This window comes from Xenopus laevis, chromosome 1L, assembly GCF_017654675.1.
Source record: "Xenopus laevis strain J_2021 chromosome 1L, Xenopus_laevis_v10.1, whole genome shotgun sequence".
NCBI classification, from domain to species: Eukaryota; Metazoa; Chordata; class Amphibia; order Anura; family Pipidae; genus Xenopus; species Xenopus laevis.
This window is the reverse complement of record NC_054371.1, coordinates 41,903,095-41,975,183: the sequence shown is the minus strand read 5'-3', so window position 1 is coordinate 41,975,183 and position 72,089 is coordinate 41,903,095. Positions and strand designations below refer to the sequence as shown.

At 39.1% G+C, this 72,089-nt stretch overlaps 1 protein-coding gene across 2 annotated transcripts; it reads right to left on the bottom strand.

Annotated features, from left to right (window-relative positions):
* Positions 1–16,198: 16,198 nt before the first annotated feature.
* kit.L (KIT proto-oncogene receptor tyrosine kinase L homeolog) lies at positions 16,199–48,950 on the bottom strand. 2 transcript variants are annotated; one of them, XM_018253679.2, is made up of 21 exons: positions 48,796–48,950; positions 34,584–34,862; positions 33,820–34,095; positions 31,818–31,951; positions 28,643–28,802; positions 27,876–28,065; positions 27,285–27,400; positions 27,083–27,197; positions 26,739–26,923; positions 25,894–26,000; positions 25,672–25,798; positions 24,670–24,774; positions 24,469–24,579; positions 22,926–23,076; positions 22,357–22,436; positions 21,827–21,954; positions 20,624–20,746; positions 19,645–19,756; positions 19,274–19,373; positions 19,043–19,148; positions 16,199–18,507 (listed from the first exon to the last, which is right to left on the bottom strand). In XM_018253679.2, the coding sequence occupies exons 1-21, from the start codon at positions 48,872–48,874 to the stop codon at positions 18,394–18,396; spliced, it is 2,898 nt and encodes a 965-aa protein (XP_018109168.1). In that variant the 5' UTR covers positions 48,875–48,950; the 3' UTR covers positions 16,199–18,393.
* Positions 48,951–72,089: the final 23,139 nt, after the last annotated feature.

Here is a 72,089-nt window from a genome sequence, read left to right as displayed (position 1 = left end):
AGATTTCTTTTTCATTAAAGAAAGTAAAAATGGGATTTTATATTTTTGCCTTTACATCCCCTTTAAGTATCCCTTATACTTTATGAAATACTCTACATACTTTACAAAAAAAAACAATATATAAACATATGGTATACTTTAGAAATTGAATGTTCAGTTTAATGAAGAACAAAATGTAACACGCACCACTCAGCAATAGTAAAAGATTATTGGGCAGAATAAGAATTACCCCAATGTTTTAGCACAAGCCTTTGGAATTCATCATAAACTCTTATACACAAGTATAAACAGGTGTGAGATGCTTTATCTAGAAAACCGTTATCCAGAAAGCTCTGAAATTAAGGAAAGGCCGTCTCCCATAGACTCCATTTTATCCAAACAATACAAATTTTTAAAAATAATTTACTTTTTCTCTGTAATAATAAAACAGTACCTTGTACTTGATCCAAAGTAAGATATAATTAATCCTTATGGAAGCAAAACAATCCTGTTGGCTTTTTTGAACGTTTATATGATTTTCTTGTAGACTTCAGGTATGAAGATCCAAATTATGGAAAGCTCTCTTATCCGGAAATCCCCAGTTCCAGAGCATTCTGGATAACAGGTCCGATACCTCTAATTATATATTTATATAATTTAATCAAAATTCCTTTTTTATGCTTCTATAAGATGTTTATAATTCCAGTTCCAATTTATGTCTTATGGACATAAGACGTAATTTAGTACAATTATGGTCAAGCAAAGTATTTTGCAGTCATTGCTTAAAACATACCATTCCTTACAAGTCCTTTCACCTCCATATAGTTGTGCTGAGTACTTATTCGTTATAAAAAATGCACTTAAGTGTGCCTATTGGCGTAGAGGTACTCTGGAATGGTAGCTCTAGGGTTCCCCCAATGACTTTTGTCAACTGACAAAGCAAACTTGAGCCTAAAGAATTGGGTGCAGATTTCACTTGGACACAGAGAAATTGCCTTTGATTTGCAATAAAGAGCAATCAGGCAAACAGTAGCTTAACACTTCCATTTTATGTATGTCAATAGTTTATCCTGGGGCCATGCATGCAATTAAACTGCTCTTACTCATTCTGGCTTAATATTTTAGGTTACTCGCCATCAGATCCAAACCTGGTTTTATTATAAAGTGCAAAAACATAAAAAAAAAATCTATCCCAACACTTATTTTTGCCACGTTACACAGGAGTATATGGTCAATGCTTGCCAGAGTAAAATGTCAACCAATGAATCTTTTCTTAACTGGAAAATAGATTCATTATTGATGATTAGATCATGCATATGATGTGATAATTGCTTTTGAAACTGTGCAGCCAAACCATTGTTCATACAAATGGATATGTGCTGGTAGAGGGAAGGCTGGGGGGAACGTTGTTGGCAGATAAAACAATCCTTAATTATTGATAGCTGTCAGCAACTGGTATGAACCCACTTAGGAGCAATAACAATCAGAGACAGCACATCACCAGGGCCTAGGTACACTCTAGAGGCATTTGCCGAAAGGCAAAATAACTTTTTTCCTAAATTATTTTATACAGTAAATGTAAATGTGAGCCTGTGTATAGACCTACCTGTGATGTCCTACAGCAGTGGTTGTAAGGCTTTTTCAGTTGAAGCCCCCCTTTGAAGGTCCAAACTTTGATCAGGGCCCTTCTTATTTTGTAACAAATTTACAGATATAGATGGTGTAACTGATACAGTTCCAGGAATATTTAGGAAATCAAATCAGGTTCTACACCAAACCTCGGGTTAGTTTCAAGTTGGACTTTTAGGCATACAAAAGACAACACATAGGCATTCTCACAAGATCTTACCCTAAAAGGCCTTCAGACTGAGTCTTCCTGCAACTTATCCAAGCTCCCACCTCCTGGGGTCAACCCCTGTATTTTGGAACCACTGTTCTTGAGGATTGCTCACTAGCATGCCCTGGCTGCCTGGATACAGCAATGGATCTCTTTAATGACTAAATTACAATGACTCAGTTGCCTGTCTAGCTCCCACCCTTAGAGTTATATCACACGAGCCATTTTGATTACAGTTATCCTCACAATGGAAATAGTATCTATTATTGAACCACATCATCATCTAAATAGGGAAGGGTTGGATGCAATATTGGACCAAAAAAAAGAGGCTTGTATCCACAATATGTGAAGGAAGATATCTTCTCTGCTGGAAGTATGTGGCTTATTGCAAAGAGCAGCACTCTAAAGTATGGGCATCTCCATTACAGGCATGGACTGAGATTTAAAATAGGCCCTGACATTTCAGGTACACAGAGGCCCAAACAGGCCCCCCACCAGCCCAATATATAGTGACATTTGCCAGAATCCACAGATTGCCAGTCCGGGCCTGTCCATTACTGTAATGCTCATTCCCATAGACTATGGGAAGTAGCTATTTTTTATGTTCATTGCTTACTGGTATGTGTTTGTAATATATAAGTTATTTGCAGGAAGCATATTTCTGGCACAGGAAGAAGGAGGGCCTGGCTATTCTGGCCATGTCTAAGTCAGCATTCCCCAACCTTTTTTTACGTGTGAGATACAAGCAAATGTAAAAAGAGTTGAGGAGCAAAGCAAGCATGAAAAAAGTCCCTGGGGATGCCAAGTAAGGGCTGTGATTGACTATTATCCCTTATGTGGACTGGCAGCATATAGGAAGGTCTGTTTGGCAGTAAATTAGATTTTTGTGCAACCAAAACTTGCCTCCAAGTCTGGAATTCAAAAATTAAGCACCCACTTTGAAGCTACTGAGTGCAACATCCAAGGGGTTGCTTGTAAGCCACTGTTGGGGATCACTGGTCTGAGTGAAGGGTAGCAGTCTCTTGCTTGGGAAAGGTAGACCTGAAAAGAGTCCTATCTCCATTGGATATATAGACATGCTTCTGAGTAAGACCCCAAAGTAAAGTCAGACTGGTTGTAAAACCATTGTTCAATAAAGTAAATTATTTCCTTGGAAGCAATCCTTCCATTCATAGGAGTATAGGAGTCCTAATATTTCATAACTTTAACAAGTAAATGCCACCTAGCCCAATAGTGCAAAGGTAAAAACAGGCCCAGTAAAGTTAAGGTTCCCATAAACCCAGCTGTAACCTCCCCCCATTTGACAAATGATTTATTAAGCATATGTTTTCTGTGCATGTAGAAAGAAATGCCTGACAAGCCTTTATTACCTTTTGCAAATGTTTGGGCCATATATTATTCCTGGCCAGTGTCTCTGCTTGTGAGAAATCTTGTAGCATGAGGATAATGTTCCAGAATCCCAGGGCTAGAGCAAAAGCTAAAATTGGATAATTTGGTATCGATTTACAAGGGTTAACTCAATAATAAGGCAAATATTGCATTCAATTGCAGTGCTAAAAGTAAGGTGTAGGGAAGGTTATTTAAGAGATAATGGAAGTCAATTTCAGCAACAAGATACCTTCTTTATAGTTTCATGTGAAAAACGTAAAAAACAACAGAAATTGAATCTATATACTGTAAATTACCTAATGGACTGTGGATTTCCATAGGTATATGCATTATCCACTCAGACGCCAAACGTATTTGCACACAGGATATTTCATTTTTCTTGGATTTCAGGTGAATTTTTATTCTTTTGCATGTTTGAATTCCTTTGACCCTTTTCTTTTATGCATGTACAGTATAATGATTACTGAACCATTTCTATTTTGTTAGATTTAGCAGCTTTAAATTGTACTTTGAAAATCCTTTCTCATTATTTAAATGTAGTCACTTTTAGTTCCATGTAACACGATTTAACGGTATGGTCAGAAATCCCATAATTTTCTGGATTGAAATTCTTATGATAGGTATGGGATCCTTTATCAAGAAAACCCATTATGCAGAAAGCTCTGAATTACGGGAAGGCCATCTCATGTATAGTCTATATTAAGCGTATATTATTACTTAACAAAAACAGAGGGATGAATGTTTCACCATTCATCACTTTAGTGCTGCTAAGTAGCTGTACATTGGTATAATATAGGAGAAGCCTATTTTGATGGAAAGTTTTTATCCCAAAATTATAATGTGTCTAGTAAAAGAAAACATAATTCTAAGCAACTTTCCAATATACATGTATCAACAATTTTCAGTGCTTTTAATATATTTGTAAAACAATTGCTATTGAAAGCAGCATTTTCTTAACTCTTGATTGTCCTTATAGGAGAACTATAAAGAAAATGAAAATGTAATATAAGCTTCAGCATACCAAAATAAGAAACTTTCTACGGTAAATACAATCAATGAAATATTCAGTATAGTTTCTGAAATAATCAAGTTTACCGTATCTTCACTATCCCTCTCTCAGCATCTGTCTCTCATCATTCTCTCTTCATGCAGGAGTTGGGTGTCTGATTTTGAATGACAGTTAGATCCAATATATCTTATAGGGGTGCTTTCTTTTGCCTAGAAGATGTATTAGAGCTCACTCTATTAAAATCACCAGACATCATGTCTCTCTACATGCAGAATTTGTGCAAAAGGCAAACATTTTGTTAGATTTTCTTTGTACTGGAATCAGTTATATGAATGAACTGTGATACATCTGCTAAGAAAGGAAGCCTCCCTATAAGATATATTGGATCTCTAGAATATGCCGTACAGTTTTGGTCTCCATCACTCAAACAGGACATTATTGTATTAGAGAGGGTACAGAGAAGGGCAACTAAGCTGGTAAAAGGTATTGAATATCTTAGCTATGAGGAAAGATTGGCCAAATTGGAGATGTTCACGCTGGAGAAGAGGCGCTTAAGGGGTGATATGATGACTATGTATAAATATATAAGGGGATCATATAATAATCTCTCTAATGCTTTATTTACCAGTAGGTCTTTCCAGCTGACACGAGGTCACCCATTCCGATTAGAAGAAAAGAGGTTCCGCCTAAATATTCGGAAGGGGTTTTTTACAGTGAGAGCTGTGAAGATGTGGAATTCTCTACCTGGATCAGTTGTACAGGCTGATACATTAGATAGCTTTAAGAAGGGGTTGGATGGCTTTTTAGCAAGTGAGGGAATACAGGGTTATGGAAGATAGCTCATAGTACAAGTTGATCCAGGGACTAGTCCGATTGCCATTTTGGAGTCAGGAAGGAATTTTTCCCCCTCTAAGGCAAATTGGAGAGGCTTCAGATGGTTTTTTTTGCCTTCCTCTGGATCAACTGGCAGATAGGTAGTTATAAAAAAAAAAAAAAAAAAAAGTTTGAACTCGATGGACGTGTCTTTTTTCAACCTTACTTACTATGTTACTATGATCTAACTGTCAATGACAAAATGTGACACCCAACTGCTGCATGAAGGCAGAATGAAAAGAAACAGATTCTGAGAGAGGGATAGTGAAGATAAACTTGATTATTTCAGAAACTATGCAGAATATTTAATTGATTGTATCTCTAAAGTTTCTTATTTCTGTATGATGAAGTTTATATAAAATTTTTATTTTCGTGATAGTTCCCCTTTAATCATAGTTTTTTTTAACAGGAGTGCCCCCTGGTTTGTGACTGAGAGGAGCTACGTGCCTGCCCCACCCCCTTTTGTGATGTCAGAGATGGATAGTACATGCACGGGTCTATAAATAGAGCTCCCGCATAGGGTCAGATAGGGTTTGGGTTGGGAGGGATCAGGTGTGGGTCCTATTTTGGACAACTTGCACATCACAGCAAGACAGGTCTGTTAATCAGCTGACTTGTCTCACATTGTATCAACAGTCTGAGCCATCAGGACAGAGAATAGAAAGGGACAAAAACTGCTTTCAATAGCAATACATATACAGATAACTTAAAAAACATAGAAACATTGACATTGCCTTTAAAAAGCAGAATTCCTATTCTCTATTTTTGCACCAAATTTATTATACAAAGTGCGAGTGGTTTTGCCTCTCAAGCTCTGCTCTTGATGAGTTAATTTGTTGGAAACAAAGAGTATTTGTGAAGCCAATTACAACCGCATCCATACACAAAATTAAGACATTTCCTGAATCATGCTGTCAGCAAGTGGCCCATTTTTCAATGCATAAATTATTCTTCATAGTTCAAAAAGGAATTTGTGGGAATGATAATTTTACGCGACCTTTATAAATAAATTTGACCGTTTACAAAGGGGCCTGATGTAGCCACAACACATGATCATCACATGCAGTCGCGGGAAGACTTGCCATATTTCAAGTAATGATTCAAAGAAGATCTGTTTTCATTTGGAAAAAGAAGCAAACTACCGGAGGCTATTCTGAAGTTCTTTTACTGGAATAACAGTGCAATTTCGTAGTTCTGGCAGCCACGTAAGTAGTAAATGAAGGAAATGGTGACTGACAGTTTAAGTATTCCAAGTCGGAATGCATTATGTAATAGTGTCGTTTAACATCCTCTAGCAATTGTTGGTCATGTTCCAACTCATTGGTCTGTTCCTGTTGTTCTGCAAACATGAGGCTTTATATACCTGCACGTGTTTTGCCACAGATGAGCACAATATGTCCTCCAGGATAAAAGTACTAAACTTTGCCAAACATGGCCCTGGTCTGGTGAGCGAGCATTGGCCCTTGTATTTTCTACATGTCCTATAGCAAGCAGCAAACAGGCTTCCCAGCTTAGGTAGCAGCTGATGCAGAACCAGCCTTGTGCCATCAAAATATGAAGCAGGGCCTATGCCAGCCCTGTTGCCCCCTGGAGTGCCAATCAGTATGAACACCCCACGCTAGTTCATTCTTTTTCCTACATGGCAAGAGAACAGCTTTTTAGGAATTCCCTGTGTTACGGTAACTTCTCAGCCTCTCTCACAAGAGCTTTTATAATGATGCTCATTTACTCACGAATTAAGTCGCTTAGATTCTCCGACCAATTACAACTTCATGGGCCATGAAGGGGAGAAAGGCATGATATCCCAGGATATAGGAGATGCCCTTTTATCACTATAGTGTATATGGTATTTTGTCAACCAACCCCAGAGTAAAAGAGCATAGGAAAAAATTAGGTGAAGTTTTAACCAATTGAGATGCAGAAAAATGATGCATGGATTTGGCACTCTAATCAATTTTGTCACTTTACTGCGAGGCAGAGACTGTTACTTTATTAAAATTGATTTGAAAAATATGCTAAACAATAATAATATCTCCTAATTTATTTAACTGCATAGGTATTGCATCCATTACTTACGTGTCTACCTATAGAAGTGATCCCCAACCGGTGGCTTGTGAGGAACATGCTGCTCTCCAAACCCTTGGATGTTGCTCCCAGTGACCTTAAAGCAGGTGCTTATTTTTCAATTCCTGGCGTGATTGCAAGCTTTAATTGCATAAAAAACAATGTGTACTGTGAATTCAAGCCTAGTGTAGGCTGCCAGTCTACATAGAGGCTACCAATAGCTGGTCACAGCTCATATTTGGTAACCGCAGGAATTTTTTGCACGCTTGTGTTGCTCTCCAAATTTTTTTTAACTCCAAATTTGCCTCACAGGTAAAAAAGTTTGGGGGACCACTGACCTATAGAAACAGCCAGAAGAAATACCATCTGCATCCAGGAAATATAGGAATGGTATTCATTAAGCTAGAATCGGTTGGTAGATTAATGTAAGAACGGAATTAACCAAAAACTGGGTCAACAAGTGTGAATGACAAGGAAGGCACTGAGTTATTAATTAGAGTAGAAATCTGCCAACCCAAGAGCTAGGAATATGAACAAACAATCATAAAAAATATTTCAACCGTAAGCTTTAAAGGGGAAGTATACTGCTTATTTGACATAAGCTGAATGAACAAGGCTTGTGGTAAACATACTTTTTGCCTACTGTTTTAATTAATTAAGGGTAAGGGCACACGCTAAGATTCGGGGAGATTTAATCGACCCAATCGACAAACTGCCTCCCGCTGGCTAGAATGTAAATTGCAGGCGGGATGGCACTCGGAGCGCTTAGTTTTCCGAAGTCACCTGAAGTTTCCTCATGAGGCAACTTCAGGCGACTTCTGAAAAACGAAATGCACCGATTGCCATCCTGCCGTCGATTTACATTCTAGCCAGCGGGAGGCAGTTCGGGGAGATTAGTCGTCCCGAAGAAGAGGAGATTTGTCGCTGGGCGACTAATCTCCCCGAATCTGAGCCTGTGTCTCTACCCTAAAAGTCTTTGTTTCTTGTAATTTGTTGCTAAAAAGGACAACGGAGATTGAAGCTACTCCATGTTTGGTCCTTGCAGTGCAGACAATTAGACAATCCTGATAGCAGGAGTCCATTATCCAGGGGATTATGGATGTTCTGGCTCTAATTAGCTACTTTGCAAGGACTATACATAGATTATCTTCAATTTCCCTGTTTAGCTACGTAATAAAAAAAAAAACATAGATTAAAACAATAGACAAAAAGAATAATCAGCACAAGTCCTTTATTGATTGGACTCATGCTAAACAAAGGGGTATACTGGCCCATTAAGTAATGGTCCTGGATCTAAAAGTACAGGTATAAGACCTGTTATCCAGAATGCTCAGGACCTTGGGTTTTCCAGGTAAAGGGTCTTTCTGTAATTTGGATCTCCATACCTTGGGGCAAATTCACTAAGCGCCGAAGCGCCGAACGCTAGCGTCAATTCGCTAGCGTTGGGCATTTTTGTTACTTCGCAAATTCACTAACGAACGCTGGCGTAGATTCGCTAGTGTTACTTCGCACCCTTACGCCTGGCGAATTTTCGCTACGGACGTAACTACGCAAATTCACTAACGCGCGCAGTGTACTGAACGCTACCTTTTACGCTAGACTTCCTTCGCCACCTCAGACCAGGCGAAGCGCAATAGAGTAGATAGGGATTGCTTCCAAAAAAGTTCAAATTTTTTCTAAGTCCCAAAAAACGCTGGCGTGTTTTCTATATTATGGGTGATAGGCTGAAAAAGATCGAAAAAATTTTTGGGGCTCCCCTCCTTCCCTCCTACATTTCCTGACTCATGGCAACTTACCTAGACAGTGGGCACATGTGTAGGGCAAAATAAAAATGTTATTTGATGTTTTGAAGGTTTCCCAGGCATTTGTAGTGATTCTACGTATTCCTCCATTGAAATTTGAATTTGGCGCCGTATGCAAATTAACCTTCGCTAGCGTAACTTCGCTTCACTTAGCGAATCAACGCTAGCGCAACTTCGCAACCTTACGCTACCCCTGTGCGCAACTTCAGATTTTAGTGAATTTGCGAAGCGCTGGCGAAACTACGCCTGGCGAAGTGTGGCGAAGTGCGGCGAAGTTGCGCCTGGTGCAACTACGAATCTTAGTGAATTTGCCCCCTTATGTCTACTAAAAAATTATTTAAACTTTAATTTAACTCAGTAAGATTGGTTTGCCTCCAATAAGGATCATTATATCTTAGTTGGGATCAAGTACTGTTTTCATATTACTGGAAAAAAGAAAATCAATTTAAAAAAATTTAATTGTTTGATAAAAATTTGCAAAGAGCAGACTAAGTTAATATGTGAAAACACATTTAGGGCATTTTCATTTCCAGTCTATTAAAGGGATGCTATATTGCGAGTTATAAACATTTTCTCTCTAAATAAAGCTATGCACTTCTAAATGTAATACTCATTTTTGTACCCATAAATAGATAAGACTTCTATGATGTTTTCCTGTTGCTAAATGTAGCTTTAATTAATTCTGATCTATTCTGACTATATTTCTACTAGTACAACTGGGATATTGTTTTGGTTGTTTATTGCTAAATGCAAGATCCCCACACCATGTGCTGAAGTGTGTCGTGAGAGTAACGGTTAGAACACTCTATCTTGTTTTTGTGGTTATTCCTTGTCTTGTGCTCTGTTCAAGATATTATACTAAATAACTCCCATGCCACAAACCACAGTGTAGTTAGGGGTCAAGCTCATAAAACATTTGTGCTCCTGTTGTGAAATCACCTTGTAGAACAAGAGCAGAGAACGGCTACACAGGATGCCTGGCTGTTATTTAGATTTGTGGCTCTTGCTTCTTTGCTAAACACAAAACACTGTGAAATGTGTGAAATGTTGGAGAAGAACGTTAAGGTACCAACGAGAGACAAGACAGTAGAGATCATCATGATACACTTTAACAATATGGAATTATTTATCCTTTTCTCCTCCCTATCAAAGAGAGTATAGTGACAAACCTTGTCATTTTACATTTACACATTTTGTACTTCATTTTTCCAAAACTTAAAAAACACAGCTTGTACATGAAGGACCAGAATACATAATGCAAATAATAAGATGGTTATGGGAGTGTCACGGTCGGCACCCTAAACCAGAACTAATGCCAAGCTCCCTGGTCTCGGCTCGGCTTCACCAGTAGTGTGACCGCCTTTGGCTTCGGGAGGAGCCCTCAGCGTACTCAGATGCCACCTGGACTTTTCGAGAGGAGCAAAGCGAGGAGTTCTGGCAAGCAAAGGGGCACGACTGTTGTAAAAGTCAGTTAGGCCAATGGTCTCGGTACAAATGGAACAGGCAAGAGAATCGTCAGACAGGCAGGGTCGAGGCAGGCAGATATCGAGAATCGTCAGGCAGGCAAGGGTCAAACCGGGTTGTCAATCAAGGGATTTAGCAGGAAGAGTTGTCGAAGGCAGGCAGAGGTCAGGTTCCAGAGATCAGAATAGTCAAACAGGCAGGCAGGGATCAAAACAGATAATCAGGATCAGATTTCAAACGGAATAGCAAAGCTAACAGCACCAGGAACAAATCCTATCACGGGCACAGTAAAAAACTAGAGATCGCTTTATATACCATTTGAATTTTGCGCCACTGCGCGCTGACGTCATCACGTCAGCGCACATGCGCATAAAATACAGGAAGAGGCGCTCTAACTAACCGGCGCTTGCTGAAACGGTTTAATGCGGCGAGCGTCCTCGCCGAGGGGGCGGCAGGCGTCCCTGCCGTCCCCCCACTAGACCACCAGGGTAAGATTTTCTCACAGGGAGCAATTACATGAATTATAGGAGCACAACATCCAACTACAAATATGTGCTGTTTTTATGCAGAATATTGCTCTTCTTTTTTTGTTTCATATGGGCTAAATATATATGTATATATACACACAATTAGGCCCATAAATATTTGGACAGAGACAACTTTTTTCTAGTTTTGGTTCTGTACATTACCACAATGAATTTTAATGAAACAACTCAGATGCAGTTGAACTGCAGACTTTCAGCTTTAATTCAGTGGGTTGAACAAAAAGATTGCATAAAAATGTGAGGAACTATCACTTCATTTCAGGGGCTCAAAAGTAATTGGACACTGACTCAAAGTCTATTTCATGGGCAGGTGTGGGCAATTCCTTTGTTATGTCATTATCCATGAAGCAGATAAAAGCCCTGGAGTTGATTTGAGGGGGGTGCTTTTATGTGGAAGATTTTGCTGTGGACAGACAACATGCGGTCAAAGGAGCTCTCCATGCAGGTGAAACAAGCCATCCTTAAGCTGCAAAAACAGAAAAAAAACATCTGAGAAATTGCTACAATATTAGGAGTCGCAAAATCTACAGGTTGGTACATCCTGAGAAAGAAAGAAACATTGTGAACTCAGCAACGCAAAAAGAGCTGGACATCCACGGAAGACAACAGTGGTGGATGATTTCAGAATCATTTCCTTGGTGAAGAGAAACTGCTTCACAACAGCCAAACAAGTGAACAACACTGTATTGATATCCAAGTCCAATAAAGGCTTTTTAAGAAAAAATACGCTTTGGATGGTGCTGTGATTCCGTTTCTGCATTGATATCCAAGTCTACCATAAAGAGAAGACTGCATGCAAGTAAATACAGAGGGTGCACTGCAAGGTACAAGCCACTCATAAGCATCAAGAACAGAAAGGCTACATTGGACTTTGCTAAAAAACATCTAAAAGAGCCAGCACAGTTCTGGAAAAACGTTCTTTGGATAGATAAAACCAAGATCAACCTCTACCAGAATGATGGCAAGAAAAAAAGTACGGAGAAGGTGTGGAACAGCTCTTGATCCAAAGCATACCCCATCTCTATAAAACATTTGGGAGGCAGTGTGATGGCTTGGGTGTGCATGGCTGCCAGTGGCACTGGGACACTAGTGTTTATCCATCATGTGACACAGGACAGCAAAGGGGGTTCAAATGAACATTTTATTTTCAGTTTTTTAATTTGTCCAATTACGTTTAAGCCCCTGTGATTGTGTTAAAAAAAGGTTTTAGTTCCTCACATTTTTATGCAATCTTTTTGTTCATCCCACTGAATTAAAAGCTGAAAGTCTGCAGTTCAACTGAATCTGAGTTGTTTCATTTACCAAAACTAGAAAAAAGATGTCTCTGTCCAAATATTTAGGGACCTTACTGTATATATATATATATATATATATATATATATATATATATATATATATATATATATATATATACACAATATCAAAACAGGAGGGTTGTGGGAGCACTCTAAAGGCTTTAAAGTATATATATAAGTATAATAAATGCTATTGCATATGTACCCAAAACAGGGGTTATTTTGTTACAAAGTTATGATCATAAAATTGATAAGCCACCATACCACGTCAAGGTAAACCCCGAATGGCGGTCCCTAACTTATTTTATTTTTTATGTGCATTTTAGCATTACCTGTAATCAATGTCTGTTGAACGCTGTTTTTTCACTGAGGGCTAAACCCTCCTGTTTTGATATTGTATATTTAGCCGGAAGCTGTGGCATAGCTTCAGTGGTTGTAGCACCCCATACCCCCCTTTAAACTAGTGGTGATCTTATGCTTTTAAAATTGGGCGTTTGTTTTGGGAATATCTCTCCTTTAATAGCCTGATTGCTGGCTGGGGAGGTTTTAGCCCTCAGTGAAAAAACAGCGTTCAACAGACATTGATTACAGGTAATGCTAGAATGCACATAAAAAATAAAACAAGTTAGGGACCGCCATTCGGGGTTTACCTTGACGTGGTATGGTGGCTTATCAATTTTATGATCATAACTTTGTAACAAAATAACCCCTGTTTTGGGTACATATGCAATAGCATTTATTATACTTATATATATACTTTAAAGCCTTTAGAGTGCTCCCACAACCCTCCTGTTTTGATATTTTATATATATATATATATAGAATCAGAATAAGAAACCCACCAACACATGACAGGAAGGCCAGAGAGATTAGTCACTTTTGCCTTGAGTATGCAATGTGGCTGTGTGCAAAAAAAGAACAGTGGCTGGACATGTTCTTATATAACCATTAAATGGATTTTTTAATGGCATTTCCTGTAATCTGCAATCTTAATAAACAATGGGTTACAAAGTTTTTTTCTGCTTTAATGGCTTTCCAAACTTGCATACACATTGGAATCGTAATAAATACAAGCATGGGATCCGTTATCTGGAAACCTGTTATCCAGAAAGCTCCAAATTACGGTATGGACAACTCCCATAGACTCCATATTATCCCAATGATCCAATTTTTAAAAAATGATTTCCAGTACCTTGTACTTGATCCAAACTGAGATATAATTAATCCTTATTGGAATCAAAACCAGCCTATTGGGGTTGTTTAATGTTTACATGATTTTCAAGAAGACTTAAAGTATGAAGATCCAAAGTATGGAAATATCTTTTATCAAAGTAACCCCAGGTCCTGAGCATTCTAGATAACAGGTCCCATACCTGTATCTCTTGACATTGGCATGTTTATGTTTGCAAACCTGCACATATTTGGGATCAGCACCCTATCCTTTAAAATGGGATAAAGGCAAATGTGTGCCCAGCTGCTTCATGAAACCACATAAAAAAAGTATGAAAAGAAACAATGTTGACTCAATGTGGAGGAAAAAACTACACAAGTTGCTAAGAGATAGGAAACTCCTCCTTAAATTGTCTCAAAGCAGCTTGACATAGCTATTGGGTCAGAGATAGGCAAACAAAAGGAAAGGGCCGCACTAGCTCACCGCTCTCCCAGAGGGCTTAAAGGAGAACTAAACCCCCTTTAGGCAAAAGTCCCCACTGCCCCCCTAACTGCACAGTGCTACAACAGATTATGTGTCCCCTGCAGAAGAGCGCAGCGTAGCTCACGGGCGCCATCTTTGTCTGTTCGGAATTCTTCATGGTTTCTTACTTCCCATTCTGCAATTTACATACTTTCGCTGCATAACGAACTGGAAGATTGATATAAGTGTGCATGCTTGATACGCCCCTCCCTTCATAAAGAATACCGTCTGTCATGATTTTTATGATGTCTTTTTTATTTCTAAATTACACTGTTTGCACTGCAAATAATTCACTCTACCATATAAAATGTCATTCCTAAACCAGCAGGTGTATTTCTTTTATTTGTAATATTGGTGTGTAGGCGCCATCTCAGGTCATTTTGCCTGGTCATGTGCTTTCAGAAAGAGCCAGCACTTAAGGATGGAACTGCTTTCTGGCAGGCTGTTGTTTCACTACTCAATGTAACTGAATGTGTCGCAGTGGGACCTGTGGGACATATTGTCAGTTTCCCAGCTGCCCTCAGTCATGTGACTTGTGCTCTGATAAACTTACTGCTGTACTGCAAGTTGGAGTGATATCACCCCCCCCAAGCATCTTAATGGGAAGGTAAACAGATATCAGCTCCCCAACACAAGATAACAGCTGCCTGGTAGATCTAAGACCAGCACTCAATAGTAAAATACAAGTCCCACTGAGACTGATTCAGTTACATTAAGTAGGAGAAATAACAGCCTGCCAGAAAGTAGTTCCATCCTAAAGTGCAGGCACAAGTCACATGACTGGGGCAGCTGGAAAACTGACAATTTGTCTAGCCCCATGTCAGATTTCAAAATTGAATATAAAAAAACCTGTTTGCTCTTTTGAGAAATGGGTTTCAGTGCAGAATTCTGCTGGAGCAGCACTATTAACTTATGCGTTTTGAAAAAACATGTTTTCCCATGACAGTATCCCTTTAAATTCAAACCACCAGCCCTTGGTGGCTGTACACATTTACATTTGGTGAGGCAATTTGAGTAATTTCAAGTTTATTGCCTAGGCACGAATTTTACTTGGATTATATTAGGTTATTATATTGGTGTCGTTTAAAAAAGACCAAACTGAAAATTAGATTTTGTCTTTTGACCCATGGAACTACTTCATGTCTTCATCTATCCAAATATTCCATAAGGAATGAATACTCGCTGTACATACAACACAACACCATCACCTTCAAAGTTCAAACATTTATTACTTTAAAATGCTTCAACAAATCAAGCAACTAATGCAAGATGCCATAGACTTGCAACACGTAATACACATATTTACATACATAGAAAAATACTTCTGAGAGGCGTTGGGGACTTTGCAAACAAATTATTGCTACATGTTTAGTATTTACAAAAAAAAAAAAAAAATTAAACACGACAAAAAGACTTTTAACATCCAGTCACAGTAAAAAAAAAAACACAAAAAACCTGTAGAATTGTAACAAAAATATACAAAAATATATTACATCTTGAAACCATTAAAATAAAAAGTGTCCAACTAAGTGCACCCAAAGTACCTCCGTTGTGTGCATAAATTGTTTATTCAACAATAACATTGCAAACATGATACAGTGGATTTTTTTTTTAACTTTACCCAATTGCTGCAGTGGGGACAACCAATGCAACAAAGAGGTAAATATAATTATTTTTATTTGAACAGGAATACAGAAAAGGCACAACAGCAAAGACAAGTCCAGTGCAAATGCAAAACTGAGATGTTGCTTTATAACATCTCTCTAGAGCAAGGTGTGTATATAGCCTACAAGTGGCTGCCATTCAGTAACAGCCGCAATGCTGCACCTCTGCTCTACAATAATACAATCCAAGATGGCTATAAGGACAGTAAGGCTGATGCCACAAGAGCATCCTATTTGCCCTGCATATGTATAATAAAAATGCTTTTCCCAAGGCAGAAGTGATGGTGACTGACTGATCACAGCTAATACAGGTATGGGACCTATTATCCAGAATGCTCAAGACCTGGGGCTTTCCAGAATAACTGATCTTTCTGTAATTTGGATCTTCATGCCTTAAATCTAATCATGAGAACATTAAATAAACCCTATAGACTGGTTCTGCTTTTAATAAGAATTAATTATATCTTAGTTTGGATCAATACGAGGTACTGTTTTGTTATTACAGAGAAAAAAAAGGAAATTATTTTTAAAAATGTTTAATTCTTTGGATAAAATGGAGTCTATGGGGAACGGCCTTTCTGTAATTCCGAACTTTGTGTATAACGGGATTCCGGATAACGTATCCCATACCTGTACCAGCATATTATCTACTCCATGTGGAATTAGCCTAAAAAGCAGTACAAGACCCTCAAAGCATTTTTCCCTGTGTCAGTGCATTGAACAGCCGTATGATTTCCTATGTACCACAGCCTTATACAGCTGTCCTGTGCTCCTGCAGTGCCAGCCTAAAGCATGGACAGAAAAATAGATCCTCTGTACCATTTAAAATATTAAAAAAAACTTTATGGAAATATGTACTAAGGAAATGTTTTCCCCTTATGCTTAGTAGTAAGTATTCACAGAAATCAGTTGTGGCTTTGCACATGTAAGTGGCTTCATGGGTTGCTGCATGTGCACAGGAAAATATACAATAGCCCAATGCAATGACTAGCTCAGTGGCAAATATTTTAGTAACCTGCTTTTAAGGTGCATTATTAGTGAGTACTATATGTGGCTCAACGCTGGCTGTGGCTTTCAAATGGAAGATAAGGCTCCTCACGCATATTCAGGTGAAGTTTAACAAAAGCTGCTTTTTTCAGCATCTTCCATGAGTACTCGGTGTGTACATGGGAGGGTTGACATCTAGGGGCAGATCTATCAAGGGAAGAAGTGAATTCGAGGGAATTTTGGAAGTAAAAAAATTTTTTGGATAAAAAGTAATTTTTTGGATACTTCGACTATCGAAAAGGATTTACTTCAAATTCGATTCGAAGTAAAATAGTTCGAATATTCGATAATCGAAGTACTGACTTTCGATCGCTGAAATAATTCGAAACGTTAGATTCGAACGATTTTAATTCGATCGATTGCCAAATTTGCTGAAAAAACTTCAAATTCGATATTCGAATTCAAAGTATTAAAATTCGATGGTCGAATTTCGAAGTATTTTCAACTTCAAAATTCGACCCTTGATAAATCTGCCCCCTAGTATAGTTATATACCCAGTTTTTCAGTCCCCAAAATCTAAATGTTAGTTGTTTTATAGCCATTTTAGTTTCACCTTGCTCTCCTCAGAATGAATGTTCATAAAGCAGCATTCAAACAACAGCATTCTGCTACTATTGGCAGATACACTATATACACAACAGTGAATCTAAGGTGGTCAGTAGGTGCCTGAATAGCATTCGCCAGTATAGATCACAGCCACAAAATCCTAAGAAAATAGTCAAAATATAATCTAATTGCAGGTTCTGCTTAACTCCAAGCATGCTTCAGATGGAAATCCCTGATATAACCCAATCCTTTTGAAACACAAACAAAAATGTTGTTGCTTTTTTTTTTTTAGATTTTGAGGAAAGCTACATTCAAGACAAAACATGCTAAAATTAGCTTTTTTTCATTGCAACCTGTATTTGAACATGAGTATTCCATTCTGATCAAGCCTACAAAGCTGAAATGAACATTGCTCAGAATGTCTTGCAGCATTGGGAAAAAAGCTCAAACATTTATAAACAATCTCGCTGCAGTACCAAGTCTACTTATTGTACATATCATTGATGTAAGTGCTTGCAAATGACAAATAAATACTAAAGTGAAGACAAATCAAATGGGATATCCCATTCCAACTATACAGACATGAACATGAATGGTTCTACAGCTTTGTATGAAGAGAAAACCCAGTTTGAAGGCCTCAGATGCAAGATCTACTTGTAAGGTGGAGCCTAAGAAACAAGATATCCATACAGGATTAAGCCTCGGACTCAATGTCTGCGTTTACAGTTCACAGTCTTCTTTCCATATTGAGTATTTCACAAGGTTTTCTCCAAATAGCTTCCAAAACAATTGGCTCCAGTAAAGAGAAACAGCTTATTCTATATCTTTGCCCAGTGCGAGAACCTTGTTGACCAAAGCATTGTATTGCACAAAAAGCAAAATATAACAAAAATCAAATCTTTTCAGATGAGAACATATAAAGTATATTCACTGTAACCACAGAGACATCTCTGCATCTTCTGAACATGAAAGCAGGCAAAGGATTTTCATGGGTGCTTGTGTCCTCAGAACAGTATAATAACCAAACAACAGTGAAAGTTCTTTCTTTCAGTGAACGCAGTGGCTCTTTGTGCTGTAATCAGATCCATGACCATAACGTTTTTTAGTCATTTCATGATAAGAAGCACAGGAAAATTGCAGTCAGGTGAAAAGATATCCCTTGCCTTGTGTGCTCGCTTATGCAGATTCAGCGGTCGCTGTTCGTTAACAATGGTTGAGAAGAGGTGCTGCTCCCCACGGAGTTTATTCTTACTGCATGGTCCAGTGGCACATGACTTACAGGGTAAGGTAGAGGGGTCTGCTAGGAACAAACAGATATTAAAAATTAGCTGTGCTCCAAGTGACAATAGCATCTCTTTACATATGATCTTCGAAGATGCAAAGCTCCATGCACTGGCCAACCAGGCACTTTCTAGCATTCTATTTCCTGGTGTCATGAGTCAATGGCTTAAAGTGGACCTGTGTATGGTGTATAAACAAGATTCTGAGATGATACAAGTCTTGTCTTAATATCAGTGTCCACAAAATGGCTCCTGCCTGCTTGTTATAATTATGAATTCCCAGACTCAAGGAAACAAGATTCAAATAATTTATATAGTGTAATTAAAGTTAATTTTGCTTGACTAATGTGATAAAATAGGATTTTGAATAATTTTTTTTGGGTGACGGGTCCCCTTTAATGGGAACCTTAAAGGGGACCTGTCACGCTAAGAAATAATTTAATAATAATAATATATTTAAATATTGGTTGCAGTTAAGGTGGTTACCAACCACCTTATCTTATTATCAAATACTTTTCTCTATGACTAAAAGAGATCATGAATACAGCCACTTACATTTCCCTTGCTGTCCGACAGCTGCTGTTCCACCATCTGTACGATTTGCTTGAAGGTTGGTCGTTTTAATGGATCCGAATTCCAACAACTTCTCATTATTTCATACCTGCAAAAAGTTTTGTTTGGCATTAGAAATATGTACATGTAGTGCACATCAGGCACTTGCCTTTTTGTTTATTCAGCTGCCAATGAAAAGAATCCCTACTGAACCAAAATGAACACATTTCTTACATTTCAAGAGGAGCACATTCTGGGCTCATCATTCGGTATCCATCTTTGATCATCTTGTAGAACTTGGAGTCCACTGGGATTCGAGGGTAAGGGCTGCTCCCTGTAAGCCAAATAGTAAAAGGTAAGTTAGTGATAGATTGAAGATAACACAAATATTAATATTATAGAAGAATATACTAGCACAACATCAGACTGTCAACAGATCACCATCCAGTTTACTTTCTTATTAAAAAAAGAAGTTTGAACTTGATGGCTCCATGTCTTTTTTCAGCATCACTATGTAACTATGTAAATCCAGTTCAGCAACAGCTTGTGGGTAAGGTGCTGTCTGACCTTGGTTTATAGCTAGCCAGTCCGCCAGCAGTACTTACCAAGTGAAAAGATCTCCCAGAGAAGGATTCCGTAAGACCACACATCACTCTCAAATGTATAGACACAATGAAAGATGCTCTCAGGAGCCATCCACTTCACTGGAAGTCGAGCCTAGAGAAACAAGGGACATATTTAAGATTCTGATCTGAAATCTAGCAGATACGAAATTCATAACTTATGCTATAAACTTTAGCCATGTTTCAGCCGTCTCTTCACCATCACAGGTGATGTTGCCCATAGCAACCAATCAGATCTTTGCTTTTGTTTTTTTTAACTTTTAGGCGACATCATCTTATTGCTATGGGCAACATGTTTTTCTCCAATGTTTTACACGGCATAATAAATAGGCCCCTCAATGTATGTTTTTGTGGGTTTATAAAATTCCATCTCCTGAGTCTTTCTATACATTTTCCGAATAAGAAAAAGCCTTCTATTACTTTCAATAAACACATAAAGAAAAGAATTTCCATGCAAAGAGAAATGTGTATCAGGTCAAGACCAAAAAACGTGCCATTTTTTTCTTCGCTGTGTTTGCTGGCATAACATTTTCCCTAACTGCTCCTGGATATTTACATAAGAAATTAAACACACATTCAATTATTCTTTCTTTCAAGGCGTAAAGCCCAGTATTGTGTTTGCCAACATTATGACTTCACAGAGACCATTATCTTGTTTAACACATAGATTCCAGTTTTACTATATCCTTTGAATTGGTATTAAGTTTAGGAAAATCAATAGGCTTTTTTTTCTTCATGAAAATGTACACTACATCTAATATTTCCATTACAGACAACAAAAAAAATCAACTAATAGGTGTAATTTTTTTTTCTTACCAAGAAACATCCCATTATATCACCCAACCATTATCTGCATTACAAGAGACGGTCTCCTGATGAGATTTGCACTCTTCCCAATGCACTCTAAGTCAATTTCAATGTGCTTAGAATCACTAACGAAATTACACCTGCTCATACTTACATTTCCCTTCACCACATAATTTGAGTCATTTCTGATGTCTCGTGCAAGTCCAAAGTCGCAAATTTTTGTTATCCGGCCGTGAGTGAGGAGGATGTTTCTTGCAGCAAGGTCTCGATGAATGCACTATGAAGAAAATAAGATTTTTATAAATTTCTGTTTACTGGAAACATAACAGCTCAGTTTCCTGTAAAAGAAGAGTTACTCTTTATAAATGAGCCCACCCAAAGGGTTCTGTAGCCATAACTGAGGAATGGGAATTCTGTCTGTTTTCTTTTGCAATAAAAAATAACTGCATACAGCAGGACAAAAACAGTTTATTCTACTGCAGGGTAAAAGTGGTAGTTATTTTTTATTGTTCTTTGGCAATATGACATCAGCAGCAATGTATAACATTTTGTTATGCAGATCCTTCAAGTTATCATAGGCTAATGACACAGGGGACCATTTTGACTGCTCCTGTTATCAGGCTGAAAACATTAGTGGTTGAAAGGACCCAATGAACCTATCTAAGTTCCCACTGTAAACTACGGTAAATATGGTGCCTGAAGCACATGCAGTAAAAAGCATCTGCTTCAGAAAAGAGGTCTTAAAGGAGAAGGAAAGGCTAAAATTAAGTAAGCTTTACCAGAAATGTCTATATAAATACACTAGTAAACCCTCAAAGTAAGGGTCTGAGTCCTCTGTCAAAAGAAACACAAGATTTCTTTCCTTCTATTGTGTACACATGGGCTTCTGTATCAGACTTCCTGTTTTCAGCATTAACCTTCAGGGCTAGGGCTTGAGCATGCTCAGTTTGTTCCTCTCTCCCCCTCCCTTCCTCCCTGTTGTAATCTGAGCCCAGAGCTATGAGTGAGCAGGGAGAGATTCAGGTAGGAAGTGATGTCACACCAAGCTAATATGGCAGCTGCTATCCTAAACAAATAGAGAGAGCTTCTAGAGCTGTTTACTCAGGTATGGTAAAGCATTCTGCTGAATAAATATAGTGTTATAGCTTACACTATTGTGGCTAATCTATTGTAATAATAAAATGCTTTGGCAAGTTTCCTTCTCCTTTAATGTCTGTCACCAGCAAATGTATGTCAGGCACTATATATCTCAAAGTATATTATGGGCAGTGGAAATAGGCAGATATGGGTAATGCACGATTGCTTCTGAGAACTTATAAAAAGCTCTGTGATTTTTAACTTAAATCCAAATACTCACATTTTTAGAAGCAAGGAAATTCATCCCCTGTGCAACTTGATATGAAAAGTTTATCAGATCTTCTGTATCCAAAGCTAAATCATCCTCTTCGGGAATTGACACGGACACGTCCTGATCCCCAAATGAACCTATTAGATGTCAAATATTAATAGACAGAAATGTGAAATGTAATTTTTTCTATCACTTAAGAACATACACAAGGTGTGGAATTTATATGGGCATATATATGGGCTCCAGCCACATACAGCTGCATCTTTAAATGAATGGTATGCAAGGTACGGCATACAAAACATAGTTAAAACCTGATTCATCTGTATGTAAAAGGTAATGACAAATGCTATTTAGTCTAATGGCACACATAAGCTTCCAATATACATGTGCATCTCCTTGTCTGCAGCAGATTGTACATACATACATGGCAATAATAATACTTCTATTATCAAATTCAATAAGGTGTAACCCTATGCTTTAAGTCAATGATCTATGCTAATATTTGCCATTATCTGTTAGTCTGTTTAATTGTAACCTACCAGATCTCCTTTTGTCGGTCTTTGTGGGGACAACATAAGACACAGCTGGCTTCATATCTATGTATTCACTCATTCCTTCACTGCAGAACAAGAGGAAGGATTAGATTCCAAACACTGTCACTGTTTACAGTCCCACAAATAAAGAAACCACGAACAAAGAAAAGGATACGAATTGTTTTATCTGGCAGGGAAACATATCACAATGCCCGTCAATATACATTAGTCTGTTACAGGATGCAAAACTAATTGCGGGGGCTGATTGCTTGTACCGTTAAGGAAAAAACATACTGCCGTTCACCACTAGCATCAACAGGGTTAATGCAATGATGCATTTTTTTCCTCTTGCCTAGGCCTTTTCGGTCTCTGCTATTTTAATGCAAAATGCCATATGTCGGGGAGCTTACAAAATGTTATCCACAGAAGGTAAAACCATTAGATTCTGATAGCAAGAGGAAGGATCAAGTGATGAACAATACACAGGGTCTCAAGGGAAATTTTAATCAAGTGTGGTTTTTAGTTGGCCCTCCTACTACAACTGCCGTCTTCTAGTCCATGTATACTTTTCTTACCAGCCCATATCCCTTGTATTAAGGAGATTCTTGTAAAGTGCTGCTTCTGAGTTATCTTCAAATTTCGGACATATAAACGAATCCCGCTTCCTCCTCAGATAATTCAAGAGGTCTCCATAACAGCAGTATTCGGTAATGACCAATGTTGGTCCTGAAAAACAAAATGCCAATGTATTGTTTTGAAGATGTAATGGAAAGTCGCAATTGTTATCTAAAATGACGTCTTTGCGAATGTTTAGCACTGCTCCCAATGTAAAGCCATTCGCTGGCAAATATTACATTCCGCCAAGCAAAGGTTTAGCGTTAACACCTGCTCTGGAATTTTGTCAAATGCTTTGTCCCAAAAACGCTTTGTGATTGCGAAATTTTATTACATACACTGCGAATGTTGGTAAAAGCCATTTGATCAGAAACTTTGAGATGAAGTCATTGAGGTCTATAATCAGTCAAAAAGGACACAAACAAGGTCAATAACATTCACAAGCGTCTTTGCGCAGGATTTTTTCACTAGTGAATCATATTACGTTCCCTTAACTTTCTAAGATGCTTCTTTTTTAATGAACAAATGATGCTTATTTAAAGTCTTTGCTTTCAAAGCTGGAGCATTTTCAGACTTTGTTGAATTATGATGCAAGCTAGAGAGTTCAGCTCAACATGGCAGAACTCGTGGCACCAAACTAAATACTAATATTTTATGTGCATCCCGATGTGATATACATTGTATATACAGCACAGGGAATGTTCACACTTTAGGCCTATTTTATACTACAGCCACCTTCAAGTGCTTTAATACCTGTACCTGTTAACTAAATGCTCAGATCTTACAATGAAGTACCACCTTGATTGTACTCTCTTAATGATTCTGGTTGCAATTATGAAAAGAGCAAATGTGACGTGCAAAGTTTGCCCTAGCTCTAATAATACAAGCAATAAGCAAGTAGCATTAAGTTGTCTTAATATGAATCTGATTGTAACAGCAGTGAATGGTATGGCAGCTGAGTTTGGAACAGGTGAAGCAGCACACTCACTTAACCCACCCTCTGCTGGATAGCCTGGTGCTCAGTGTAGGAGGATATGGCAACCTCCAGTAGGTCAACGAAAGAGGAAACACTAGTACTCAAGGCAATGAAATGCATGGTTACCCCTTGCTTTTAATCAGTTCGGATGTGCAATGTTTCGGGGCAAGCCCCTTTATCCTCTTTCGATGGCCAGCTGAGTTACCAGTACAAAACCTAAGCAAAACCAAACTAGCAGGCCGTTACCTGATTTGGCCACCAACACGGTTTTCTAAATTGGGATGATTTGACTGGTCCCTGTGCTACCAAAAAGACTACCATAAAGGAGACCCACTGAGAAAGGATAGTCAACGTGTCTACACGGTCATTTTGCAATGGACCACTATGATTGATAGCTTCTTGCCCATAGAAATAAACTGCCAACTTGGTCTGGAGGGGTCCAGTCGGCAGTTTTTATAGGCCCATTAAGGGCCACTTTTAAGGAAACCTAGTCAATGGATATCTGTAAAGAGATTCTTTTTATTTACCTCCAACTGTGCAGGCACCTAGAAGATTCACAATGTTTTTGTGATGGCCAAGATAGCTTAAAACCTTCAGTTCTGACATCAGAGCTTCCCTCTCCGTGGAATGGGCACTTGCTGTAACAAGGAGAGTACATATGAGCCACAGTAAGGAAATGAAATTAGTCAACTGATAAAACAACAAAATGAAAAAACAAAGATACATACGCTTGAGCATTTTAACTGCAACAGTGAGCCTGCTGTCTTCTTTAAGTAGGCCGTATGCTGTAGCTTCGACCACTTTTCCAAATGCTCCAGCGCCAAGGATTTTACCTGTACACAAAAAGATGTATAAGAAGAATGACTCAAGGTGCTTCCTTAACTAAAATTAGATATTTTATTTAAGCTACAACGGCAAATCCAGCACCAGAACATATGCATTACATTTTCACACAAACAAGGTTCAGGGCATGTCCCATAATAATTGGAGGCACATTTATCAATGGTCGAATTTCGAATTATTGTGAATTTTTAAAAACTAATTTTTTAAACTCGAAAAAACTTGAATTGAATTTGGTTCGAGTTTTTTTCGGAGAATGTTTGCAAGGCTGCAAACTGGACCTCTCCCACTGACTTAAACAGCAATTCAGCAGGTTTTAGTTTCGAATTGTTGAATTTGAGTTCTTATAGCTCGAAAATCTAATTCGAGTTTTCTAAAAAATTAAAATTTTCAATTCGACACTTGATAAATCTGCCCCTTAATATTCTAGATAAGGGATTTTCAGGCCCTTGAGTCCAAGCTCACCCTTGTGGTTCAACAACTGGTCAGGGACCACCTTAGCTCATAATCAAGTTATAGATGTACAAGAATACTGTTGTATTAGTCCTCCTTCTATAACTCTGTGAATATGTAGGTCAGTACATGTAATTCCCCAAATATCAACAGTACTTGGCATCTATAAAAACAAATAAGCCTTAATGCTAAATACTACTCAACCTGACCTTGCTGTAGTATAGTTTTTGGGTTGGTAGTGCCCAACACCATTGAATGCTTTCTCTCACATGTCAGACCCAAAAAGTCTGTTAATCTCTGGTGCAATTTAGGGCTCATCCAACCTATGCTTCCTGCTGAAACTCAGCAAACGGTGGCTTACACTAGCATTAATTATATAAAGTAAATCCACACTGGCTATGGTTGATTTAATAATGAACAAAGAACATTGAACTGACCAAAGCAGAGCCTGTCTCTGGGGAATTCCCATTTGTTATCATAAGGAAGCTGTGTGGGGTCAATATAAACATAGTTGTTTCCGTTGATTTCTTCCACAACCTTCCACTGTATTTCGTACTTTGGCTTCTGTAATTAAATAATGCAAACAGGTGTATCAATTCATGTCTGTAGATTTAAAGCCGAATCAAATGAAGGAAAGCAAAACTGAGTAATAACCATACCTGCAAATATTTATACATGAGGACAGCAACAGCAATGCACATTAATCCCGCCGCAGCTATAAATCCAATCAGCAACGGGGTAAACAGAGTGTGGGTACGAAGTTTCTCTATGGGGGAAAAGACGTAATTAGCACATTTCCAGTTAATGGAGTAATTCGTCTAAAAAATGTACTTTTACTAGTGTGAGAACTGAAGCAATAAAGCACGTTTAAAATTGCCCTGTATTTGTCACTGCTTGTGGCTTTCAGTTTATTTGCACTTTTGTTCTACATGTTTCCAGTTTAAAGTAGTATGTGTTTGATGTTTTTGAGTGATATTTTTTTTTATTCTAGGTTTTTGTTTTTTTATTCAGGATCTCCCATATTACAGTTTGTAACAATAACTGCTGAGCCTCAGAACATTACCTTTAATTTATATATATTTATATATATAAAATAAAATAAAACCCTTATCTAGGTCATTTTCAAGCTTAAAGATGATTCATATAAGATAAGAATATTCATATAAAATGTGGTTAACTGAAACACAATAGGGCTCTCTTACAAAGGGATAGATAGGCACGAGTGCAAGAAAGCACTTGCACCTAGCTCTTCCAAAAGTGAGATCTGTAAGGGATCTGCCATAAGCCTTGCATATCCCAGGGCTCCAAGCTTCTGCATTCTGAATGATAAACAGTATAAGCATGTGCCAAGGAACATCTATGTGACACCTGCCCCCCATATGCTGCTCAATGCAACCAGCACCTCAAACAGAGAAAGGTGCAATGAGTTGAGAATAACAAATGAGGCCTAATTTGTAACATTTTGAGTAGTTCCGACCAGATTCAAGTATTGTGTTGACAATACCTTTGATGGCAAAACTGAATACTGAGTAAGCGCTCTCCACCTCGTTGGACGCGACACACTGCACAGTGCCATTTTTCTTAAGATTATTGACGTCAATTGTACTTTCCACTACTATGCGCCCGAGGGATGAATTTTCTTGGATAAATTTTTCATTTACAGGTGAAAGCGGCGGATAGTCAGTGCATCTGAAGGAAAACATGAGTAAACATAAGTACAGTAGAGTACAATGAGATTCTCAAGTAATCTAAAAATTATATGCACACAGAAACCAAAAAACAGAGCAAAAAAGGCAGGGGTGGAGAGACATATAGGAACAACTCAATGAGTTAATGGATTTGATTTACCTTTGCTCACTTCCCGGGCAAAAATACCACTGAATAGCGGGAACAGGGAATCCCGTTGCTACACACTGTAACGTGCCTTCACTAGTTCTCTCAGCAATGAGGATTTCAGGCCTTGCTGCCGGAAAGAGAAAGAACAGTACGGCCGTTAGCCACTCAATAAAATGCAAATCTTTAATAAAGACGGATGAAAAAAAAAACTTACTTTTTACTTGGATATTGAAGCTGACAGAAGCATCATCATCAGAATTTGTGGTATAGAAGGTATAAACGCCTTTCTCTGTTCCTTTTAAGCGAATCAAATGCAGCTCACTAACGTACCTGTCACAGGGAAGAACAGTTGGTGGTTTAGTAATTAAAAACTCATTTGCCTGGGGGGGTATGCAAGTCAGGCTGGTCTAGGTGAACCCTTCTACTGCCTGCACAATCCTAAGCATTATTGTAAAAGAAAACAGGTAAAGTGTTGCCATAGAAGTGTTAATCAAACAGAGAAAAAGAATAGAGAAACAATGTGCTCGCCCAGGTGCATTCTGTTAATCACCTATTATTAACCCCCACTGCCAACATTTACACGTGTATTTTGCATGCAAATCATCAACTCCACAATGAATCAATGGTATGCGGCTACACGAGAGGTTATTGTAAGGTTACCAGATCACCTCTGTACATGACAACACATTACAATGACCTGGCAAAAGCTTAGGTTGAAATGAATGCAAGCCCAGAATTAGACATTCCCTGCCCCTAGGGGTGATCTGCAACGTTTAGATTATTGCTGCTGTTACAACTTTCTTACCTGTTGTTGCCTTCGTCTTTGGTCGCAACATAATGGTCTGAAGTATTTAGAAGTGTTTCATTGAAATAAGTCCAAACTCCGTCATCTGGATGGGGATATGCATCAATATAAACCTTAAGGACAAGGTTGTCTCCGGCATTAACACTGATTGTTGTGTTCTCCAGGACAGTCAGATTGACATATCCAACGTCTGGTGAGAGTGGAGAAAAATTCAATGCTGAAGTAGTCTTATATTATTCCTGCATAAGTTCCAATCTATGAGGCTAAGTGATATTGCATAAGCTTAACCCACCAACTGTGGCTATAAACATAGAAAATAGGGTGAAGTTATGTAGGTTGGATCACTAAGGTGGCAGCACTGCACTGACTGTAGCTGAAAGAAATAGAGCCCAAACTAATCATATCATTTGAAAATGTACCTAATGAGCTCATATATACAGAACCCATACTATCACACCCATGAGCCCAAAAGTGCTGCACTTTTCAGGGCAAATGTCTTATCTGCGACTTCCTTTTGCATTAAATCCATAGATGCAAAACCTCTCTGTTCTTTCTATAAATTATTTATAAATCATTTATAAATTAAACATACAAACTAGAATTTTTTTTCATAAGATGTCCAGAGTACAATATTATATCTAATGCAGGGTTGTGTAGCACTCCCCCAAGCAAGAGAAATATGGAAGGGCTAACACATGTTGAGCATGTGGACCAAAAGCATTAATTACAGGCTAATGTACATGAATATGTCACATCCAGAAGCATACCTATGACATCTAAGGTGAACGTGGCATTCACTTGGCCAATAGCGTTTTCTGCTTGACAGGTGAATGTTCTGGATTCACTGTAGGGAACACCATCGCTCTTCAGAGTCAAGTTATAACTGAAGACGTTGGATGATCGGAAATTGGCCTGTTTTGTAACCCCCTGTTAAAGAATGACAGATTAGAGCGTTTAATGAAGTATCTTGAACCTTACAGTTTTCCTTCTGCCTTGATAGAGGTGGGATAAAAGACTAATAACAGTAAAATAACAGTTAAATATATCTATCAGACATTTGCCATTTATTTCTGCACCCCTGCAAATTTGCCGCTATGAAGGGGTACGTGTACAAAATGCTCATATTCATTCTCTGATATTAAAGACCAAGCATTCCTGTTTTATTGGAATATTCTAACTGGAGGGAACTACATCACTATGTCATTATGGGCAAACAAAAGGAACATAATGAAACTGTCTATAGATGGGAAACTGTAAATGATGCTGCAGGGAATTCTATGCAAGGAAGGAAGGAAGAAAGGGCAAACTTTAGAGTGCGTAAATCGAAATGTGTATATTTTCATAACAGACAGAGTGAGAGGAAGTCAACAAATATTTATATCATTGGAAAAAGAGTGTGGTATGATAATACAGCACATAGAAGCATAAGAAACCCCTTTGGTCTAAGTGAGAGGTGACTAAACTCTGCCCATTCTTCACTGGGAATAAAATTCAACCAGTATGACACAAACATTATGGTGGAAAATGTTTTAAAAATTATTTTTTCTTCACAATGCTGCCAAAATTAATTGAGGAGTAGTCCTAAAGAATCAGTCTTTAATATATGGCGCCCTCGCTACTGCTGAACTACAACTTTTAGTGGCCTGAGGATTACTGTTGGCTTTCCCTGGGCTGCTGGGAGATGTAGTCCAACAACAGCAGGAGAGTCACAGGTTGCTCTAGAGCAGGGGTCCCCAACATTTTTTACCCGTGAGCCACATTCAACTGTAAAAAGAGTTGGGGAGCAACACAAGCATGAAAAAGTCCCTTGGGATGTAATGAATGTGGTTAGCTTTTTAGTAGCCCCTATGTGGACTGGCAACCTACAGGAGGCTCTGATTGGCACTATACTTAGTTTTTATACAATTAAAACTTGCTTCCAAGCCTGGGATTCAAAAATTAGCACCTGGTTTGAGCACACTGAGAGCAACATCCAAGGTGATTGAAGAGCAACATGTTGCTCACGAGATACTGGTTGGGGATCACTGCTCTAGAGCAAAGGCAGGTGCTTAGTGACCTGTGACCTGCACACCAAAAGGTTTTGTGATACAGTCTGCACGGCAAGAGGCTGCATTACCTTTAACCCTGACAGAAATACACAACCAGTGCTCCCTAACAACACATTCAGTGCAAGGAAACACAAGTTACCATGACGCAGTACACAGAACTTCATAGAAACAACCTTGCTTTCTGAAAACTGCATTCCCCTAAATGCTGGAACAGGGGAAAGGGAGGGACAGGACCCTAGGCAATGGGAGGCGGTCGTCTGTCAGTATAATAACTTAATAACATACCCGTGCCAAAGTAAAGAGCAACTTTTATTAAAGAAAATGATAAATATTTGACTGTGCCAAACTGATGAAATTGATGAATAATGACAAATATAGTTGTGGCGTTAAACCCCTGGAGAATAATTTAGTAGTTTTATTGTAGACATAGCAGCCATTGTGTGTGTGTACTAGTTCCCATGTGATAAAGTCATTTATGGGCAGGCACAACAGGGGAATGTAGAATTAATTTGCATGTAAATAAACGGTGGCGCTACCTGCGCACCCGGTGTGGGTTCAGCCCAGAGGTCTGACAACCACTGGTTTAGGGAATATGACAATGTCACCCTACAGACAGTGTAATGGTCACATGGATAAAGCTCACTTGAAACACCATACTCTACATTTGGGGCTCTCTCTGTCCTATTGACTATGAAAGTAAACTGGAATAATTTTGGTGGAACATATCCTGCACACAATAAAGCATTTCCCATAGTTAATGGTCTATTGAAGAGGAAATAAACAGGAGATAAACACTACGGGGCAGATTTACATATGGTCAAATATATAAGGTTAATTAACCCTCGATATTCGACTGCCGAATGTAAATCCTTTGACTTCAAATATCGAAGGATTTACAGCAATTAGTTCAATCAAATGAAAAAACGAACGATTCGAAGGATTTTAATCCATCGATCGAACCATTTTTCTACGACCAAAAAAACATAGGAAAGGACCTTCCCCATAGGCTAACATTGCACCTCGGTGGGTTTTAGGTGGCGAAGTAGGGGGTCGAAGTTTTTTTTTTTAAGAGACAGTACTTCGACTATCGAATGGTCGAATATTCGAACGATTTTTAGTTCGAAACGTTCGATTCGTAGTCGTAGTCGAAGTAGCCAATTCGATAGTCGAAGTAGAAAAAAACCCATTCGAAATTCGAAGTTTTTGTTATTCTATTCCTTCACTCGAGCAAAGTAAATGTGCCCCCACAGGTTTCCTAGATATCAGCCACCCCCTCTCTAAATATCTTATGGTTATTTAATATTGGCAGGGTGTGTGTTAATGTATAGTTTTCCAACGAAGGGCCTCTGTTCAAGATAAAAACCATACATAACAGAACACTTAAGAGCACAGGTTTTGTTTATGTTGTGGGTGATACCTATTTTATATCCTTCGTGATCGTATATCAGTGAAAAAGACAAATACATTCATGCGTACATTGTTTGCAAAGGTTGCCACACTATTTCCGCCATTCCCTTAAGGTGAACTGTAACATGTCATTTCCACAGCTCTTGACCATTTCGTTTCACCGCTTAGTCACAAGTGAAGCAGTCTCACAAACTGGTTTTATTACATGACCAAAAAACTGCCATTAATGTGAACAAACTGATGCCAAAATCTGCAAATATCTATTAGATTGTAAATGCGAATGGCACTCTAGTTCTATGTAATGTGAATGCTTGATGTACTGTATAGGTATACCCTTCTTTTGTCCAGTGCTCAGGAATACGTTACTGCTTTATATGTATATATACTATAATGTAATGTAATAATGTAAATATTAAATCTGTCAATCACTCAACAGAACAGAAAGTTACAATATTTTCATGGTTTTTAATGCCAACACTGTGCTTACCTCTTTGACATCCAACCACTGAGCTTTTACAGTACTAAAGACATCCAGTACTGCACAGGTGACTTCAAACGGTTCTCCAGTCTTGACAAGTTGTCTGGATTTGCTCAGAAATACAGTTGGTACTTTTTTGGGTACTGTAAACAAAAAATAAACAAATACATGAAATTTTGAAGGCCCTACGCTTGAGAACACCATCTCAGCTAAAGGTAGAAAATAATTATGATCAGATCAACCACCTAAGCCCAAACGGGGTAAAATCTGTTTGCTTGACAGCATAGGCACATGAAAAAGTTTTACAATGTTAGCTTTTGTTGAACTATGCTTCCCAATAATGATGCATGGTGCACGTTGTATCTTTAAATCAGTGGGAGAACTTTAAACTTATAACTGCATTGCCCAGGTGAATGTAGTCTCGTGTTGATCAGCTCGCCCCAATGTACCAACCCTACATTCTTTAACTGGTCAAATGTGTCCTCCCATGGGTGGAAAAAGAGGGCACGGGGGGGAGGGGTATGGCCCATCCATAACCAACATAACAATATAAACAAGTTGCCTTATTTTCTTTAAACACTTCTTTCTGATTCTGATTTAGGGCAAGATATATTGTGTTTTGTAAAGCATGCACTGTTACAATGAAAATGCAAATATTAATGTAGAACAATCATGGCAAAAAATAACTGCAGGATGGAACCATTATTAGCAAAGACATGTCTTTTTCAGTACATTCCATAAAGCTTTTTGTCCAAAGGGGGGGACAGAATAATTTTTAAAGCAGCCCTAAGAATTGATTTAGCTTCATTATGAATGAAGACATATTGTTTGCTTATTAAATTCAATGTTTTGACAAGAGAATTAGATCCAGCCTCATTTGCAGTTATCTACCCACAGAAAGATAGAGGCTACTCCATCTGCCTGTTACAAGTGGGGGTAGATAGAGTTGTACTCCTGGGAGGAATTTGGCATCATTAGTGCCGGGGGTCGTGTGTTAATGGATAAGGCACTGCTACAGCTGGAGCTAAAATCATGACTTCATTTAGTGGAGTGAAAGAAAAGTAATTTTCTCCGTGCCTTGGGAAAAGCACTGCTCATTACTGTTCGAGGCATGTTGGATATGACATGCTTTAAAAGACTTACCATGCTTGCCATTTAGTGAGCAGAAACATTTTTACGTTTTGTCAACAGCTCTATTTAAATACTGGAGGAGCCACTTGACATTATGCTGGATCGTAACTGAATAAAACATGCCAAAAAATTGCACGGTGGCCAGACGATCTGACCTATATACTTGCACCCCAGATATCAGTTGGAACATTAATCGGCAGGTTTAAAAATGCCAGTTTTTAAAGCACCATAACTGCCCCAGCTTTTCTTCACCTCTTACAGTTTTGATCACTTGGACTTTTGTCTTAAACAAACAAAATAACAGAAAGGTGTCCCCATCGTGTATGGCTGCTCGCATGGTATCGGTCAATTTGTCAGTTGGATGGCCACCTGGAGGCCCAAGGGTTGAATGTGACCCGTCAAAAATTTTTTAAGGCCAACAGTCTGATCGAGGGTTAAATATACTTTATTATACTACATCATCATTTCCAAGTAATCTGAACCTCGAATATGCTCTAATAGACATAATCAGCCCATGACATGTAATAAGTTGGACAGCCTGCCTTAGAGGATGTGCCAGAGTAAAGCTGCCTTTAGTGGCATCAAGTTCATATTATAAACATCTGGTGGACAGCACCAAATCTTTAATCATATCATTCAAGGCAATGTGGCAAGCCACTCATTTTCTTTTGCGCTACTTGATAGCTCAGTATTTTTTGCCCTTATTTACAAACTTAATCAAACACAGATAAAAGAGGCACAATGCATTGGTAAATGCATCTTAAGTGTGTTCTGAGCACCTTCATAATGTACACAACATGCAAACCCCTTTTGGCGACTCCTCCATAGCCATAAAAAAATACTACATAAAAGACAATATAAGATTTTGTATCTCAATCACCTGGCTTTACATGAATAGAGAATGTGCTGCTTTTCTTCACTGTCCCACTTTTATTTCCAGAACATACATAGCAACCATCAAAGGCCAGTTGCACTGTTTTGATAGTGATCCCAGCCTCGATGTCTGTTGTGAAGGTAAAATTCTCTTGCAAAGGAGAACCATCACACTTCTCTATAGCAATATCCATGTCTGGATCAGTAGGAAAACACATGCCAACTGTGTCAGCTCCTTCTGTTACATCGATAAACGGGATATCAAGAAAAGGCCTTGCAGGATCTGAAATAAGCACAAAAGTTTGTTTTAAAATGCATTGGCCCAGGTCCATGATATATGAATGAATATACTGCTAGCAGATCAAATATTGTGGCACATGCAAAATTGTCTCTATAGGAAAATGAATGCCATCAGACCTTGTTCCCTATAAATGCCTAATTTTATATATGTTTTTTTGTGGTTTAACCTCCATCGATGGAAGTTAGTCCAAATTTTACTGTACAAAGTCTTGTAGAACAGTTTGGCATAAAGGGGGCAGAATTACCCTGCTCTTCAATATGACATTATTGAAAGTGAACTCATAATTGTATGGGTTGACTTTGTCATACTTCAAATAATTACATATAATGGGTAAATCAGTTGTGAACTATTCTGCTGAAGTAGAGTGTATGTTACCAAAAAATAATATATGCATACAGTTTATCTGTTCCTTATAATAAACATAAATCAAGTGGTTTGATCTTTGACATGGAACCCAATGAATGACTTACCCTTCACAAAGAGAGAGACTGAGGTATTTTCTTGCGTCTCTGTATTTGTGCATATATATCTTCCAATGTGCCTGAGATCTGCTTTAATAATGACGAAGAACTGATCAGTTTCACTATTGTTAAGTGGACGGCTTTTTAAATCTCGTGGTTTCTTCATAAGGCCTGACTTCTGAAAAGCCAATGTTACTAAATGAGCATCTCTGCATTCCAACGAAACCTTATCACCAACATTCACAGTGACTCTGTCTTCCCCGTCATTAATTTTAGGAACTGCATCCCCTAGAGAAAAAAATGAAACAGAAAAAAGAACATATGATTTCGTAGTCCAACGAGTTAATTAGAAAATTATGAGTACAGTATAGAAAATTGCCTGCTGGTGTTGGTCAAGGCATTGCTGGAGGAATTATGAAAGAACCCATTTTGATGGACGTATACAATGAGCTATTCATTGCTTTTACAAGTGAATCGCCACATTTGGGAAAATTAAATTGAGTTTTACAGAATAATTTCACAGAACATTTTTGAAAAGTTACATAAATACATTTCTTTACAGGGAAGACACAAATAGGGGGTAGAGACATACTCTGAAGTGTTGACTTAATGCCCTCTGCCTGAAGTTGTTTAGTTCAAAGAATTTGTTGGTCACTGTCATTGTTAATGCTTAACTGCTGTTGGCTCAGTTTTTGTAGCTAAATTATTTGATAGGTCAGGACCCTAAAGTAGTCTTCTATTTTTTACCATGAGCCCTGTGTTACAGTATATCCTTTCATTACTTGAAGAAAGAGTTTCAACACATTTCCCTGATTTTACATTTTCCCGAATTGTACATGATTTTTTCCTGGTCCCTAAAAAGACGTAAAATGGTGGTTCTACTGTATAACAAAGAAACAAAATAAAATACATTATATTTTTTAAAGACCTATTTCTTTTTAAAAAAAAGTTATTTCGTTTCTATTGACCGGGGATTAAAAATGAGTGTGGACCTGGAAATCACATTTTTGTATCTTGTAGTTCACGGCTAATTTACTAACAGCTGGTCAGCCTTCATGTTTCTAAGATCAGTATTCCTTGGTGTCCAAATGTCACAGAAAAAAAGGTTTCAGAATGTAGAAAACTTCCAAAGGTCGCATGGCTCAAGAGTGAAAGATAAATATTGCCAAGAGACAAAGAGCAGACACATATGGATTCTTGGATGTGACAGACACTAATCCTATCTGGTTACGTACTCTGACCATTTCAGTCATCCTCTTACAACTTACATGTAACATATTTTAAGGGGCAGAGTAAATTATAAGAGAGAGAGAGAGAGAAAAGAGACAGATAGTAGAGAGCAGGGTATTAAGTAAAATTCACCTATACACTACGCTCAAGATTTGGTTTGATGGGGGACTTCATTGTGACTGCCATTAACACTGCTTTGGTTCCCCCTGGTTTCTGCCAACAGAAGAGCTGGCAGAGACATCCACAGCAGTGGCCTGGAAGGGCTTACATACTGATATGCCTCCTTCCAACCTAAGCAAACATTTAATAGGAGGTGCTTGTCTTACAGAGCTTGGGAAAATCTACTTGTGTTCAGGCAAAAGTCAGTTGCATAAAGGTAAATACTTAAAACACTTGGTGGTGGTGGTGGTGCATTCCTGTTCATTCCAATGGAAGGATTGTAAACAAATTGCAAACTTTATTAAAAAAAAATGCATTGTAACATATATCATAAAAAATTTTTTTTAGGAGTCCATTTCTGCTTCTTGGTGTCTGCACATCTAAAACATTTCAGGCATTCACATACAAAAAAAAAAGATTATATAAAACACATAAAGTGCTTTGCACTAGCCTCTTGGTAGGGATAAAAGAGAGAGAGTACATAAGACTTCTAAGCAAAGGGCTATATGTGACCACAGTTAAGGACAGATAAGACTTGTCTTTTAACTACAGGCTAAGTGTGAAGGACATTTTTCTCTGGGTTTATAGTTAATATATGGTTTACTTTCACAGCCCTTCTAATAATAAAATAAGTTGTATTTCTCAATCATATACATTTTATGAAAGCTGCACAGCTATAGTAGGAAAGTCCAAGCCTACGTCACAGCACTATTTAATTTTGTACTCAGTCAACAAAAGAGGTTATAAGACCTAACAAGTGTCATGTACAGACAACACAAAAAACATCCCTTTTACCTGCCTTTGTATCGTTTCAGTCCATTGCACTCATTCAGTGTTTCTAGAATGCATTGACAATGGACTTTAAAACCCTGCAAGACCTGTAAGGCAGTGTCATTCCCCTCGTGGGTCTGGCATGTTGCCTGCTCAGTAAACGGCCCCAGAACAATGGAGGATGTACAGTGGATATATATTTGCCTGTTTCCAGTTTCAGAACTTGAGAGGAAGAGGCAAGCACAATTAAACAGTCAATTAAGTGTAAACGCGACTAACTAGAAATGCAAATTAAACACGCAAACGTATTGTGAATCATTTAAAGGGGAAACAAATAATAAAAGTGGTGACTCTCTATGCTATTTTGATAAATAATCCTACATATTACTGTATTACTGTAGATAGTAATAGAGTAAAATTAAAGTGTTTTAAGGTAATGAAAATAAAATGTTGTGTTGCCCTGCTCAGGTACAACTGGTGTGTTTGCTTCAGAAACACTACTATAGTTCATATAAACAAGCTGCTGTGTAGCAATGGCACAGGTTTAATAGTAGATAACACCAGAGCTTATCTGCTTTATAACCTGACTCTTTTCTACTTTGAATGGCCATTGCTACACAGCAGCTTATTTATATAAGAATAGTAGTGATTCTGAAGCAAACACAGCAGTTTTACCAGTGCAGGGCAACACTACATTATATTTTTATTACTTACTTATTTTTAATGTTACGGTTCCTTTAACCTGTTCTATTGATGCCCTCCCTCAGTAGTTTTACCTCAATAGATTTTTATATAAAACGGAAAATCACATTTTTAATTGAAATGCTTTTATACAGTTGAATTAGCCATACAAGGAATACAAGAAAAAGAAAAACAATTTGCCCTAGTTTTCAGGGCTTGCTTTAATTGTTGAGTACTCGTAACACAGAATAAAGCAGAAACGCAGCGGGTCTGTCTGAAACACGGCAGCTGCGGAGAGATTAGCAAACTTCATATCAGTTTCAACACAGATACATTTCTTTACACAGTTGGGAAAAATCACACCAACTAGTTTGATAGAACTAAAAAAACATGTTTGTATGTTTGTAATGCAGATTTACTGAAGCTCTGTGTCTTTTACTCCTCATGAAAATATTAAACTCAACACTGAAAAGCTGAAAAACTATACACTGTAAAATTTCTCATACTTCTGAAAAGTCACACACTCAACAGGTGTTTTAAACCCGTAATAACCATTAGTGTTTATTGTAATGTAATCTGATCCGAAGCATCAGGCCCCTTAATGGCATATCTCAATCCAAAATCCGTTGTTAAAATAATCTCCAAAATATCCAGTTACTCATAATTCTCTTTGTGTTGAAAAAAAAATTCACTCTGGGGGGTCCGCTCATGTTTTTGATTTTTCATTCTTGTCCTGACTTTTATGTCATAAACATCTCTTTGCTTTAGAGGGGTGGCTACACAATAAAATACAACCATAGACAGCATAAACTGGGATAACAACAAAAGTAGGGCAAACAACATGATTTTATGAACACAGTGTCCTGGTAAACACTTATTAGTAGCACAATTTGCTTTTGTATAACGGAATAAGATCCTAGGACAGGGCTTCTTAATTTTTTTTTTGAGGACACCCTTGGGACCCATAAAACTGTTTTAAACCAAGTCACTAGGTTGTAGCACAGGATTCTACGGAACCATGCTGTTCTCTCTGTGACCATCCATAAATAAGCAGTGTAAATGAGCCACCAGTAAACTTTTTTAACAATGCCCCCTTTTTGGTTTGTGTTGCAAAGTTTGACAAATGAGTTCAATTATGACATTTATTTCAAACCTATAGGCGTATATGACTTGAATGTTGTATATTAAACAGACAGAATGTAATCAGTGTAAAGTTGGGTTAGCTTTATTCTCCAACACACACAAATGACTAAAGTCTGCCAAGCATGGATGTACTCTAATATAAGTAATACCCTATGCATTAGTACCGGTGGCAACACAACAGCCTGCTAGTGTGCATCTATTTCATGATGAGTGTCATTAGAACATCTTCTGTATTGATGAGCAGAGCAGAAGTAAATAGCTTTCTACCACTTCAACAAATGCCAAGAGGAAAAGAAAATCAATCGTCTAAAGGACACTGGATTTGGAGAATAATTCAGCATGTCTTTCTATCACGTAAGTATAGGCATAGTGGCAACATTACAAGAGGGTTTACAAGGGATGTGTTATAATATATCAGTTAATCAATACCTAGCAACAGGCACATCTGCTTGGCTGGTTATTCATCAATTACAGCCCTAGATGAGTATGTGGTTAGGATGATATAAGGATAATAATGATAGTCAACAGCAAGGCAAACATTAAAGGGTTCAATTTTTACAGCAGTGCTGCTCTACACACAAACTGTCCCATATAAGTAGTAGAGAATAACATTCACTTATGGACAAACACAGAAACATCATTGTGATCATATATATAGGAGAAGAATATAAAGTAATATGAATGTCTCTAAGGAATTATGTGACTAAAGGCTCTAAGGTTTATATACGTCATGGAACTGAAGTTGGAATTCTGTAGGGGATATAAATGCACTCAACATAGGGCATACTGCTTTTATATCACTGATTTCCAAACTATGGGTCTGACCCCCATGGGGGGACGTGGTGGTCTTAGCCTGACATCCAGTTGGGATAACAACTGGGGAGAATGGCCATTTGCTCCTCCAGATACACCTGAAAGCCCAGCTTAAAAGTCAATTAAGGAGATATTTGGGCTGAATATGTATTTGCTGTCCTAGATATACTTAAAAGTAAGACTAATGACAGATAAACTGATAGAGCTTGAACTGAAAGAGCTTGGCAATCATTGCTTGATTGATTCAAGGTAGTGACTTGAAGACTTCTCATACCCTTATATTACATTATGGGTACATCATCTGTAGACAGTTATGTTCCGGTTAATGTTAACTCTATTAGCCATGCTGCAACATGAAGAACAAAACTGCTTGGTGAAATCTTAAAAAGTGATACTGACACTAAAAAACTACTTTTTAAAATATGAATGTACATTAAAAGTTACCTATAGGTCATGTTGATAGTTTTTTGCCGAGAGGTTTGTTCATGTAAGTTATTGTTAGTTGAAGTTTCTAAACCTGACTGTTTTGCCAACCTGACTGTCCCATCTCAGCCTGTCAGTAGCTTTCAAAGGCAATAATATGATAGATGTAAAAAAGAGTTTAATTTCTGGTGTCAGTATCACTTTAAAAGGAGTATTGGTGAATCCCTGAGGAGTGTTGAACTTGATTCTGCCCCATTATCTCTCTGTTAATATAATGCCATAAGTGTTACTGATGTTTGAAGTCTGCCACACATCCATCTTCCTGTCAAATGAAAGGATTTACCTCTCATAATTGCTTTGCTCACCTGGTCCTGTCAGCATCAAAGGCACAACAACAAGAACAACAAAGAGACTCAACCAAAAAAACTGCAGCCCACAACCTCATAGTAGGGACATGACTGCAATATGTTAAAAAACAAACGTGTAACCTGTGAAACAAAAGCAAACACCATTTTCTACTTTGTTAATTTAATAAAAGTGGTAGAGGTTGTTCCAGCCCTAGTAACCCATAGCAACTAATCAGATGTATGATTTTATACAGGTGACCAGGTAATGCTACCTGGTTATTGACTGCTGTTGTTTACTAAACCCAATGCTAAGTTTAATACAAGTAAAGTTTCTTTTAACTACAACAAGTGGCAGCAGTGGTCAAAAAGCCATTTAAAACCATAAACCAATCTCTGCCTCAGCAAAGAGAAGAAAAACATTAGTAAACAAGCATGTGAGCGACACACATCATTAAAGTGCAAAGAGAACATTACTCTGTGTTTGCTGTGTTTATTTGCTAAGGAACACTGATAAAGATTCTGTTTACACACACAAAATGTGATTTTCTTTTTTTACAACTCGCTAATTCTATTTATATTAGAAAACAAAGCATGGTTTCTAATCATTAGAGTAATAATAAAGATGAGAACTGAGAGCAGAAAAAGCATACGTCTTTAGCCTAGGGCCAGATGATAGGCTGGGCTTCCAGGTGTATCTAGGACAACAAAAAAAGCAAAAAGAGCTAGCCACACCACTTGGGAACCACTAAGTGTCAGGCCACACAGGGCGTTTTGGGGAGATTTGGTTGCCTGGCAACTTATCGCCCGTGAGGCAATTTCGGAAAACGAATCGCCGCGTGTGATATGCGCCAGCATTTTTTCCATTTTAGCCGGCGCAGATTCAGGGAAGGCGTTTGGGGAGATTGGTTGCCGCAAAAACGAGCCGATTAGTCACCAGGCGACCAAATCTCCCCAAATCCCCCTATGTGGACTAACCCTTAGACCAGTGATGCCCAACCAGTAGCTCGTGAGCAACATGTTGCTCTCCCACCCCTTGGATGTTGCTCTCAGTGACCTCAAAGCAGGAGCTTATTTTTGAATTCCAGGCTTGGAAACAAGTTTTAATTGCATAAAAACTAAGTATACTGGCAATTAGAGTCTCCTAAGTATCCTGCCAGTTGTTCACTCATGAACCAAAGCTTCTGCATTCTCTTTATCACACACAACAAAGGCAGCTGAGCTTATCTGTAAAGCCACATTGGGCTTGGGTTACTCATTCCTGTAGGACACACCTGAAGATGTGCTCAGACTTTTGAAAATGACCAACCTTGAATACCGAATATAGCAACTCTACTTCTTTCAAAGGTTTTTTTATAGAACAGTGTGTAACCTGTAAGAATATTTTTTCTCACAGCAGGCAGATTTTTGACATGCAAAATACTATTGCTTGCACAGAACAAAAAGGAAAACACAAACACAAAGCAAAGAAAGCACATTGGCAAACACAAGCCAGTGTCACTGAAGCCACTCTGTCAAATACAGAAATACGTAGATATGACCATAGTTATTCAAATCAGAAAATAGAATATTGCATACCTGTGTGTTTGAATAGATTCAATGCTCTGTAGAGGCTTATTTACCTATTAGCGCAAATGAAAACAGTTCCCACAGTGGTCACATTAACATGTAAAGTAATGCCTATTACTATACATACAAATAAACTGCTTGCGATTTCAGCTTTGCTTGGGGTGAAAAATATACTGTAACAAAAATTTCAATAAAACATATTGAAATGGGTGGGTTACATGATCCATATTAATACAGTGAATTTTAATTTTGCAACAAAACATTATAATTAAAGTGCCATAGGTAATTAATTCTGTATCTTCGGGTTCCAATGCAGAATCCCAGACTCAGGATGGTTCCATTAAATAAATTTGAACAGAAACTGTTGATATCTGCATGGTCCAACAAGATGATACCCACATATGATGATACAAGTTTAGAAATAGAACATATTAGGCTTATAGAATATGGGGCTCATTTACTGACACCAGGCAAACTGGCACCTGGGGGTGTAACTATGTAACCTATTGTAATAATATTTTTCTTTATTGTTGGCTGAATAGATCTGACATCTAATTGGTGCATTGTTAATGCCCAGGTTAGTTAATGAGCCCCAGATTTAGGAGCCCTAACAAACAGCTTCCATTATATTCTATGGAATGGTACTAACAGAGAGTAAAGGGATTCATGTTGGCCTTAAAGTGGCTCATATCTGAAGTACAAGTTTATCCGATTCCTATAACAATTACGGTAAATTTAACATTCCAGAAAAGGATGCCCAATTAAACCAAATGAAAGACATTTCCCTCATAATGAGCTTAAGTACTAATTTAGTAGAGAGGGGAGGAAAGCCTCTGCAGGATGTTATGAATGCTTCACTTCCCGATATCTCTTCTAGAAGGAAACTGGTCAAGTTCCGTATAAATGCCCCTTCCCGAAAAAAAAATTAAACTTGAATGTTAAAAGCAGAGAAAGTGATTTTCAGGCGGCTATATATTTTTTTCAATTAGACTTCGCCTCCAAGTCTTTAAAGGGGAATTCCAGCTTCCAAACCAAAATTTGATAAAGAGGTCAACATAACACAGAAACCCCTGCTATACCCATCACAGTTACCTGTTTCTTCAAAAAGTATAAATAAATGCCATTTTCTGTGCTGCAACCCAGCTGTTTAACAGTTCTCTTTCTGCATCATTTGAAATCCTGGCAGGGAAGGAGGGACTAAACACTGATGTTACAAATTGTAACAACTTCTCCACAGTTTACAGACAGCATGCAGGAACTGCATAACCCAAAATGCATTGCACTGTGATGTTCCTTTCCTTATTGAAATCACGTGTGCAGGGAATTGTGGGGTTTGGAGGATGCAGTCTAAGGACAGCTGGCTGTTGATACAAAGTAACAGTAGCGGCCAGCTCAGCAAAGTAGTCAGACAGATCAGCAGAAGAGCAGGGGGCTAGGCTTAGGGAAATGTCAGAAGAGATGGGTAGTCTCATGTAATCAGTTTCAAAGCAAAACAATCCTATAGCGGAAACACAAGAATGTATGGTGTGGGGGCACGTGTCCCAGATAGCTAGGAAACCAGCTAGCCACGGCTCAACCACACAGGCAGGAAATGACTGCGCTTTCCCTTCTCATCAAACCTGCAGCTCAAATTCCCACCAATCACATGAAAGAGAGGCATGACAAATCCCTGCTAATGTACTGGGTTGGGGGGAGACCACTCTTTTTGTCAGCACATCAATTACTCACTATACACATAAGGTACAAGTATATACTTTTATGAGGCATTCATAATTCATCACAGGGATCAAATCAACAAAATCACAGGATAAGATTACACAACAGAAGCCGTTACATGGGCCCCTTCACTATACTTGATAAGGTCCCTTTTGTAAAACAATGGATTTGGGGAAAACATTCAAAAGGCTACAAAACAACTGTTTCCTCAGAACAAACAGGGGAAATATAAGATGTCATTAGAATGTGTACAAACAATCTCGGCCACGTGGTAATACACAAGTGGACACCTGCATGAACCAACAGAGGATGCACCAAACTCTGACTTCCAGCTGAGGCCGGAACTCCCAGCATCCCATGAGTGCAGCTGGGTGTCTGATCCAATAGTTTCCATTCATGCTCCAAAAAAACATACAGACAGTTTAAATGGCTCAGGTATAGTAGGAAGAGATGGTGCTTATAGTAACAGTGGGATAATAGTCGCTGGGAAGGGACTGCCCACAGCAGGTATAATAGGGAGAGATGGTGCCTATAGTAACAGTGGGGATAATGGTATCTGGGAAGGGACTGTGGATGTGGGATAGCAGGTTTAGTAGGGAGAGGTGGTGGCTACAGCAGCAGTGGAGATAACTGTGGCTATGGGATACTAGTACTTTTATAGCTGTGTTGTAGAATTTACAATATCTGGCAGTTAAAGGGTTGAACAAATACTGCACTGATTTAACTTTAAACTGTGCATACTTGTTTTTTTTGCAAGAATAAGCTCATGTACTCTAACTAGTGTTTGTCTACTCCTTAGCATTTACTACATTATAAACCTTGCCTATGTTAATTTTTTGTACAATCATGAGCCATAAATCCATTTCGCACCCTGATACTGGATATAAAGGAGCTATATATATTCTTTAAACAATTAAAAATGTATAACAATTAAAATGTATAATAAAGTGTGCATCTGATATAACCACAAGAGATCAGCTTAATTCAAGCTCTTAAACAGCCCTCTTCATAACAAGCAGTAATTTAAGCCATTAAATGTAAATGCCTTAAGCATCAACAGTAAGCAATCAATAAACCATAAAACAGTCGGAAGTTCTTAGCAGGTATCTAGCAGAGTGCTGGTCTATTAGCAGTTAAATAATAAAACTTTTCTCATTTACTCCCTGACCCCAATTTTAGTTAAGAATGATAAGCGGTCTCTGCAATGCACACACAAACAAAATCCTCCTTCTTGATTACTACTACTTGTATAATGCTGCATTGTACTGAACCAACTAGTTCCAGTTAAGAATTTGTTGATAAGAGGAAAGATTAAACAACACATTCTTCCTACAGGTATGGGATGCCAGGGAGCTGGTGTTTTCCATATAATGGATCTTTCTAATTTGTATTTTCATACCTTAAGGCAGGGGTCAGCAATCTTTACTATCAAAAGAGCCATTTTGCCCCTCTCCCACTAAAGAAAAATAGTCTGGAGCCACAAAACATAACACAGCTTATAAACTTTTTTAACCTTTTTTTAATTTTAACTGTTACAATAACAGAATACAACAAATAGAAGTGCATTGTGTATATGCAGGGCTACTTTGAAATAAATTAAACACTGAATAGCCCTATTAAATGTTAGTGTTCTCATCTATTTAATGTGACTTCTGTTTCTGAAGCTCCATGCTGATCTTCCTTCTCTTGTCTCGAGTGTGTGACCGCTGTAAGGACCATGATGAATCATCTTGCTGCGGCTCGGTCTTGCCTGTCACTCCTGGGACGTCTATACAGCCCTTGTCCCGGCTGGCGAATGCCTGAGAGTGCTTACCGCGGTCCCACACTCCAGAAGCCACCAGCAGGTGCGAGGGCTGTAAATACAACCTGACAGGCAAAGCCGCAAGACTGAGCCGCAGCAAGTAGGATGAAGAGCCGCATGCGGCTCTAGAGCCACAGGTTCCCTACCCCTGCCTTAAGGCTACTAGAAAATAATGTAAACAATAAAAAATCCAATAGGCTGGTTTTGCCTCTAATAAAGATTAATTATATCTTAGTTTGGTCCAACTACCAGGTAAGGTTTTATTATTACAGAGAAAGGAATTTGGATTATCTGGATAAAATGGAGTCTAAGAGAGATGGCCTTTCCTTAATTTGGAGCTTTCTGGATAACCGGTTTCTGGATAACAGATCCTATACCTGTACTATATAACCAAATTAAAACTGTTCTAGATTTGTGCAAAGAGATCCTATACATAACTCGGCACTACTTAAATAACCTCACTGTTATATTTTAGAAAATTAAAGGAAATGGAAAGCCAAAGAGTTACCAATAAGTCATCCATGACAGCTTTGGCTGCCACCCCCTGTACAGTTTTTAAATCCCGCTCGGCTATTGCTTTTATTATCTGGTACTGAATTGTAGAGCCGCCATCTATGATGGCTTGGTACAACAGAGGTCTGCTGTCCTGGAATGCACATAAGGTGCACTGGTGGTTATTTTTCATTTAAATATGATGTCTATTAGAGCCCCTATTTCATACTGAGCGACAATCCTCTACTAGAGCAGCAGTCTCCAATCGGAATTAGTATTTTAGCAAAATAGCACTCCATTTTAAAAATTACATTTTACATAATTTTCTTGCAAAACTTTATTAGTATAACTGCACAGAGGCCATGCAAACCAGGAAAATAAACCCATGTCCATAATTCTCATGAATTCAAAATGCAAAGTCCTGCTTACAGATCACCTTCCATGTGTTTATAATAGTGAATACTGTAGTACTATGTCAGGCTCACAGGTACGTCTCTTTCAGCACACTTATATTTTTACACATGGATAAGAGAGGAGATTTGAAGAGCAAAAACATTTAGCCCATATCACGTTTATTGATTTTTTTTCTTTTAGGGTCAGGGCATACAGGCAGATTCTGGGAGATTAGACGCCCGGCGACAAATCTCCTCTTCTTCAGGGTGACTAATCTCCCCGAAGTGCCTCCCCTGCCTTCCCGCAAGCTAAAATGTAAATCGCCAGCAGGATAGCACTCGGTACGATTCGTTTTCCGAAGTCGCCCGAAGTTTCCTCATGAGGCAACTTCGGGCGACTTCAGAAAACGAATCGCGCCCAGTGCCATCCCGCCGGCGTTTTTCATTTTAGCCGGTGCGAAGGCAGTTCGGGGAGATTAGTTGCCCTGAAGAAGAGGAGATTTGCCGCCGGGCGACTAATCTCCCAGAATCTGCCTGTGTGCCCTGACCCTTAGGAGGGGAAAGGTCTAATGTTAAACAAGAGGAGACCCACGGACAATGCAGGAGAGTTAGGGGCCATAACTGATAAAGGAAACTACATATGTCAGGGATGACTAACCTCTTGCCCTGCATCTAGAAGAGTTGTTATGGAACCTCTAGCAAAACTACACCCTACATAGCCCCTAACATTCAACAACATATTTGATTGCAGCAAGCATTTTAATTTCTTCAATGTATTGGGCACTGGGGCTGGAGTTGCATGAAATACAGTCACATACTGGCTGCCAACTCAGGTCACCTTGCTGCTTATTGACCAGCCCCACCAGTAATGTTTTATACCAATGTTATTAATAGGGGAAAATGTTAGCAGAGATAGGAAGGCCAGCATTTTTTCCAGAAAAGGTGACTTATCTATCTACCTATGTATAGCAATGTTAAGGGCCACAGATTATTTCTCCCAAAACTGTGATTTTGGGTCACTTGCCTGCTGCCAAGAAGAGCTCTTTTAGCATACTGGTACAGTCTCTGTATGTGCTTCTATCCACTGAATGGGGTCTGTTTCCAAAACAAGTTTACAAGTGCTTCTAATGCTTGGGCAATCATGCTTGATTTATATAAGCACCCCAGATGAACAGGGACACAAACTAGTTTTTCTGTATATGGAGGAGGTTAAGTTTAAGGATTGTTGCAGTTCTCCCAAAACTGGGGGGTAAATCTATATCATTTTGCCATATTTCATACAAAGTTCCCTAAGTGAGGGGTTGGGGAAACACTTCAGCCCAACAAATTGGACAACTGCTGCAGACTGTACCGATTTCTGTACAGCCATGAACTATGCATTAGTATTTAATTTTTAAGTTAGCCATGCAGAATATGTATTTAATATATGTTTGTTTGTGCACCACTAATTGCAAATACCATGTGCAGAATTACACTGTGAAAATGCTGTACATATATTGATTATAACCAGTTATTTCAAAATTGGAAATGGATACAAACAGGTTTTGCACCAGCAAAACCAGTACCCCCCACTAGATCCCTGCAAAGGACCAATAGAGAGGCTTGTTTTGTTGAACACTGTCTCATATCTTGTGTCCTGTATCCCTAACAACACAATCAGGGCACTTATTTTCAACAGCAGCACAAAAGACCGGGTTTAGGTTTCACCAAAGTCTTCTTTCACTTCCACGGCAACCAAAATACTGCAGAACAACAATAAAATTCACTATCCGTCCGACCTACTTGATGTCTGTATGACCTGTATTAGCAGAATGTGCAAAATAACAGCAATTTCTTATGTTGACAACATTAGTTGACGGCTCAGCATAAAAAGGAATAACAGACTATGGGTTAATTGGAAAAAGCATGTCTTTAAGATTTTATAGCACCAGGGATAGGAAGCTTTGCTCCTCTGGCTACTGGCAAACTACAACTCCCCAATTCAACAACATAAGGTGCAAATGAATGAAGTCACTGGAAAAATATGGACTCTCAAGCACAAATGACCCCACAACCAGCACCAGATGCATCACAGCAGAAAGTCACATAAAAGTTAAATTCTAACTTGGAATCATGATGAAATTCTCATCACATTGAGCACTGAGATGACCCAACTGCTCTCCAGGACTCATTGTTTATAAATTGTATCCATTCTGCTGCCTATCAGCCAAAAATAAAAGCATCAGCTCTTGCACCCTGTAGCCAACAAGAGCACAAAAGGATCCAGAATGAACCCACATTTTAAAGGGGAACTGCACCCACTTATTAAGTTGGGGAACTCATTTTTCTGTGGCTGGCTAGAAAACCAGATAAATATTTATTTAACACAGATACAATTGAAAATACATATTTGTGGAGATGCCACACTAGTTGTGGCAAGTATATGAAAATTGCGTAATACTGAACAAGTCGCACCGATATAAATAAGACAAACGTTTTAACTCCAGATTTCTCATCCCATCGCTGCATAAACTACACCTAGTACAAAGCGTTGGATCCCGGAATGCCACAGGTGTCTGTATATCAGGGAGAGATGCGACAGCGTCTAAACTACAGCTGGAAAGTCGCGGCGCAATCCCAGCCGGACACAGACAGGTTGTGCATCTCTGCCAAATGGCTGATTGTACCCACCCAGCCCCGTGTCTGACCTGTGTAAGGAAGAAGGAAAAGCAGCATCAACAGGTAAGTCCAGCTCATTGTGATCGTAAAGGATGGAAAGTGGCTCATTGTAGCGCAGCTCCGCGCTGTAGCCTCTCTCGCTCTAAACTTGCTCTGAGCTCAAGCCAGTCTGCAAGGTACTATATAGTTAGTGTGCTCCTGCCGCTACGCCACGCCTCTCTGCCTGGGAAACCCCTCCCCTCGCTTCTTATCCTGCCCCTTTTCTACTAATGTTTGCCGTCGAGGTTTGTTTTTGTGTTACGGCGCGTGTAGTGGGAAGGGTGTATTATCCAACTCTACGTACAGCCCTGTAGTAATTACGTTTTATTGTAGGATTGTAACCCTCAATCATCACAGTCCTAATTCTTTCATTAGTAAGCCTATATATACTGTATTTATATATATGGAATATATAGTTGTAATTAAGCCGCATGCCCAATTAATTAATCGCCTTACATTTCACTTCCGCTTGTGAAAATATGTCTACAGCATTTTATCAGTCCTAGAGCTCCAGAACATAAAACAAACACTGTAAAGTCAGAGACACGCTCAAATTCGGGGAGATTAGTCGTCTAGCGACAAATTGCCTCTTCTTCAGGCGACTAATCTCCCCGAACTGCCTTCCCGCCTGCTACAATGTAAATCCGGGTGGGATGGCACTCGGAGCGCTTCGTTTTCCAAAGTTTCCCTGTGAGGCAACTTCTGGCGACTTTGGAAAACAAAGCGCTCTGAGTGCCATCCTGTCGGCAATTTACATTCTAGCTGGCAGGAAGGCAATTCGGAGAGATTAGTCGCCCACGAAGAAGAGAAGATTTCGCCGGGCAACTAATCTCCCAGAATCTGATAGAGTGTCTCTGCCCTCACCCGGCCAGGGGCGCACTGCCAATGAGGCGAGTTGAGAAACTTGCCTCAGGCGGCACGCCGGACAGGTTTCCAGGGGCGGCAAAAAGCCCCTGGAAACATTAATAATGTGAGAGAGAGCAGTTGCGTTCTCCGCATTAGTGTTCCTGTCTCCCCTCCCAACATGTAAGCTGACGAGGGGGGGTAGCATTGCAGGAGCCGCCTCAGGCAGCGCTTTACTTAGAATCGGCCCTGCTGCCTGCAAAGATGCGATTTATCGCCGATCGACTAAATCTCCCCGAATCTGAGTGTGTGTCCCTGCCCTAAGTGAGTGTCAGATTGACATTAATTCCTATGGGCAGCCATGGGTGTGAAAGGTTTAGGGAGCCTACAGCTAAATCATTTTAGGGTCCCCCAACTTCGACTACATGATCTATTTCACAAAAGTACATAGTATGGTGAGCCTGTATTTTTTCTAGAAACTTAGTTAACCCTACTAGGGCCAAATAGGGCCATCACACTGTTCATTCGTATGAACACAATTTTGTATCAACTCTGACCTGAGCACACCGTTTTTAAAAACTGTTCATACAAGGTTAAAATGTGTGCGGAAAGGAATTTTTTTGCACACACAGCTGAGAAGGAATTAGAGGGAACATGTGCCAGTAGGGCAGACTCCATGGCACTGTGGAAGGCTGGCAGAGCTAGGTGGTTTTATAAAGTTTTGTGGTGTTTCGAGCACGTTGTGCCACACTGTCCCTTTTTGTGCACAAAGTTTCTATCACCTTGTGCACACTTTGTGCACTTTGAACACTATCACTATGGTAACATTATATGCACAATCCAGCAAGTTTCTCCAGTTTCACCCACTAGTGAGCTAACATGCCAGGAGAAAATAACTGGCCTTGTGGTTGCTATATAAAGGGCACTTGTTGGGCAAAAATATTATCCCCAACCAAACGTGCGTGCCCACACTCCGGTTGCGGGTAACAGTAGTTTTTTTGTTTTTTTTTAAAAATTGCCCCCCGCCAGCAGTAGGCCACCCACACCAGAAGGGAGCTCCCAGTACGAGCATCCATGTTGGGGCACACTCATGCGCATTATGAGCGAATGCTGTAACTTGCTCATTACGACATGGCCACTCACACTGTGAGCCCCCTCACAATGCAAGTGTTCTAGCACTGGCAGGGGGCAATTTAAATTAAAAAAATCTACATTTACCCCCAACCAGAGAGCAGTCTCTATTAGCCGGTACCTTTTGTTGGGTATAATATTTTTGCTCAACAGGTGCCCTTTAAGCAATCTGGCTTGGGTCCAAATTACCCTACCAACCATACAATGATTTGAATAAGAGACTTTAGTATGAATAGCAGCAGGCCATAATCGGAAGATTATTAATAGAAATTAGCAGTAACAATACATTTATAGCCTTACAGAGCATTTGTTTTTAGATGGGGTCTGTGGCCCCCATTTGAAAGCTGAAAAGAGTCAGAAGACAAATAATTCAAAAACTATAAAATAAGAAAAAATGAAGGCCAACTGAAAAGTTGCTTAGAATTAGCCATTCTATAACAAAGTAAAAGTTAACTTAAAGGTGAACCACCCCTTTAAAGCTACTCATGCTGTTTGTTTGTTTGCTTACTAGCCAGCATAGCTGATTAGGATGAAAAATGCCCACGGTAAGCTCCTGCATTTCTCCATTCTCTTGCAAATATTTTCAGGTGGAATAGCACTAATACCTGCACTTCTGAGTGTTTCAAATTCATGAGAAGGCTGGAGGTGATCACTGCGCTTGGCATCATCCTAAAGAGATTGGGTTATCACGTTGGATGCGACGGAAACAAGGTAAGTAATGGCAGTGTCGGATCGTGTCGCATTGTGCAGCGTCTGCATCTGACAGTCGCGTCGCATCAACAATGCGACACGATGCGACAATTGAATTACTTACCTTATTTCCCTTGTATCCGACGTGACGGAAGTTAGAAGCGCGAAGCCTGAAACGTGCCTGCTCAGGATCACAGTATTGCTGCATTACTTCATCAAAGCCCACCTAGGGTTGCCACCTGATGTGAACATATTAATTAATATTAATGCAATTGACAGGGACAAAAATGAAAAACTTTGCAGGCAAAAAACAAAAGCAGTGGGACAGATACAGTAAATCTGCACTTGAATGGGGGGAGATAAGGTGGGTGATGTGAAAAAGAAGAGGGAAAGTGAGGAGGCCTTTGTTTTATTTTACAGACATACCATCTGTAGCCCCTCTAGGATCTTCTATGGGTACAGGCTTCCTTTGTGTTTAATTATTTAAGTATTTTACTTTTCCTGCTCACTGCAAAGCATGATACTGCTAATTATCAAAGTTACAACATATTTCTACTGTCACAATTAGAAATTAGAGATTTGTCTCATTTGCAGTGCAATATGACGTAGACGTTTGGGGGAGAACTAAAAGGGTTAGAGGGGTGATCTGTATCTGTAAAATAAAGCCAGAGTCGTTGTAACTTTCCCTCTTCTTTCCCTCATCTCCCACCTTATCTCCCCCCACATTCAAGTGCAGATTTACGTGCCCCACTGCTTTTTGTTTTGGCCTCCCTGATATGATGTCTCTGAGACACAAGAGTCCTAAGGGGGACGTCTCTCCCCCTCGGATTCCCGCTCTGTGCTTGTATTTTGGCTCTGTGCAACTGAACGGTCGGTTTGTGCTGAAGTAGGGACACAAAGCTCAGCTGATATCTCCTGCTGTACTAACAAAAGCCTCCCCAAAGCAAACACTAGTCAGGCTCGTTAGCTAAAGCTAATCGTCTCTCTGGTGCATACATACAGTAGTTGTGTGTAGCCTGTAACTCACATTGGCACTAGAGGAATATTTGCAGCTCACCTTTAATTCAGAATGTCCTATTTTTTAGCAAATTTTCAGTTTTCATTTCATTTTATTAATACTTTATTTGAACTCTTTGCTTCCCTCCTTTACCCTTTTCCAGATAACAGTTAAAAATCTGGTTGTTATATTCTGACCAAAAAAAATATTCTTGTGCTTAAATTTTACATTTATTTTACCATATATATGGTATAAAGCCTTATTTATTTCACACAGATAGAACGTAAAAAGGCAATTACAATTGGGCACATGGCAAAGTTATTTAAGGGGTGGTTCACCTTAAGGGGGGCGGCAGACAGGGAGATTAGTTGCCCAGCGACAAATCTTCTCTACTGCGGGCGACTAATCTCCCCAAATGCCTTCCCACCGGGAAGAGTACGAAACGCCGGCAGGATGGCATACAAATCGTTTCGGAATTCTGAAGTGGCCTCACGAGGAAACTTCAGGCAACTTCGGAAAATCAAAGTGATTTGTTTGCCATCCCGCCGGCAATTTGTATTCTTTCCGGCGGGAACGCATTTCGGGGAGATTAGTCGCCCACAGTTAGGGTTGCCACCTGTCCAGTTTTGATCCGAACAGCCAGGTAATTTGAAGGCCTGCCCAGGTCAAAACTTCCTGCACAGTTTTCCAAATTAGGAAAACCGGGCAGGATTCCCCATGATTGACATGCCAATCGCTGCATCATAGCCACGCCCCTGACATAACGGCCTGCCCCCACTGCATCACGACCCCACCTCCTGCCCGGTCTCCACCGGCAGAAAAGGTGGCAACCCTACCCGCAGTAGAGAAGATTTGTCCCTGGGCGACTAATCTCCCTGTCTGCCAACACCCTTAACTTTTAGTATGTTATAGAATTTTTTATGGTTTTTGAATTTTCTTTTTTATAGTTTTTGAATTTTTTGTCTTCTTTTGATGCAGTTCTAGCTTTCACTGACCCCATCTATGAAACAAATGCTCCGTAAGACTTACAATTTATTGCTATTGCTACTTTCTATTATTCATCTTTCTATTGAGGCCCTTTCCTTTTCATATTCCAGTCTCTTATTCAAATCAGTTCATGGTTGCTTGACTTACTTGGACCCTAGCAACCAAATTGCTGAAACTGCAAACTGGAGAGCTGCTGAATCAATAGCTAAATAACTCAAAATCCACAAATGATAAAAAATGAAAACCAGTTACAAATATTTGTCTCTACATCATATTACAAGTTAATTAAAAAGTGGACAACCCCTTTAAAGGGCACCTGTGGTCAAAAAATATTATCCCTAACCAAAGGTGCGGGCTAATAGAGCCTGCACTCCAGTTAAAGCAGCTTTTTAAAGATTGGCCCATGCCAGAAAGCTCCCCAGGAGGGAGCTTTCGGTGCAAGCGGCCATGTTCGTCAGAGTGCATACGCATAACTCGCTTATGATGTCATGTGCATAATGAGCAAGTTGCAGCATTTGCTCATTATGCGCATATGTGTGCCCCAACATGGCTGCTTGCGCTGGGAGCTTTCTTCAGGGTGGGTGGCCTAGTGCTGAAGGGGGCAATTTTTAGAAGAGAACTACTGTTACCCCCAACCGGAGTACGGGCTCTATTAGCCTGCACCTTTGGTTGAGGATAATATTTTTTGGCAACAAGTGGCCTTTAACCATGCAAGGCTCCTGGCTAAATTGTTATAAAAGTATTTCATGTAAACATTAAATAAACCCAATAGGCTGATTTTACTTCCAATAAGGATAATAATTATATCTTAGTTGGGATCAACTACAATTTTTATCGTTATAGTTAGGGTTTCTGGTTAAAACCTGTATCACATACTGTTTCTAGGAAAAACAGCTAATCTAACATCTAATTACATATCTAATGACATTTGTGCATTGCACCTATGCAGCTTGCATCACAAAAGGCAACCGCTTGCATTTCTTCACTAAACAAGGTCGTATGGGAAATTGAAGAACGTAACCTTTTTACCGCTGTAGGGCCTTTGAAATACCATACAAAATGCAAGTCAGGTTACATATTAGCTGCTTCATAAAAAATGATGAAATCATTAAAACAGCATTATATGTACTGAAAAGATTGCCTTTACAAAGAAGCTTTTTAATCAAAGGGCATTTCTTTTTAATATCAAATCATGTTTCGTATATAATTTTTAGTTTTAGAACGCTTGATTAAAGGGATAGAAATTTGCACTATTACCGGTATATGGCAGTTGAAGTATTCCTAACAGCCAACATTGTTACTGAACACTTACCAATTATTCCCTTTCTGATATGTGTTTAGGGGTTACATGTGTATTGGTGCAATCTGAACCTATTGCTTCTGGGCTCCACAGCAAAATCTTTTAGAAGCCAATAGCTCCTCAATAAACTGGGGAAGATATGTGTAGCACACAGGACCGCCATCAGGGAAGACAGTCGTCCCGGGACTGGCAGAATTTAAAGGGATACTGTCATGGGAAAAACTGAAATCCATTTCTCAAAAGAGCAAACAGATTTTTTTTATATTCAATTTGGAAATCTGGGGCTAGACATTTTGTCAATTTCCCAGCTGCCCCAAGTCATGTGAGAGAGCGGGGGAGAGAGCGGAGAGCTTGGTAACTTGGGAAAATCAGGGGAGTTGTCACCTCTGTAAACCCAAGCTTGTTGACTCCTTGCTGACTCACATAGACAGAATTGACAGCTGCAGGGTCATTTTGTAAACACTGTATCAGGTGTTTGGGACCTTGATGTATCTGCACCATGCTTATAATTTTAATGCCAGTTTAGTCATAAGAAACAACACTTATCCCTTCAAGCCAGTGTTCAACATGCAGCCCTTCAAATACAATTCCAGCATAAAACTATGCACGGGCTATAATAGCTACTCATTTGGAACATTTGCCAAACCAGAAGATCTTTACCCAGTTTGGCCACCAACAACATTATCAAACTCTGGGTGATGCAATCATTTGGTCCCTGGACCAACAATCATAACAGGGGCCTAGGGAGATGACCACATAAATATGTTCCTCACCTGGTAAATTACAAACCTGCCCAATAAATATTTGGCTAATTTTCAGCCATATATTTTGTGGGCAGTTGTAGACACAGTTCATTAAGCTATAGGCCCTTATAATGTTTCAGTGGATGCTGGAAGTTGTAGATGAGCAAAACGTGTAAAGCTGAAAGTTTCCCAGCCTTGCTTTAAACATTTCCTTTTTTTGCAGACTATGCTTAGAGGCAAGTCCAGTACCTTCTAAGAACCTGACACGGATGCATTTTGATCTGGCATATTGTTTACCTCTGCCCTGGACTGTAATTGTGGCTAATGTCAGAAACACAATATATGACAGCAACAAATCTGGATTAAAGCAAGGGCTGCTGGTTAATGTGTCTGTTACAGATCAGTGGTTATAAATTACTTTCACAAAAGAGCCGCTTTGTTGGATATGCAAAATCCTGACTCCACAGAGGTGGCCACATTTTGCTGTTGGGGTGTAACAATAGAGGCTGCAGCTGCTCAGGGGCCCAGAATCTTGGTGGGGATCTTGACTCATGCACCATTTCAGTATAAGTGTGCAAGTCAGATCATCTTATCAAACGTTTGGAGACTGTAAAAAGATTTACTGTAGTGCCTTTAGCTACACCACTGTTTGCTGCAATTTAATACATTTTATGGAAACACTATAAACATGTGCCATTCAGAAAGGGTTTGGAGCACATTAATGCTGAGTAGGCAAGAATCTGTGGGAAAGAAAAAGTTCATGCATGCCCAGTTCAGTCACTCACCAATCAGAAAGCTGCATTCTACTGCTCAGTCAATCAAAACAGATTTATAATAAAACAGAGAATAACAGTAAACTGCTTTTAAATTATATTATAACAAGTGTGGCAATACATAGGAAGTTAGTGGGTTCCCTAAAATTTCCATATAGCGTTTAGATTGTCCATACTTGGTAGCAAGCCCTGACTAACAATCTGGATTCTGGCAAATGCCAAATGCCAGAGAGGTTCCTATAAGCTGCCCTAGATGGGTGCTTTTTATTGGGCACTTGTGGTGCTGGTTACGCATTTGTGTAATTAAAATGCCAGAGCTTGTTTTGTATCTCAGTCTGATATGGTCTAAAAATTATGGAAATATCCATTATCCAGAAAACCCCAGGTTCCTAGCATTCTGAATAACAGGTCCCATACCTGTATCTATAGTAATAAGTCAAATCAACTGGGCTTGCTCTATTTTTTTATTTACCAAAACAACGTCTGCTTAACTTTATTAAGGAATACACTTTCATTATCTCAGCAATGAAAAATGCTTTGAGTTCCTTTCAAGTTTCACTTATAGCAAAGAAAATATAATCTTAAAACAAGGATTGCAGCTTCAACCAAAAGAGATTCTGGCTTTAAAGTTGTGTGTCTGACCAATCACATCAAAGCATTTTCTCACTGCTGAGAAGTTCAAAGTTTATTGCTTAATATAGCCAAGCAAGCATTGTTTTTTATTTTTGTTTTTTAAAAAAAAAACAATATGCAATTATAATTTGTAGTGTAGTTTATGGAAAATAGTTGTAGATATCACATGAACAATTTTGGCAGCTTCCACAATGACAGATGTGTGTTCTGTTGTACTGTATTCCATTTAGTAATGTAATAGAATGCATTAGATCAGTTATCACCAACCAGTAGCTCGTGAGCACCATGTTGCCCTCCATCCCCTTGGATGTTGCTCCCAGTGGCCTCAAAGCAGGTGCTTATTTTTGAATTCCAGTCTTGGAGGCAAGCTTTGCTTGTATAAAAACCAGGTGCACTGCCAAACAGAGCCTCGATGTAGGTTGACAATACACATAGGGGCTACCAAATTGCCAATCACAGCACTTATTTGGCAGCCCAAGAACATTTTTCATGCATGTGTTGCTCCCCAACTCCTTTTACTTCTGAATGTTGCTCACAGGTCCAAAAGGTTGGGGGTCACTGCATTAGATCCCCACAGGCAGACTGCAAAGGATTCTAAAGTCAGACAGACAGACCAGCACAGTGTTCACTTAACAGTGCAAACCTCTTTACCCCTGTGCTGTTTACATGCTAGATTACATGTAGTTTTGGATTGAGGTGCAGATTGACTTTGTAGAATCTTTCTGAGACCCTGCAGCCTGCTTATCTTTCGCAATACATTTTAAATCTGTCTTTTCCCTGACCCCAACAGAGACCTAAGTTAACTCTTCCCTATCTATCTCATGATCTGGCTTTTCCTGAGTATTTTCCTGAGTATTTACTCTAAAGAACATTAGAACATTGCTGGGTATATATTAAAAACACATACCAGAACTTGTAAATGTAGTAAACAGTTAATGCTGTGCTGTGGAAGGATGGCCCACCACCCAGACCAAGGCCCACTGTGGATTTTCCTTGGTACCCAAAATGCCAGCCCAGCCAGGCGTCACTTATAATTATTACTTATCTTTTTATTCTTACAGAACTGGAGTATGGAAGGCATCAGAAAGAAAGGACCAAACTAATGGGTCGCTTTATGCATGTGGGGGAGCTGGCCTGCTACAGGGGTGACTTTAGCAGAGAATAGAATTTCTCAAAAGTGACAAATTCCCATACTAGGCAAGATGCAGCAGAAGGAAATGTGCCCCTAAACTTTTTGAACGGCAAGGTGTGTTTTAAATTAACAAAAGCTTTTCTGCATGCTCACCCACTAAACTTTACCAGGGTCATGTTCCATATTATATGACCATTATTCTGTTTTTGATAGGCAACACACTATATGCAGGAATGTACTCATGGCTTTTCTGTGTGATCAATAGAATTACTCTGTTTGTTTATTACATACCAACTTTAATCAATATCAGTTCACTAGTTTTAAGGGCCATTATGGTAGGATTGACATTTGATGACAAATGTTTCGCATTCTTGTGGACTAAAATTCAAGGTTAAAAAGCTGTAGCTGAAGCAAGTTGATCTTGTAGTTTCTCATGACATTTTTGATACTATTTACAGGGCTGTGAGAAGACATATGGAAGCTCCTACTCATATTAACAAATACAAATATGCAGATAATTAATGCTCTGTCAATATGATTTACTATTCTGCTCCGCTATTACATTAAATTATGGTACATACTCATGTTTATACTGCTCTTTAAAAAAAGCCTTTGAACTGCATTCAGAGTATCATTAATCTTACAGTCTTGTGACTCTGCTATAAAATATGTTTCAAAGCTTTCTGTTTTTTTTTTTACAGAAATGACAGACACAAAAATATATCTACAGGTACCTTATCTGCTTGTTCCCAAGAGTCACTATGGTAAAAGCTAACCTGAACTCTCTAATATTACCTGAAGGGGGAGCCACTGATTGGCACACCCTAATGATTAGTTCTAGCCATCAGAAGGCAGCACTTATAGCAAGTGTTTGAGTTGTAAGTAAGATTTATATTTCTAATAATGTGCTCTGGGTTCTGGGACACTAATTTCCAGCCTGATATTTTGGCATTCCTGAGCACCTTTTTTGTTGGTCTACAGGGGTCCACAACCTATTTTATCCACAAGCCACGTTCAGATGTAAAAAGAGTTAGGGAGCAATGCAATCATAAAATATTCCTGGGTGGTTTGAAATAAATGTTGTGATTGGCTATTTGGTAGACTTCATGTGGACTGGCAACTACAAGAGGCTCTGTTTTGCAGTACACCTGTTTTTTATGTAACCACAATTTGCCTGATTAGCCTCCAAACCAGAAATTCAAAAATAAGAACCTGCTTTTAGGCCACTAAACAAGGAAGCACCTAAGTAAAGAACAGTCGGTATTCTAAAATCAAATAGTTATTAACTTTTATACAATAAGTATAGTTATAATAATGATAAAAGAGAACACATAAAAGTCCTAAATTGAAGTACCGGAAAGCCTGCACTAGTTGTTCTGTAATGTATGAAGAAGACTTGGCCACTGTTTACTTTGGTTAGAGTTAGATTAGACTTAATAAGAAAGAAATACTGTTCACTGTACATCTCATCCATGCTCTGGCATTTAATTTTTCAGCCAATTAGCAGGCGAGCATATATTCCTCACATTTACATTTTTCAGCCAATTAGCAGGCGAGCATATATTCCTCACATTTTACACAGTAAGTAGGTGGGATGGAGACTCAGTTGTGTAGGTATTTTCTGAATTATAGATCCCTCCAATGTCTGCAAGGAAGGCTGAGCGCAAATTGAGTGTACAATGCATACCGACCATATTCTCGGGTTTGTATATCTGACTGCATTCAACAAGACACCTGTTGCTAAATGATGGCAGTCATGCAATAACAAGAACGCTACAAACCTAAGACATGTATGAATACGTCCAATTACCAGTGCAACACCTTTGTTATCTTAGAGTCATTCCAAGATAGCACTTAATTCTAGCTCAGCTTCCTGTCTTTGACCCTCCTTTGCTCTTTTGATTTGTTGCTATTTTCAGATTATACATTTCTTCCTACTTTCAGTTTGTATAGATCAGCTGATCCTGAACCTGGTGAGCATTTTGATAATGTTTCTGATTTTACTACAGTCCTCCAGTTCTAACATTAGTAGAGTTGCTCCTACTGCTTTCAGGTTCTATATGTTGAACATTTATTGTTATCTACTAAATTAATTGTGCATTCTTTCCCCATCTCCAAACCCTTATTACTTTTATTAAAAAATACATGATTTGATCATGTCATGTGCTTGACTTCCAAGCAGATTGATAGAGAATGCAATTAAATTCACAAAAATAAATCCCAAGCAGAAATAACCAGGCCATCCAGAAGCGGTGTTGGACTGGGACACCAAGGACCCACCAGCCTTTAAACAGTCCTAAACCCTTTCATTCTTACTGTCAATGTAAAAGATGAAAATAGCATAGAACGTACAGTTTTTTTTACCACTAGGTGCCAGTTCGCTGAAGTCTATTTTATTCATAGTGATTTCACAGCAGCCAGAGTGGCTGTTTTCAAAAAGAACATTGAGGATCAATTCTATGTGAGCAGCTGTGCTCTCCTGTGTGTTGTGTTTATTACATTATTGCTACTATAGTACACACTTTCTTTAAGCACAGAGAATACAGGTAGACTGCATAGCACTGAGAGATAGTGTGCAAGCAGAACATCTCCATTCCTGTTCTGTTTACAGCAATTATATATGGTTGTTTGAGGAACCAGAAAAATTGCATGTACTCAGGCAAGCCAGTCCAACACTGTCTAGAAGGGTCCTGCTTGACTTGCTAATTAGTAGAAAAAGGAGAAGTCAAATGAATGTGTTTGAGTTTGTTTGGTGAGAAGCAGTACAATATGAATGTGATGCAAATAGATACCTGTTATCATGCACATATTAATTAGTACACTTGTTTCTGAAGTCATTATTTGAAGTCATGTAGGACCAGTAAAAAAGCCTATATGGTTACCAAAAGTACATGGAGGTCTATATGTACAGTACATGCCTCTCAAACCTTTAGGTGTAAGGAGCTGCCATCTAATGAAAATAAAACATGTAGGTGTTACATCACAGTAATACAGACATGCTGTGATCAGTTCACCATCTTTATGTCACATACAGAGACTAGCTTTCCAGTCTCCTCCCACTATTCCCACTTAGAGAAACAAACCCTTAAATAAAAAAAACCCTACCCTACATAGACCCCCTCCCTCCTCCCCCCCAGCCTAGCTGCCCCCCAGGGCAAAAGCCCCTAACTCTTTACTTCCCACTTAGAGAAACAAACCCTTAAATAAAAAAAACCCTACCCTACATAGACCCCCTCCCTCCTCCCCTCCAGCCTAGCTGCCCCCCAGGGCAAAAGCCCCTAACTCTTTACTTACCCCTCCGTACAGATATTATAGTGAAAGCTTGGGGCCCTAGTGTTTTCCTTTTAAGGGATCTTTCTGGATCACCATACCTGACGTCAGTTAAGTATTGAATAAACCCAATACTATTTTTCCCACTAATATGGATGGATGCAGACTACTTTAATTATAGTCAAGTACAATGTGCAATTTTATTATAAAAGAAAAAAAGTAAATAATTTTTTAAAGTTAGAATTGAATGATTGAATGTAAGTGGCTTGAGTGGTTTTAGATTCTCATAGGGTTGCAAAAGGTGTAGATAGCAAAGGTGGGCAAAGATTTTCTCGTTGGATCCAGAAATGTCTAGTTCCCCCTCTTTGTGCATAGGCACACTACAGTATATGTAAATAAAAGGAAAGTTGAGAACACACAGTAACTTATTCCTTAAGGCAGTACTTGTTCAAATTTCTTCTGCCACAATAAAAAAAATAAAAAGGGTTGTAACTGTGTATTTTAATCCATGTTTGGCTCACTGGCATCTCATTGTTTCTTCAAGAGATCAGCTGAGTTCTATTGATACAAAGCATTTCCCCGTGACTTGCAAATATGTTAGCATACATTTGTAATCTCTCCATGTGTCTTACGTGCTGTCAAAAATCTAGGCTCTATGCACAATATATACAAACAAAATAAACAGGCAAACCTTCCACAATACAAGTGTCTTTGGTGATGGTGGTTTTCCAGTAGATGTAGAGGTGAATGCATCTGTTAGAAAAATAAGCTAGCGCTGACAATGAAAACACTGGCTTTAAAATTCCATAGTATAGTTTCTTAACTGAATAACCCTTAGACAATGCTTGTTTCAGAATTACAAGTACAAAAGAAATTTTGATGTTTCTTGTCATATTTTCAGGGCAATAACCTGGAACATTACGTTATATTTACATTACCTATGGGTCACAAGCAGGGCTGCCATTAGAAATCACAGGGTCCCATACAACAACATTTTCTGGGGCCCCACCGACCACCCACCCCAGCACCCAAGCCCCACCCCAGATCCCACCCACACCATAGTTAAAAGACCACTCAGACATCAGCGCTAAAAACGGTAATCCCCCCCACAAGCCATTGATGGTGAGGGCCCCCTTATAAGTTTAAAAAAAACCTGTGGCACCAGGGCCCCCCATAAAAGTTTTTAAAAAAACATTTGTGGTTAGGGCCCCCCTATAAGTTAAAAAAAACTTTGGCGCCAGGGCCCCCCATAAAAGTATTTTTATAAAAAAAAAATATTGGTGCCAGGGCCCCATAAAAGTTTTTAAAAAATCATTGGTGGTCAGAGCCCCCATACGTTAAAAAGAAAATGTTGGTGCCAGGGCCCCCCATAAAAGTTTTTTTTTTTTTTAAAAACATTGGTATTAGGGCCCCCCTTACAAGTTAAAAAGAAAATTGGGCCCCCAAAAATATTTTTTTAAAAAACTTTGTTGGCAAGGGCCTATAGAGTATTAAAATAATATATTGGTGGCCAGGGGTTTAATAAAAACAAAAAACCAAAAAACACATTGGTGTTCAGAAGAACTGAACTCTTGGCTTCAGGACTTCAACATCGGCTATTTTCGTGGCTGCGGGACTTCATCTTTGGCTCCTTTTGTGGATTCGGGTCTTTTTGCAGCTTTGGCTCTTCGGGTGTGGAACAGGTGTGGAACAGGTGTGGAACAGGTGTGGAACGGCTTTGGTGCTGTTAAGGGGGGCCCGGCTATTTCGAAAAGTGCAGCACAACCAGGCCCCCCTTTAGGCCTGGGCACAGTACAACAGTACACCCTGTGCCCCCCTGATGGTGGCCCTGGTCACAAGCCTTACAAGCCCTTTTGCGGAATTCACTTCCTGCTGCTTACTGACTTTTGTGTTTGAATGGCAGGCTCAGGTGTCTGAGCCCAGCATCAGACTGTGGGTCTGGGGCCCACCAGGTTGCCGTGTCAGGGGACCCCATACCTCCCAGGCCCCCATGGTTGGGTCCAGCTTTAAGCTGTCTAAGCCCTGAAACAGAGCGCAGAAACTAGTGGCAATTTGAATCTTAATGCAGTGTGTAAAGGGCAAAATATGGCTGACAGATGCACACTGCATTAACTCTGTTCAAACTGCCACAGGTCTAGAGAAACATCTAGGGTCTAATATCATACTGGATGCCTACAAGCCTCTGAAAAGGAGTGCAGAGACCGGTGACAATACTAGAAAGACAGAACACACTGTTCTTTGTGGTAAATGACCCTTTATATAGCTAGCCTAGTGTTTTTTGTGTTTACAACTGGCAACTCATTTACTGAAAATGTAGACAAGTTAAATCCTCAGACTGTATGGCCAATTAGCAGTTGATTAACATGTCTGCATACAATCCTATGCAGTCTGCAGCAAGCATTTACATGAATTGCGAGTAATTCACACAGTATGGGGATCAACTGGTAATCTTCTCAGTGTTAAGATTTTAGATACACTTGTGTTCCTGAAGCCATTGCAGAGGTAGTAGTTAATAAACATATACCTAAAGCTTTCTAGTCTAACGTCTAATCTGCCTAATCTTCATAGTGGCCTTATTACATCAGTGTCTAATGGGATAATTATGTATTGAGTAGAACATTTGTCTTGCAAACATTTACCCTTCGGTTAATTATTATCCAAAAATATGACAGCCGGTCTCCAGTTGTTGAATAGCTACACTTGTTTAGTAGCAGTGTTGTGGCATGGTTCATTGGGCTTATCCTCAGTTACGTTATTTGCATGTTTACAGATCTTGTTAGTAAGATCCTATTGTATTACCATTTCCAGGTATGGGTCCTGTATCCAGAAAGCTGGGGACTGGGGTTTCCTGGATTTCTGGGGCTTTCCATTATTTGGATCTTCCTACCTTAATTGGGTTGTTCACCTTTGAATGAACTTTTAGTATGATGTAGACAGATAGTGATATTTTTATTATTTGTGTTTTTTTTCAGCTGCTCTCCAGTTTGCAGTTTTAGCAAGCTGGTAGCTAGGGTCCAAATTACCCTAGCAACCATTCATTGATTTGAATAAAAGACTAGAATATGAATAGGAGATGGCCTGAATAGAAAGATGATTAATAAAAAGCAGCAATAAAAATAAATGTGTAGCCTTACAGAGCATTTGTTGCTTACAATTAGCAATTCTTTAACATACTAAAAGTTAATTTAAAGGTGAACCGCCCCTTTAAGTTTACTAGAAAATCATGTAAAGATTAAATAGGATTGTTTTGCTTCTAATAAGGCTTCATTATATTTTAGTTTGGATCAAGTACAAGGTACTGTTTTATTATTACAGAAGAGAAGAAGGAAATTGTTTTTAAAAATTTGGATTAATTGGATAAAATGGAGTTTATGGGAGGCGGTCTTTCCATAATTTGGAGCTTTCTGGATAATGGGTTTCCGGATAACAGATCCCAAGTATTACCTTATCCAAAGTCTTTGATATTTCTATGTACAGTATAACATATCATACAACATACCTTCACTACTTTTATATTGTGTGAAAAGTTGCAGCAAAATGCTGAAGAATCTGGTGTAACAGTCTTAAACCTACAGCACAGTGGGCATTTTCTGAGTGACATAACGCAGAAACTATGCCTGAGAAAACTGAGAAAAATGTTTAAGTTTATCTTTAAATAAGAAAGAAAGAAAGAAAGAAAGAAAGAAAGAAAGAAAGCAATTTCCCATATCAAAACTTTTCCCCCCTCTTTTAAATGTCTCCTGTCTATTTTACCGAATACTTGAGGGCAGATTTATCAAGGGTCGAATTTCGAAGTAGAAAAAACTTCGAAATTCGACCATCGAATAGAATCCTCCGACATTCGAATTCAAGGATTTTATACATCGTACGATCATATTCCGAACGATTTTTCCCCCAAAAAATCCTTTGACTTAAAAAAACATAGCAAAATACAAAGGAGGTCCCCCATAGGCTAAACACCAATTCGGCAGGTTTAAGTTGGCGAAGTATTGAAGTCGAAGTTTTTTTAAAGAGACAGTACTTCGATTATCGAATGGTCGAATAGTCGAACGATTTTTACTTTGATTCAAAGTCAAAGTAAATTCAAAGTCGTATTATCCTATTCGATGGTCGAAGTATCCAAAAAATTACTTCGAATTTCAAATTTTTTTACTTAGAAAATTCCCTCAAATTCACATCGACCCTTGATAAATCTGCCCCAACAACTGCAGTTTGTTTAAGCATTAATTAAAGAGAATTGCTGATGACCTATCAGCTTCACAGAGGAAGGGCATAATAATGTACATAGATGTTTTCTTTGGCCCAGGAATACATAGGATTAACCAGGAATATTTAGAAGAAACTAGACAGTGTGGCCACAGGAAGGGGGAATCTGGGAGATGTTATCACACTCTTTACCAATAGAATCTGTTAATTAGGTATTATCTACTGGTTATTCAGCATTTCAACATACTGTAATTTGCATTATGTAATCCTAATTTAATGCTTGAGGTACTAATGTTGTGGTCTAGCAATCCTGTTTGTCTCCCCTGGATTAAAAAGTTATTTGTTTTTTAATACATGTAGAAACTGACAATTGCTTAGTTACAAGACCACAGTCCATCAAGTTCAACCCCTCCTAATGAAACCCAGCATCCATACACACACGCCCACACCGACCCCTTCATACACTCACATTAACTGCACATACCAATATCCTTTAATGTACTTATACAATTTACTCTAATGTACTTAGTACCGTAGTATGGATGCATTGATGATAAGTTGTTACCATTCATATTCTTTAGGGTCCCACATGGACAGTCTACCCAATGTGCAACCCCTCTAAAGACAACTGTCCACACATTTCTATTAAAAAAGAAAATGACTTTGCAGATGCTGAGATAGGCACCTCTCATAATAGTTTGTACAACTCGAAAGGCTGTCAGTTTCACAATTTTGGCAAATTTAGCCTTTGTTGCCTCTAGCTCATTTGCACTATATTTCCCAGCATCCCCAAGCAGCCAGGCTGCTGCTCATACTAAAACCATGATTAGATGTTACTATTTTGTTATTTTACATCTCAAGGTTGATTATATTGATGATTATTATTAAAGTGCTATTGAAATAATGGGATCTAAGTGACATTTTACGATTTTATTGAAATTTTCATTACTACGCAGACAACTTTCTTACTATCCCTAGCCCTATTTACCAAACCATACGCCAACATCATTCATAATAGCAAATTGCAGAACACATCAGAAATTGCCCTGGAATTCTGGGGAAAACACTGGATTGTGGGTAAAACACATGCCGACTGGTGTCAATTTTTGCACTTTAAGGGGCAGATTTATCAAGGAGCGAAGTGAAAGTTAGAATTTGCGAATTCGAATTGTAGAGTTTTTTTTTTATGGCCAAAATGGTCAAATTCGACTAGGGAGTTATTAAAATTCAATTCGAGTTTTTTAAAAAATTCAAATTCTATTTTTGAGACCTATCATACACTGACCCTTTAAGAACTTGAATTTGACTTTTCGCTACCTTAAACCTGCCGTATTGCTGTTTTAGCCTATGGAAGATGTCCTGGGATCAATTTGGAGTTGTTTGCAGCCTTCCTGACATGCAAGTTTTTTTCAAGTTTGTGGGTTGATCCTATTACCCGACTTTGAAAAATTTGATTTTTTTAAATAAATTTCGATTGGTCAAATTTCAAGTTCATGGGAGTTTATGGGAGTCTTAAATAGCTCCTATGAACTTGAAATACAACCCTTGGTAAATCTGCCCCTTAATATTGCACTTGTGTTTGTAAATGCGTCTTGTGTCTTTTGGCTAGGACAATGCCCCCTTATCTTTTTAGGATTCCCCAAATCTGCAGATCATTTTACCCCACTAAGGCCCTACATCTTTGGGCCTTCATGTAGTCACTGGCTCTGCTGTTCGTATTGTGACCCTCTGTTCAAGGCAATTTAGTTTGTTACACAAAATATTTACCTTAGAGAAATCTCTCAATAAGTGCACAGTTCTATTTAAGTCCCATTTATGCAATCTGCCAGCAGGCACACAGCACTGTCACATGAAATCTAAAACCTCTTTTTAACCCAAATAGCATCTTAAAAATAAAAACATTTTGCAACAGGTTAAGAAGTTGTTTCCACAAAATAGCCCCATCAAGTAAGTATGGTACTAAACTAAATTTCAGTTTCTTTAAGGTTAAAATTTTTTCTAGATCTTTTCAGGCCCATGTACCTGCCTTCAGTTAAGGTGGCCATAGACGCACCTATAATATCGTACCAAACCAATTTTCGTACAATATTCAGTGCGGTGCGATGCATGTATGGTGGGAGATGAGCCGACTGATATCAGCAGAAGACTTGCATATCAGACACCTTTGAAGACACCCAAACATTGGCCTCTGTTAGTGCAGAATCATCTGATAAAGGTAGAATTCGATTGTTTCTACCTGTATATTGGACAATTCAGCTCTAACGCGTCTGTATTAAAAACAACTGATCTTAATTGTTGCATTTATGGTCACCTTTAGTCATAGTCACACAGCCTGCTGACTCTTCTGTCGAACAAAGAAAGGGTAAGAATTCCCTAAATATTTCCTCCACTTGACCCGGGATCCTGGGTCTGTATATGTCTTTAGACGTCTTTAGATGTCTTTAGAATGTCTTTAAACATTCCACTTTAGTTTTCGATTCTTAATATGGAGTCAAAGCTGTTTCTTATAGCAACCCTAAAATGTAAAGTCTTCTCATATAGCTGTATGGATTTATGACAATTTAGTGGAAAAAATGTAATACAGTATAAAAATTATACAGTGCCCAAGGAATATAAGATAAACCCACTGCAAAGCTTTATAAACTGAGATATTAACATAATATGGTGTCAGGAAAGCTGTGGGTCTTATGTTTACATTTTATCAATGTTGGAGATAGCAGAATTGTGTTTTTTAAATAACTTGTTGTGCAACTAGAGGACATTTATTTGCAATGTGTTAAGTATACCGAAGTGAAATAGTTAGGCTCATTTCTAATCGGTCTCTCTAGTTTAACACTGTTGACATTATGTTTGTTCCTATCAGCAAGAGATATACAGAGATATACAGGCAAACCTACGTCACAAATAATTAGTTTGTCATTGGAGCATGGAAGCTGTGTCCTATGTGGAGATTCCACAACCTGCTTTGTTTTATTACACAGTTGCTTGAAAAAAACCTGCCATTGCTTAACATCTGCTTAGCAAATTGGCATAAAACAGGTGCATGCCACTCCTCTTTGATACACGGACGGTTTATAGCCATCTATAGATAACACCTGCTAGTTTGGAATATTGGGAGACCAGCTTAACTGCATTTGCCACAATTAGTCATATATTTACATATTTGCAATACCTGGTTTCATTCCAGACTCCCTTTTGCAATGGCATTCATGATGTGTTGGGGCTTTTAAAGGATGGTTAAGGTCCCATGAGAGTTCTCAAAGAGACACCAGGCACTTGCATCCATAGATTTTTCACCCAGTGCAAGTGTGTGCATTGCAGCTTTGGTATGAGACAAGTCTGTAGATGGTTTCATGCATAACACATAAGTGCACTTGAGGAATAGGCAGGAACATACCAGCTGTTATTCCACAACCATAGTCAGCTCTTTATGTTTCTTCAGTAAACCTTTAGCATTGTACTAGACAAACTAATGGTTTGCCTATATTACTGCAGATTTATAACCAGATAAAGCTTTCAACTGTGGTGATTCCAATGGGGAGCTAAAGCAACTAGCTGTATAACTGATAATAACTGATAAGGCCCAATGAAGATTGGATTAGAAAATTCAGTCTAGCTAGCACAATGGACAGACAATAATTTTGCAGTGATATTTATGCCAGGGCTCATGGTTCTATCCACTATACTTTTATTTAAGAGTACCTGCTTTACATTACTACACATAATAAAGCTACAGAGGGAAGAGGTAGTGGATGGAAAAGGTGAGAGGGGTAAGGAAAGTGGAGTTCACTGGTCTGAAACTTAATTTTCCCACAAACATGAAGTGAGGGGAGGATGGGGGGGTTAGAGGGGTTACAACCCCCTTTTTCCTCAAGGCTGTCATTGATGTTGCAGTTATGAAGCAAGCCATGGACCAGCCTGCAGCAATCTCAGTTCCTCCTCTAAATACAGCTTAAACCAGACCATGTTCCACCACAAAGTAAACCATTTTTGGTGCAAAAAGGGGTTGAATACCCCCTGCAAGCTCATGGGAAGGTGGTAGTTGGAGATTTTTCCCCCCTTTCTCCAGGCATGGCGCAGCTGTATTTCAAGCACCACTGTTATTGGCCCAGGATGAGGTTGTGCAGCAGTCAAGGGGTTAACCGAGGTCCGCGACTGGTGGAGGGCCATGTAGAGGGGTATATAAAGGGTGCCAAGTAAGTTATCTGCCTCTTTGATCTTCAGTGTAGCTCCTTGAAGAAAAATTGTCACAACTTGTACAGCCGGCTGCAGCGCACGTGACCTACCGGGAGGGCCCTGCGGGGATGTGGACCCTGGCCCAGTTGCACCCCTGCTCCCCCGGTAGTTACGCCACTGCCATAGGCCACAGTTTATCTCACTTGAAAACTCCATTGAAGTCCATGGGAAAAAACTGGAATTGAATTTGAAGAAAAGTTTTTCCTCCTCGAATTGCATCTCTTCCATAAGTTTTCACATGATAAACCAGGGGATATCCTTTTCTCACTGAATTGAATCTGACCTATACTGTATTACTGGCTATTTATAAGGATAGATCTAAATGTTAATACTTACAATCTCAATTACTTCTTATACAAGATAATAGTGTTTCAGTTTAAGAAAATGACCGTTGTCTTTCTTTACTAGGTTTTATTGACAATAAAACAACCCTACAACTTGTCATATTTCAATTAGTGAAGCTTATTTTCTGTTGTAGCTGCTAAATTACATATGTTGAGAAAAACGAGGAGGAAAAGTTAACCCTTGAGGTTGCACCACCCCATCCAGGAGCCCAGACACCCACGGAACAAGGTTAAAACTTAAAGGGGAAGGAAACCTAGTCAGCACAAACCCCCCACCCCCCTCCCGTTTGTTGCCCACCCTCCCTCCTCCCCCCTGGGCAAATGCCCCTAACTTGTTACTTACCCTTCTGCGCAGGTCCAGTCCAGGGAGTTCAAAGCAGGAAGAAGATCGCGTGGAAGAAGATGTCGTCGGTGAACTCCCTGGACTGGACCTGCGCAGAAGGGTAAGTAACAAGTTAGGGGCATTTGCCCAGCTGGACGGGTAGGCCAAGGGGAAGGAGGGAGGGTGGGCAACACACGGGAGGGGGGGAGGGTTTTTGCGCCAACTAGGTTTCCTTCCCCTTTAACTTTTACTGCTAATTGATTAAAAAATATCGGTCCAGAAAAGCATTTAAAACCAAGTTAGACAGACACAGGGAGGCAATGAACCCTGATCAGGCAAAGCGAAATTCACCACCCCTGGGTCAAATGCAACGCTAATGTATAGAGTCTGTAGTGAGCCACTCCAGTTTGCACTGAGTAGCTGCGTGGTGTAATACACAATTACGGTGCTTGCATAAAGCAAAAGCAAAACAAGGGTCTCACAAACTGTGAGCAATATGAGTGACCTCTCAGTTATCCCCTTGTTACATCCACCACCCAATAATTCATGGTCTTGAACAGGTCCGTCACCTATTCACCATCAAACATACCCCCTCCGTTGCTAGCGAGGAATTGCTATGTCTAGGTGGCATCAAAAGTTGACCCACTGATTAATAATACAGAGTCTATGGCTGTGCTTTGTCGGCGTCAGTTTAAGCTACCCAGGCAGTGGTTCTGTCGATCGCCCACCCCTTCACCCACAGAGATTCCCTCCCATTCGTGGAGCAAAGCGGTGACCTGAAAGATTATTGGTGATTATTTTGATGCCACCTAGACATAGCAATTCCTTGCTAGCAACAGGGGGGGTATGTTTGATGGTGAATAGGTGACGGACCTGTTCAAGACCATGAATTATTGGGTGGTGGATGTAACAAGGGGATAACTGAGAGGTCACTCATATTGCTCACAGTTTGTGAGACCCTTGTTTTGGTTTTTGCTTTATGCAAGCACCGTAATTGTGTATTACACCACGCCATTGTAGCTACTCAGTGCAAACTGGAGTGGCTCACTACAGACTCTATACATTAGTGTTGCATTTGACCCAGGGGTGGTGAATTTCGCTTTGCCTGATCAGGGTTCATTGCCTCCCTGTGTCTAACTTGGTTTTAAATGCTTTTCTGGACCAATATTTTTTAATCAATTAGCAGTAAAAGTTAAGTTTTAACCTTGTTCCATGGGTGTCTGGGCTCCTGGATGGGGTGGTGCAACCTTAAGGGTTAACTTTTCCTCCTCCTTTTTCTCAATATTTATCTCCTTAACCCTGCACACCATCCGCTGGATTTCTCAATTGATGGGTGGTGCTCCCTTATCTTGTCCGTGATTATAAATGACATATGTGCATTTACCCATAACAACAAACAAGATCTTCCTTTTCTTGATTACTCTTAACTAATATTAATAATGTATTATTAAAAACCTTCATTATAATGAAAATACAAATAAAAAAAACATAATAATACCAGCAGCATAAAAATCAGATGGCCACCAGGGCATAGCTACTAAAAATGCAACCCCTTTCCTCTATGGGAATAGACACACAAATACGTTCTAGCTGAGCTTTTGCTTGTAAATGCTGCAGTTTTCCAAGTGACAAGTTGGTGACGTAGGTGAATATAGACTTTGCATCAAATTGTGATGA

Coding starts and splice junctions, on each gene's coding strand:
- kit.L (XM_018253679.2), bottom strand. CDS start 48,874: ATGAGCCACTTTCCATCCTTTACGATCACAATGAGCTGGACTTACCTG. Junction 34,863..48,795: donor TTTCCTTCTTCCTTACACAG/GTCAGACACGGG, acceptor TTTTTTCTCTAG/GGGATGCAGTTCCTAAAATT. Junction 21,955..22,356: donor GACCGACAAAAGGAGATCTG/GTAGGTTACAAT, acceptor GACATCTAATAG/GTTCATTTGGGGATCAGGAC.